This window comes from Sorex araneus, chromosome 8 (assembly GCF_027595985.1).
Source record: "Sorex araneus isolate mSorAra2 chromosome 8, mSorAra2.pri, whole genome shotgun sequence".
In the NCBI taxonomy this organism is placed as follows: domain Eukaryota; kingdom Metazoa; phylum Chordata; class Mammalia; order Eulipotyphla; family Soricidae; genus Sorex; species Sorex araneus.
In genome coordinates, this window is record NC_073309.1 from 49242911 (window position 1) to 49311298 (window position 68388).

Consider the following 68388-nt stretch of genomic DNA (forward strand, 5'->3'; position numbering starts at 1 on the left):
ACTAATGACTGGAATGCTGGGGTCACACAGTAGTTTACCCTTCTCGTGTGAGAGGGTCATGCCGAGACAGAGGACAATGTTTGCTCAACCCCACTAGCCCCAGGCTTCTCTGGAGGAGGTACCTGCAGTGTTGTTGCTTCTGGCTGTGTTGAGGGAGATACAAGAATAGATCAAGTCTACCTCAGCCCCTGCCCCCCAGACTCCACAACTCGAGGGGACACAAATTATAAACCCCGTGGGCCAGGCTTCCAAGATCACCCCAACAGAAAGAGGGAGAGGCCCATACAGAAAACCAGGCCTGGTCAAGGGCTGGGCAGGTGGATTCCCTCAGCTCGTCCTAGTTCTGAGAATCGCCTCTTTTCGGCTCATACCTCGCACCTACTGGGGTTCCGGGAGCCTCGGCTCACACACTGCTCCCTGCCTCGGGCCTCAGTTTCCCCAGTCACCCAAAGGATGATTTTCCAAGGCTCCTGCCCCAGGGCTGGAGCCCTGCACCCCAGCCAGGTGGCGCTCCGGGAGGGGCGTGGCCTGAGTGACGTCACGCGGGGCGGGCCCCGCTGCGGAAGCCTCGGAGGGGGTCGGGGGAATCGGGGCTCTTCCCCACCCCCAGCCAGCGCCTGGGGTAGGGTCTTCCCACCGCCTCCGTGCCCTCTGACTACGGAGCATCCAGCCATCCTCTGTGGGCGAAACTGAGTCACGGCCGGGCGAGTGTTGGGGGAGGCGGTCAGGGACCTAGTCCGCTCAGGAACCCGCTGTCCCATCCCCACCCAGGTCCAGCGCCGCACCCCCCTTCCCGCCCCCTGCGGCGGTGAGTCAGCGGCCGGCCGCGCCCCCCTCGGTCCACTTCCTCCTCACCTTCCCTGGCAGGGCTGGAGGCAAAGAGCGGGGCTACCCGTTAGTGACCCCTAGTAGATCAGCAGAGGTGGGGGCAGGACGGATTTAAGGGACAGGGACAGCGTTTGTGAATCTCTGCACAGCCTAGGGTTCCTCTGCGGGCCTACCCCTCCCCCCTAGTAAAGCAGGATGTAAAGAAATGGAAAGAAGAAATTTTCCTCCGTTGAGAGCCCCCTAAATATTCCCAGTGTGGGAGAGCTGGGAGATAAACGAGCCCTCCCTACGGCCAAGCTTCTCCCCATGATTTTTAGGGGTGGTGAACCTCCCTCGGAGTGCCTCCGTGCGATCTCGTAACCTCTTTGAGGAAGAGGGAAATAGCGGAAGTCTTAGGGTTCCGCGTTGCTCTTCCAGCGCCCTCCACCCCGCACTCGCCTCCTCCCCCCACCCCCAGCCCCACCTCCCAGCGCCTTGAGGTGCGCGCGGCCCCTTTAAGGCGCAGGGCATTGTGGGTGCGGGGAGTGGAATTTTGGAACGAAATGTAGCGAAGAGAAGTACAGTAGTAAGTGTAACATTGTAGCAGCCGCCGGCCGAGGGGGCGCGCCGGGTAGGGGACGCCGCACCCCCTTTCTGTCGCAGGAACCCCAGATCAAGCCCCCAGAGGGAGGAGGCGCCCGACGATCCGCTCCGGCCCCGTGCACGTCCCCCCCAGGAAGCCGGACTCTATGGGGCGGGACCCTGGGGGAGACTGAGCTGAACCTGGAGCCAGCCCCGAATCCCTGAAGCTCGAACCAGGGGCGCCCCGGGAGCACCCACCCGTGGGTGCGCCGCCCGCCTGCCGAGCCACCATGAGGTGAGCCTCAAAACTGCCTGCAGAGCCTCGGCGGCCGGACGCGGGCTCCCTGCCCCGCCTTTGTCCCCCTCCCCCCCGGCTCGCTCGGGGCTGGAATTTGGGGACCGGGCGCTGGGAACCTCGGATTTGAGGCCGAGTCGTCTCGGGCGAGCCCCCAGGGCTCGATTCCTTCTCCCTGACTCCCAGGGCTTGGGGGGTGCCGCCGCGGAGATTTTCCTGGGAGCCCTCCCATTTGAGAGGCGCTCCGAGGACTCCCGGATTTTGTACTCCCCCCACAAGCTCTGCAAGTTGGCAGACAGTGCTCGCAGGGAGGCCCGGGTGTAGGCAGGGCTCGCACGCCCCCTCCACCCCTCGCCCCAAATCTGCACTTGGGATCTGGGTGGGGGGTCGACCAGGGGAGGGTGGATTTGGAGGTCCCTGGAACCGGGGAGGGGGATTGAGATGCAAGCTTGGGGTTTGCGGGGTCCTGCTTTGGTTGAAGCTGGGAAAAGTCTCCCCGAGTGCAAAGCGGGACCTCGCCTCTCAACTTCGGGGGTACTTAACCCCCAGCTTTTTATGGGGGTAATTCTTGTCTCCCGGTGGTGAAGGGGGCTTCGCGCTGCCTGACCCGGACGCAGCCCCAGGGTCTGACCGGTACTCCCCTCCCCCGCCGCCAGGAACAGGCGGCGCCTAGGACCGGGGAGCGGCGGGCGCGGAGGGCGGCGCCCCGGCCCGGGGCCCGAGGGCGGCCCCGTTCCCCCACCTGCGCAGCCCTGGGGAGGGAGGGGGCGCGGCAGCTGGGGGAGGGGGGGCCTTTGTCTTCCTGACTCACCTGTCGAGACAGCTGGCGTGGGGGGCGGCGGGCAGCGCTGCGGGCCGGCTGCTCGCCTGGACGCGGCGCCTCCGCCTGCTCGCCCCCTCCCTTCACCCCCTACCCCCTGCCTGGACGTCCAGAGCGGTTGGGGTGCTGGAGAGGCCGCTGGAAGGTGTCAAGGTCACAGCCCGCCCCCCTGGGACCTGAGCTTCCCAGAGTGTCTCGGCGATCTTCCCAGGAATTTTATTCTGGGGGTGTACCACGTTCCCCCCACATCCCGGGAAGCGGGGATTTTTGTTGCTATGGGGCCTCTCGGAAAACTCCTGGCTCACCTGAGGGCGGGGCCCATGGAAGCTGGAGGATCTCCCTAGCTTTCTCTCTAGCTCGTCCCTCCCCCTGGCCCCCCATAATCTCTCCCTTGGGGCTTGAGTCTGACAATACTATCTCCCTTCCTCCACTCTCTCTGGGACTTCCTGCCCCAAAGCCCCCAGCTTGAGGGGGAGGCTCTAGGGGCCGCCTGGGGATTAACCCCCTGGTGCCCACATCCTTCTCCCCCAACCCCCCACCTCACGTCTTCCTTTTGATGACCCTTTGAGAATCCTCGCCTGCATCTGTTCTTTCTGACTTGCACCGAATTGGCTGGAAAAAACTGGAAGCCTGGGGGTCTCTGGCCTCCTCTGCACCCCCTGCCTTCCCTTGTCCCCCAACGCCAGCCACATCCTTGCCCCAGAGGGTCCCGGGTAGGCTCCCCTGCGCTCACGGTTGCTTGGGTGGCGCCCCCTCACCCCCAGCAGCGCCCCTCACCCCCCCAGCCCCATTTCCGGTCCCAGGCGCATGGCGGATGTCCGAGTTAGTGCCGCTGGCTCACTGCGAGGCCTTAAAAGGGCAGAAGCAACGTCTGGGCCAGCCTCCCGCCCCCCTCCAGCCCCGAGGCCCTGGCCCTTCCCCAGGACCACCCCCCCAACCGCTGACCGAGGCCAAACCTCCCACCTCCTGGTGGGGAGTGGTGCAGAAGTTGAGCTGAAGTCTGGTTTAGCCAAGGGTGACCCCTACCTCCAGACTGAGGGATGGGGGGAGTCTTCCCTGATGAGTGGCCACACCCCACGTCCTGGGACGCGCCCCTTCTCTCTGGCAAAGTTAGGGTTCATAAGGACCCCAGGTTCCTAGGATACAGCTGGGGAAGCGGCCCCAGGAAGTGCCCTGGAGCGAATTCCTGGGCTGTGTGGACCGAGGGGGTGTCCGGGAGTACCTGGGGTCTGTCGCTGGTTGGTGGGTCAGCAGGGACTGGCCAGGGGCAGTTGGCAGAGCCGACTTGAAGATGGAAAATTACAAGATCAAGTTCCTTTTCTCCCAGTTTGACAAATATTTGTCGAGTGTCTGCTGTGCCGGGCGCAGGGCTGGGATTGTGGGAAGACCAGGAAGAGGGGCAGAGGTCTTGGGCAGAAAGCATTTGAGAAGTATTCGGGGACCGACCTTTAAAACTCTTCCAATAGGCGCCTTCATTAGCAGGGCTCGCATTTATGGTTAAGTAATCAGAGACCGTTTGATGGAGCCTCTCTGAAGTGCCTGGGCGGGTGCTGGGTGTCCAGTTCCCTTTAATCCTCGGGGCCATTGGAAAAGGTGGATTCCCTCCTGCCTCCCCCAGTTTACTGACTGGAATACCGAGGCTCCCCAATATTGAGTACATTGCTTAGTTCACGCAGCTTGAACCTGGGCGAGCCTGAACCAGAGTCAGGGGCTGTCTGGGGTAAAAGCAAGAGGAAAAGACAGACTCTGATTGTTTTTTTTTTTTTTTTTTAATGAGACTCACATACTTTGCCTGTTGGAACATTGAAGGTACTGCAGATAAGCCAGAAGACAGATGGCTGCTTTCCCGGCTTGTTCCCTTATGGGAAACTGAGGCCCACCGAGAGGAGGGGCTAGAGTGAGCCTGTGTGGGCCCCAGAGACCTTTGATCCCGATGTCTCAAAGATTTGTGGTGGCAAAAAGTGCGTGTGGTCACAAGCTTTTTGGTTGAAGGATGCTGTGGGGAAAGTTTGGGGCGGGATGAGTAGGTAAAAGGAAGGGCAAGCGTCAAAGCTCGGAGGTTTGCGTAAACCAGAGTGACTATGCTTGATTACCTCCAGCGATGAGAAGCTCTCTTCTTCCTGTTGGACTTACTCAGCTCTGCTGTTTGAAACCTGAGCCAAATTCCAGGCCTCAAGCCTCCGTTTTTTTCCCCCCTTATCTCTCTGATCTCTCTGAACCCTTGTAGGAAGCCCCATGAGTTAATGCTTCTAGGGCTGGAAGTGGGGGCTCAGCACCCAAAGGCGAAGGGGTTCCTCAGTTACTTCGCTCTGCCACATACTGGAGTTTTCCAGAAATGGGGGGTGGGGGGCTTGTAGGGATGGGGACATCCTAAACCGGCTGGGGCTTAAGACACTCTTGCATCAGATCCGGGGTGAGAGACCCCAGGAGAGCACTGGAAACACCCTCCCCCAGGACCCCCATCTCCCTCCCTGCTTCCTGGCTGTGGGATTTTCCAGGCCCACTTTGATTAGCTTAGGGCTTTATTTTCTGTTCTTGTTTTTGGGGCCACACCTTTCCATTCTCGGGGCTGACTCCTGGCTCTGTGCTCAGGGATCACTTCTGGGAAGGCTCTGGGGACCATAAGGGGTGCTGGGAATCGAACCCAGGTCCACCACATACAAGGTGATCATCTTTTAACTCCTCTACTATCTCCCTAGCTCTAGGTTTCTATTTATTTTTATGACAATTATTTGTGTTTGTTTGGGGACCACAGCTGATGATATCAGGGCTTCTATTTTTGGTGGGGGGGGTCACACCTGGCAATGCACAGGCGTTACTCCTGGCTCTGCACTCAGAAATTACCCCTTGTGGTGCTCAGGGGACCATATGGGATGCTGGGAATTGAACCCGGGTCGGCTGTGTGCAAGGCAAACGCCCTACCCGCTGTGCTATTGCTCCAGCCCCTCAGGGCTTATTTCTGACTTTGCACTCAGGAGTTATCCCTGGTGGTTCTTGGGGAGCCTGGTGGGGGTGCCGGGGATCAAACCCAGGGTGGTTGCTCATGTCCAGCTTTTTCAAAAACAAACAAGGAAACAAACAAAAAATGTGAATTTGTTTCTTTGGTGGTGGTTGGGGCTCCCAAGCAACGCTTAGGGATTGTGGGGACCACTCCCAGTGATACTTGGCCAGCCCAGTGCCCAGCTCCAGCTTGCAGTGCTGAATCACTGGGGCCGCCTTGTTGGTGCTTGGGGTGTCTCCAGGTCTACACCTGTTGCAGCTAAGTGCAGCCCTAAGGACCTGCGGCCCATGAATTCCTAATTTTTTGGGTTTTTTTTTTTGCTTTTTTTGGGGTCACACCTGGCGATGCACAGGGGTTACTCCTGGCTTTGCACTCAGGAATTACTCCTGATGGTGCTCAGGGGACCATATGGGATGCTGGGGATCGAACCCGGGTCGGCCACGTGCAAGACAAACGCCCTACCCGTTGTGCTATTGCTCCCGCCCCGTGAATTTCTAATTCTGTTTCATTTGGCGCAAAGTCCTCAGTGCTCTGAAGCTACTCTTCTTGCCTGGGCGTCGCTCCTGGCTGTGCCTGGAATCAAACCTGCTGACCACTGCTGAGCACGAGCTCAGGGCTCAGGGCTTCCAGTTCTCTCTCTCTCTCTCTCTCTCTCTCTCTCTCTCTCTCTCTCTCTCTCTCTCTCTCCTCTCTCTCTCTCTCTCTCTCTCTCTCTCTCCTCTCTCTCTCTATTTCCTCTCTCTCTCTCCTCTTTTCTTCTTTTCTCTCCTCTCTTTTCTCTCTCTCCCTTCTCCCTGCTCTGAATTAGTTCCTGGTTTGCATTTCTTTGTTTGCTTTGAGGTGCTCAGGGATCATTTCCTGATAAGGGCTCAAGGAGTGATCCCTGAGCACCACCACGCAAACAGTTCCTACGCAAACAATTCCTACGAGGAGGAATCGGACCAGGTCTCTGCATGTAAGGTGAGGGGCAGGGGTGTCTTATCTGCTGGACGATCTCTCTGGCCCTGAGTTAGTATCTTAGAGGAAATAGTTGCTTTTGCTTCACAGAAAGCAGAGATATGAGAGCAGAAAGAACCACATAGTTGGCCGGGGCAATAGTAGAAAGGAGAGGGTGCTGGCCTTGGACACAGTACACCTGGGTTCGATCCCTGCCATCCCATATAGTCCCCTGAGCCTGTTAGGATTATCCCTGGACACAGAGTAAGTCCTGAGCACAGCCAGGTGTGGCCCCCAATTTTTTGTTTCTTTTTGGGTCACACCCGGCAATGCCCAGGGGTTACTCCTGGCTTATGCACCCAGGAATTACCCCTGGCAGTGCTCAGGGGACCGTATGGGATGCTGCAAATTGAACCCGGGTCGGCTGCGTACAAGGCAAACACCCTACCCGCTGTGCTATCGCTCCAGCCCCTGGCCCCAAATTTTTTTTTAAAAGAACAAGAAAATGGGACTGGAACGATAGTCCAGTGGGTCAGGCACTTGCCTTGCGTGCGACCGACCTTGGTCCCATACCTGGCATCCCTGCAGTCTCCTGAGCACTGCCAGGAGTGGTCCCTGAGTGCAGAGGCAGGATAATCCCTGAGTATCACCAGATGCGGCCCCCCCCCAAAAAAAAGAAAAAGAAAAAACCCCAAGTCTCCCAGAATAAAACTCACAGTTCCAAAGGGTGAGCAGCCAAGTCGGCCCGTGTCCTCCCACGCAGCCCCCAGCTCTGCCCCTGCAAAGTGGCACATCACGCCTCTGGGTAACGAGGTATTTATAGCCTCCCCACCTTTAAAACAAAAAACCTGACACACCACGGTGTACCCCGCCTTTAAAAAATTTCCCCATGGGGGTCTGAGCAATGTAATACAGCAGGTAAGGCATTTGCCTTGCCCATGGCCAACCTGGGTTTGATGGCCGGCATCCCATGTTGTTGCCCTGGCCCCATCAGGAGTGATCCCTGAGCACAGAGCCAGGATTAACCTCTGAGCACAAAAATTTCCCCATAGTTGGGGGGGGGGGGCTGGAGCAATAGCATAGCGCGCAGGGCGTTTGCCTTACACACAGCCAACCTGGGTTCGATTCCCAGCGTCCCATATGGTTCCCCAGCACCGCCAGGAGTAATTCCTGAGTGCAGAGCCAGGAGTGAGTAACCCCTGTGCATCGCTAAGTGTGACCCAAAAAAGCAAAAAAAAAAAAAAAAATTTCCCCGTAGTTATTCCCCTGCTTTCAAAAGACATTCACGCATGGGTGAGCTCCAAGAACAGCCCCTCTGCTTCCGGCTTTGTGACCTGGCATGACTCCTCCTTTGTGCCTAGAATAGTGTTGGGTCACCCCAGCTCCCCGCTCCATGGCCGCTGCTGTTGAACAGCTGACAGGTGGCTCGTACAACAACTGTGGAGTGCCTACTGTGTGCTGGGCTCTAGATTCAATAGAGAACAGAAAGGAGAGAACCCTCTGCCCTGCTGGTCTTGATGCTTCGCAGCTATGGAATGTCAGATGAGAGAGAGAGACAGAGCAAGTCCAGAGAAGGCAATCGGGGAGGGCTTCTCAGAAGAGGTGACTTTTCTCTGGTGGTTTTATTTTGGGGTGCTTACACCTGATAGTACCGGGGTGGGGTGGGGAGCTACTCTGGCGCCGTGCTCTGTAGACCGCGGGGTACCAGGGAATTGACCCGGGAGTTCCCACATACCAAGCATGTGCTTTAGCCCTTTGTGCCGTCTCCCTCTTCCCAGGAGGTGACCTTTAAGCTGAGAGCTGGAGAGCAGCACACAGGTTGGGGGAGAGCAAGTGCGCGGCCCGAGGCAGGCGCATGCCTAGACTCCGGGGCTGGACCCCTAGGCTGTGGGGAAGCCCAGGGGCTGACCCTTGGCCTTGATTCTGTGGGAGCATGGTGGCGGGGGGTGGGGGCATTGCTGGACAGTCAGATTGTGTGTTTTTGTGGTACCAAGGACAGGGCCCGGGGTCTCACACATGCTGGGCAAATGCTCCACTGCAAGTGCTCCCTAGCGCAGGGCCCCCTCAGGAGCAGACGCTGCCACCTGAAGAAGGGCTGGGCCAGCTTGGGGTCAGTCTGGCAGTCCGAGCCTCCACAGGGCAGGGCCCTCCGGGAGAGCAGAGTGCAGCCAGGGTGGGGAACGGCAGGCCTGGGCACCCCGCCAGCCGGCCCTGGGTGTGGGTGGCAGGTGCGGGTGAGGCCTCTGCCCGGCCCTGTCGGGGGCAGTGGGCGCCCCTGGAGCTGTGCCTGGGTGCAGACAGCACCTGGTATCGGGGCAGTCTCCCCACACGGCCCTGGGCCTGTGTGACCCGGTGGCCTGTGTTTGAATCCCTGGACTGCTCCCCCTGTGCTGTGTGACCGAGGCCATGCCACTCTCCTTCCCCGGGCCTCTGCTGTTTTCCTGAACTGTGGCCGGAGCAGTGCCCTCGGGCTGGGCCATGGACGGAATCCGGGACTTTGCAGGGCTGGTTTCGGCTGACTGCAGGGGGGAGCGGGTACAGTCATGGCAACTTGGGGTCTCAGCTTGCCCACTGACTGGACCAGGAGCCTGGAGCAGAGGGACTGTCCCTGTCCTGTCACGTCACGCCCTGCCCCAGGCCCCCATCCCCCATCCACCCCCAGACACTGTCTTTGTGGGGGAGACCATAGTGCTCCCCGGCAACCTCTGAGCACCACTTCCTCTTTTCAGGAAAAAGCCAGTGGGGGTGGGGGGGGTGTGTGGTGATGACTCCCCCCCACCCCCCTGCTCTGTGTGATCTTGGGCAAGTCACTTCCTGTCTGGCAGCCTAGTTTCCTCCCTGGGGGAGGACGGATCAGCCCTCACCCCACCCCGCAACCTGCAGAATCCGCTGGGGTGGGGGTTTTGGTGGGACACGGCTGACAGGACCCAGAGGCAAGTGGGGTTCTGGCTGTGACAGGAGTGTGTGCATCCCCGGCCTGTGCCCCGTGGTTTCTGTGCCCAAGGTCACTGTTCCTCCCTCTGCCCTTCTCTCCAGCAGCAGCTGACTCTGCAGTGGGAATTAATTTTTTTAAATTTATTTTCATTTATTGGGGCTGGAGCGATAGCACAGCGGGTAGGGCGTTTGCCTTGTACACAGCCAACCCGGGTTCGATTCCCAGCATCCCATATGGTCCCCTGAGCACTGCCAGGAGTAATTCCTGAGTGTAAAGCCAGGAGTAACAAAAGAAAAAAAATTATTTTCATTTATTTATTATTTATTTCATTTATTTTTTCTTTTTGGGTCACACCTGGTGATGCACAGGGGTTATTCCTGGTGGTGCTCGGGCGACCATATGGGATGGTGGGAATCAAACCCGGGTCGGCTGCGTGCAAGGCAAACGCCCTACCCGCTGTGCTATCACTCCAACCCCCTATTTATTTTGGTTTTGGGGCCACACCTGGCTCTGCACTCAGGAATTACCCCTGGTGGTGCTCAGGGGACCCCTGGTGGTGCTCAGGATGAACTGGGGATTGAACCCAGGTCATCTATGTGCAAGGCAAACGCCCTCCCCGCCGTACTATTGCTCCAGCCCCCTCCAGTGGGAATTTGAACCCGGCTCTGTGGGTGTCAGATCCTGAACTCTGAGCCCATCTGCTGATTCCTCCTTGCAAGGGTGTCACCTACTGCCTCCTCCAGGAAGTCCTCCTGGCTCATCTGGGCCTGTGCCCTGGCCCTGGCCTGTCGGCGTCTGCTGAGAAACTGGACAAGGGAGGTCCTGGAGGGTGGGGTTGGGTCTGTCTGGGTCACTGCCTGTCAAGGACATGTCCTGCAAGCAGGGAGTGTCTGCCGATAGCCCTGGGAGATGGGACCGGATGTTGGCGCGGGCAGCAGGAAGTGGCACAGCCTGGGATCTTGCAGCGCGCCTTGTCTTGCTGCAAGTTAGCTCGGCTTCCCCCAGGCCCCACTTCCTCCCATGAGCACAGCGGGCCGGGGCCGGGGCGGTTGTGGGGCCAGAAGACTAGGTAGAAATAGGGCTGGTTCCCTGCCCTGAGTTTCCCCATCTGTTGGCGCTCCCCTTTCCCTTCCTCCCCCGCTTGTCAGACTCCGCCGCTCTGTGCTCCGCTCTCTGGGGCTCTTCCTCCCGCTCTGTCTTTTTGTCAGTTTCGCCCCCACTGGGACTCCCCTCCCCTGACCCTCACATCCCCCCAGCTGGACCTTTGGTCCGTCCACCTCCCGATGGCCAGGTCCGGGACTCTTCCCCGCTTGCCTGCTTCCCCCCAGGGCTCTCTTTTCCCTGTCCTTTTCTCTATGTCCTCTCTTCATTTCTCTCTTCCTCTGTCTGTTTCTGTTTTCGTGGCTGTTGGGGCCACACCTGGCGATGCTCAGGGGTTACACCTGGCGATGCTCAGGGCATCCTACAGTTGCCGGGAATCGAACCCCGGTTGGCACTTGAAGACCAGCGCGCTCCCCGCTGTGCCATGGCTCCGGCCCTAGCTCGCCTTCTCTGTGCGGGCTTCTCTCTGCCCCCACACGATGTCTCCATCCAGTCTCCCAGGACCACCCAGATGGAGGCGGTGGTTGTCCTTGGGCTGACCAGGCCCCTCTCCCTGTCCCCTCCTGGCAGCGAGACGGTCGTTTGTTCCGGCCGGGCCAACGTGATGTTGTATGATGACTGCAACAAGCGCTGGCTCCCCGCGGGCACCGGCCAGCCGGCCTTCAGCCGAGTCCAGATCTACCACAATCCCACGGCCAATTCCTTTCGGGTTGTCGGCCGCAAGTTATCACCGGACCAGCAGGTAAGTGCCCATGCCCTTTCGTCCCCGTGCTCAGGGCCGGGGGGGGTGGCTGAGTGCCCCCTCCCCCTCCAGCTCCTGCAACCAGCACCCCTCACCCCCCCTTTTCCCTGCTGCCAGGTGGTCATCAACTGTGCCATTGTCCGGGGGGTCAAGTACAACCAGGCCACCCCCAGCTTCCACCAGTGGCGTGATGCCCGCCAGGTCTGGGGCCTGAACTTTGGCAGCAAGGAGGATGCGGCCCACTTTGCCGCCGGCATGGCCAGCGCCCTAGAAGCCTTGGAAGGTCAGAAGCGGCTGGGCAGGGAGTGGGCAGGGGGACTCCTGAGCCCTGCCGCACAGCCTGGGGCCGTCCTTCCCCTCCGCCTCAGTTTACTCATCTGCAGAATGGGCGGGTCAGTAAGAGGGCCTTGTGGCCGCTGGTGTCCCCCATGGCCACATTCAGTGGTACCTAGGGACCCGCAGTGTCGGGGCTTAAATTCAGGCCCTGACGCCTGTGGAGCATCCATTGCACACTGCTGGGCAGCTCTCCCTGGCCCCTGCATTTTTTTCTTTATTAGGGGGGTTTGGGTCCCAGCATCCTTTGCTCTGCTCTGGGATCACTCCTAGTGGGACTCAGGGGGGCCATCGAGGGCACTAGGGATGGAACCTGGGTCAGCTGCGCCCAAGGCAAGCATCCTACTTGCTGGACTATTGCTCTGACACCAACATTGCTTTTCTTTTTTGGGGGGAAGGCTCACCTGGTAGTGCTCAGGGATGCTGGAGATTGAACCCTGGTCTGCCATGTTCGACTCAGGGCAGACACCCTCCCCACCATAGCATCTCTCCAGCCCCAGTGCTGCTTTTTTAACCAGCCTTCCAAGACCCTGGTGGTGGGTCCTAATTTTGGGGACAGAGGGGCTGGGGCTGCAGCTGTGTGGTTTCAGATCCCAGGTGCTTGCTTCCTGGTCTTCCCTGCACCCCTGAAGAGAGATGGCCTGTCTGGTGGCCCCCAGAAAACTGCTGAGTGGTTCAGGTCCTGGGAACCAGAAGCCTCGGGGTGGGGGAGCCGGAGGTAGGGAGGGCAGGGCTTGCTCAGGGCCTCCCTAGCCTCAGGGAGGACCCAGGCTTCCGGACTGGCTGGAATTCAAGTTTATTCCTCTAGATTCCGGTCTGCGGCCTGGGGGCTGGTGAAGGGCCCCTTTCTGGTCCTTTGAGCCCCACCCCAGGAAGCCGGAGCAGCCTCTTCGGGCGGGGCGGCTCCAGGACCTCAGACTGGTGGCAGGTTCCCAGGAAGGAGGAAGTGGGAGCTGGGCCCGATTCCCCAGCAAACTGTGGAAAGCTGGGGTGCCCCTGATGACTCTATGCCACTTTCCCCTCTCACCTTGCAGGTGGACCCCCGCCCCCCGCAGCACCGCCCACCTGGCCTTCGCAGAACCAGAACGGCCCCTTCCCGGAGGAGGTGGAGCAGCAGAAAAGGTGGGGCCAGTGGGCTGCGGGTGTTCCACAACTCAGGACACTCCCCCCACCCCCTTTCAGTCTACAGAAGGGTCTGATTCGCTAGGGATGGCGAATTGGCAGTTTTCAGACGCCCCCGCCTTGCCCCCACCTCCTGTGGTTGGTAAAATTAATACCCTAGGGGCTGGAGCAATAGCACAGCGGGAAGGGCGTTTGCCTTGCACGCAGCCGACCCAGGTTCGATTCCCAGCATCCCATATGGTCCCCTGAGCACCGCCAGGGGTAATTCCTGAGTGCAGAGCCAGGAGTGACCCGTGTGCATCGTCGGGTGTGACCTAAACATAAAAAATAGATAGATAGATAGATAGATAGATAGATAGATAGATAGATAGATAGATAGATAGATAGATAGATAAAGCAAACTAATATCCCAAGTGGCACCCGCTTCTGACGCCCTAGAGCCAGTCCCCGCGAGTTCCCTGAACCTGCTGGTTCAAAGTATCCAGTGTCCTGTAGTTGAGGACACTATACACCCCATCCCTGGGAGGGGGCACATGATCATCACGGTCCCGAGTGACCACACCCTCCTTCGTCCCCCTCAGGCAGACGCCAGGCCTGCCCGAGCACGGGGAGCGCGAGCGCCGGGCGTCCAATGCAGGTGAGGCCCCTACCCCCCCCCCCGCGTTGGTGCCCCCCGACCCCAGAGGACCAGGCGCCTCGCTCAACCCCCCCTCCTTTCTGTGTGTTTTCAGGAGGTCCCCCTGCTCCTCCCGCTGGAGGCCCCCCGCCCCCGCCTGGGCCACCCCCACCGCCGGGGCCCCCGCCCCCACCGGGTCTGCCCCCGTCGGGGGTCTCAGCTGCGAGCCATGGAGCTGGGGGAGGCCCGCCCCCGGCACCCCCCCTCCCCACAGCGCAGGGGCCCGGTGGTGGAGGGGTCGGGGCACCCGGGCTGGCCGCGGCCATCGCGGGCGCGAAACTCAGGAAAGTCAGTAAGGTGAGAAGTGTGGGGGGCGGGCTGGGGTGATGGCACAATGGCAGGAGGCCCCCCATGACAGCCCCCTGCTCTTTATGATTTCTCCAGCAGGAGGAGGCCTCAGGGGGGCCTCCAGGGCTCAAAGCTGAGAGCCGCAGCACGGGAGGGGGCCTGATGGAAGAGATGAACGCCATGCTGGCCCGCAGGTGAGCCTACCTCTGAAAGTTCTGGAAATAGGGGCTGGAGCGATAGTGTGATGGGGATGACTTTGCCTGTCACTAGGTCGACCCGGGTTCGATCCCCAGCACCCCATAGAGTCCCTCAGCCCACTAAAAGTGAGCCCTGTGTACCACCAGGTGTGCCCCCTCCCCCCACCAAAAAAAGTTACGGAAACATTCCGGAGCAGAAGGAGATTGACTCAGCTCACCACGTACAGGGCAGGATGCCAGGGATGTCCGCTGATGGCTGATGTTTGCAGCCGGGGTCACCTAGAGAAGGTTCTAGAGCCCCACGCTGGGAAATCTTGTCTCAGAATCCCAGGAGAGCCTTGTGTGGTGAAAAATATGATTTTCCAGTGGAGAAGGACCCAAAGGGGTCAGAGCCCAAACCCCGAACCACAGAGGTGGAAAACCCACCTGGGAGGGGTGGTTGAGTGGCTGGGGGTAGGGGAAGAGTTAGGGATAGGGGCGGGGCCGGCACCAATTTCTGCATTTCCCTGCTGCAGAAGGAAAGCCACACAAATTGGGGAGAAGCCCCCCAAAGATGAATCTGCCAATGTGAGTTGGGGCTGCTGTACCTTTGGAAGGGAGAGTGCGGCCGGCATGGAGACTTGGGGGGGGGATGGGGAAAAGGTGGGGCTTGGGCTTATTTCTGACGATCTAATTTCCCACCAGCAGGAGGAGCCAGAGGCCCGAGTCCCAGTGCACAGCGGTGAGTTGTGCCCAGCCTCGGCTGGGGACTACAAGTCCCAGCATGCCCCATTCTCCAGCTAAAGCCTCCTCGGGGGAGATCTTGTGCAAATCATACCGGGAGTTGTAGTCCACTGAGATGGTTCTTGGAACCCGACCTGATAAAGCGGGGGGGGGGGGGGGGGGGGGGAGGAAGGGTCCAACAGTACAGGAGTGCACGTGGTCAACCCCGCTTCAAACCTCATAGGATGTAAGCTCTGTATACCGGCAGGTGAAGCCCCAGCCCTCAACCTCCACTCCCACTACCCCTTCCTCCCCCCCCCAAAAAAAAAAAAAAAACAGAATGAGGAAAAAAGTGGAGTTGGGGTATCTGTGCATTTCTGGGACTGATCTTTGTGATTTCTGGTTTTGCTACCAGAATCTGTGCGGAGACCCTGGGAGAAGAACAGCACAACTCTGCCAAGGTGAGTCGGCAAGACTGGGGTTGGACATCAGGGTCTCTAAGCAGAGGTGTGGGATGAGGGAGTGGTCCTCTTCATGTCTCCCCTTCACCCAACCTCCCAGGATGAAGTCCTCTTCGTCTGTGGCCACATCCGAGGTGCACCCCGTGACGTCCAGCTCCGGCGATGAGTCCGAATTGGAGAGGGTGAAGCAGGTAGCGAGGGGTGGGGGTTGGAAGGGAGGCTGGGGCTCTGCAAATATTGCAGGGAGGTAATATGGGAGATCTTGGTCCCGTGTCTGCCACTGGGCTGAGCCCTCTCAGTTTTCCATCGGGGAAGGTGCCAACCTTGCACGCAGCCAATCAGTGGCAGTTTTATCTCCCGGCACTGCACATTTTTTAATTTGGGTAGGTTTGGGGGACCCCTGAACCCCTCCAGGAGTGATCCCTGAGCACAGAACTAGGAGTAAGCTATAAGCACAGCTGGTGTGACCTCCCCCTTCCACAAATTTAAACCTCAGTTTTCCAATCTGAGAAATGGAGAGGTTGGGTCAGGGTCTGGGATGACCCAGTCATCATGCCCCTTTTGCCCCTTTTCCATGCCAGGGACAGACCTTCCTAATGTCACACTGCATTTATTCCCCACGAGTACCCAGAGCCCTTTTGGCGCCAGGCCCAAGACCACCAGTGCTGCCCAGAGTCTGGAGTCTGCTGCAGTCAGCCGGGATGCGTTTGGCAGCGCCTGGAACTGGATGTTCTCCAGGATTTTTCTTTTGACTCTCAGGGTCCAAGACTGTCCTTTTCAAATTGTCTAGTCAGCTGGTAGCCTACTCACTGACCTCTTGGGGGCAGCGGGGCACTTATAAATCTGCATCCTCTGAACCTCCTATGAAGAGAATTCCTCTGGCCAAGGCCAGGCCCCTTTCCTGATAAGCTCCAGCCCATTATTTGCAGCCACAGTTAACTCGCCAGGCTGAGCACATTCAGAGGCCCCGAGTTCAGTGCCTCAGCTTGGTGGGGAGCAACCCCCGAGCACAGAGCCAGGGCTCCCAAGAACAGCTGGGTGTGGCCCCCAAACCAAAAGCAAACAAGTAAATTCATTGTTTAGGAGCTTCTGGAAGAAGTGAGAAAGGAACTGCAGAAAATGAAAGAAGAGATCATTGAAGGTGAGCCGCGCTGCTGCGCACCACTGCAGAACGTGGGGGCGGGTGCAGGTGAGGTGTGGCTCAGACCTTGACCTCTGCTGCTTGCTTCCTTCCAGCCTTTGTCCAGGAGCTGAGGAAGCGGGGTTCCCCCTGACCACAGGGCCCCAGAAGATCCTGTGTCTCCCTTCTGCACCCCGCCTGGCCCCCTGCACTCCCTGCCTCAACTTGACTTGGAACTGGCTGAGGGCTACACAGGAATGCGGCTTCCCCACTCCCTGTCCCACTTGGAAAACTCCAACGGGGCGTGGCTTTCTTGGCTCCACGCCTGCACCCCGACTGGCTGCTGATTGGCTGGGGAAGCCCCCACCCTTCGCTCCTTCTGGTCCTTTCCCCTTGGGGGCGGGTCCTCTGCTGGGGATGTACCAATGAGGCCCACAGAGAGGGGGAGTGAAGGAGGGAATGCCCTAGTCCCCCTTCTACATTCACTTTAACGCTTAATGCCTTCAAAAAGAAAAACATTTTTTTTAAGAAAAAAAAATATATATATTTGGGTTGGGGGGGAGGGAAATTTTTGTTCTCTTTGGTTTTGATAAAACGGGGTGTGGGGAGTTTTTAAATGCCGTAGCCCCACCTTTGTCCCTGTTGGGACAGCTATTTAAAGGGGAGAGCCCCTCCAGGCTGGGGGTACCTCCTCCCCAACCCCAGGGACCTCCTTTCCTTCTGGCTCCTTCCCCTTTTCTATGAGGAATTAAGATGCTGTAACTTTTTGGAACCTCAGTTGTTTTTTGTTGTCTGTTGTTTTTTTTTTTGTGTGTTTGTTTTTTTAATTTGGGTAGGTTTGGGGGTCCAGACCATTTTTACCCTTCGGGCAAAAACCATAAGGGGAGGAGAAGGAAGAGGTGGCCTCTCCTGCCTTCATTCGAGCTTCTTGAAAATGGGCCCCTGCAGAATAAACCTGCCAGTTTTTATAAACATGAAGATTTTTGGAATCATTTGAAGGGCACAGTGCTGTGAATGGGGGGGATGGGCCCTCCCTGTGCCCCCACTGACCCCCCTTCTCCTACCTACCCCTAGCCTCCCCTCCCCCTCATGCCCACTCAACTTTATGCCCCCAGGAGAAGGTCACGGCTACTCCTCCTGGGCCAGACCTTGTGTGTCCTCTGTGACTCAGTTTCCCCTTGTGGGACAGTACTCCCCTCTCACTGGTTTCTGGGAGCTCTGCTTCACAGATGTGCATCGTGGGATTCACATTTCAAAGCTGTTCCTTTAATGGTGAAAGAGGGGACAGTCACCAAAAGTAGGTGGCTCTGGGGCCCAGGCAGGTAGTAGATAACACAGCCCCCTTCTGTGTTGGCTCATTTCATTTGCATGGGGGGATGGGGAGCTTGTTGGCAAGAAAGACCTTGAGGTAGGGGGGTGTGCCAAAGAGCTCAAGGAATGAATGCACTCGCCTTGTATGCAGATAACCTGGGTTCAGTTCTTGGAACCACATATGATCCCCTGTGCCCCACCAGGTGTGATCCCTGAGTATTGCTGGGTGGGGCCCCAAAACACAAAAAAGACTGGGGGGGGCCCAGTTTGGAGGCAGGAAGTGGGATCCCTGAGTACTCCAGGAGTAGATATGAAGGGAAGGTTTGGGGATGAAACAGTGACCCCATTAGTAACTGGAGAGGTAAGGGGTCTTAAAGAAGGGCCTTGGGCAGGACACAAATTGGTCCAGAACTTGGGTCAGGCAAGAGGTGCTGGGAACTGAAAAATGGAGCGACCTGCTCGGATGCTGACACTGCCAGGGATCACTCTAGCCAGGAACGGCCCAGCACTGCCAAACCGCAGAAAACCACAACCTAATGGCTGAAACGGGATGGCCTTGAGCCAGACCCTTTACCCCACCGTCCACCCGCTGTGGTGACCTCCAGAGACAGCGGGTTTTGGTCTATTCGGTGTGGGTAGGACCCCAGGCACCAGGCATCTCCTCAGAGCCAATGCCCTGCAGGTACGTACACCGCCAGAGTGCCAGAGTGAGGTAGATGGAAGGTGGGGGCGGGGAGTTCCCTAGGAACCTGTGAAGGGCTGTACCAATGAGAAGGGGAGAGGGTTCTGGGTGCCAGGTGAGGGTCCCGGGTAAGATCCCTGGTTAGGTCCCTGAGCGCTGCTGGTTGCAGGTGCACAAGTGTGTCGGGTGGATGGGGTCGTTCCATCAGCTGGGCTGGGAGCCCAGGGAAAGGGAGCAGAGGGTGGGTCAGTTTCCAGACCAAAGGCAGGTTGGATGGGGAACCCCAGCGCCCATCTCGCCCCGACTGTCTCGGCCAGGCCCCCCCCCTCCCATCCTCCACCCCGGTCCTAGTCCTGGGGTTTCCCTGCAGAGGGCGCTGTCAGGGATACAGCCTCGGGCACAGAGGGCGCAATCAGATTCGCGGGGGATGTTAAAGGCACTATCAGGGACTCCGAGGGCGCTGCGGGGGGCACCGGGGGTTTGGAAGGCGCTGCCAGGGGCGTGGGGGGCACCGGGGGCTTGGAAGGCGCTGCCAGGGGCGCGGGGGGCACTGGGGGCTTGGAGGGCGCTGCCAGGGGCGCGGGGGGCACCGGGGGCTTGGAGGGCACTGCCAGAGGCGTGGGGGTCGCAGGCTGCGGCTTGGGGGGCGCCCACAGCTGGGGCCTCTGCACCTGCGCCTGCAGTGCCTCCAAAGCCAGCGTTAGATGGTCCAGCTCGTCCCGCAGAGCGTCCCAGGCAGCGCGCTGCTCCTCGTCCTGGCGCCGGCTATGCGCCCGCTGTCGCCAGTACTCCAGCATCAGGCAGCCACAGGCCACCACGAAGATGGTGGCTTCGCCTAGCAGCTCGGCGCCCAGGTCAGCGGCCGCCTCCTCGTTCAGCGGCTTGATGGTTTGGCTCTTGAAGCCCATCAGGCTTAGTTTGGTCCGCATCTCCACCCAGTGGTACACTGCAGAGGGAGAGGGCAGAGGGGTCAGCGGCCACAGCTGCAGCACCCCAACTCCCCACCCCCACCCCTACCACACACACCCATTAGCACTTAGGGCTGACTCCTGGCTCTGCGCTCAGAGATCACTCCTGGGGGGCTGGGAGGACCATATATGGTGGCAGGGATGGAACATGGGTCAACTGCATGCAAGGCAAGTGTCCTGCCTGCCGTATGTACTTCTGCTTTGAACCTCCTGTTTCACTTTTTTTTTCCTTTTCGTTTTTGCTTTTTGGGTCACACCCGGAGATGCACAGGGGTCATTCCTGGTTTATACGCTAAGGAATCACTCCTGGCGGTGTTTGGGGGACCATATGGGATGCTGGGAATCAAACCCGGGTTGGCAGTGTGCAAGGCAAATAAATGCCCTACCCGCTGTGCTATCGCTCCAGCCCCTCCTGTTTGACTTTTTAAAGAAACTGCCCAGTAGTTTTCTGAGTGGCCCCTACCATCTTGGACACCCTCCAGACAGTGCCCTGAGCTCAGAAACATTGGGAACAATTAAGTTTTCTTCTTTTTCTCTTTTTTATTTTTGGCGGGGAGGGGGGCACACCCAGAGGTGCTCAGGAGTTACTCCTGGCTCTGCACTCAGGAATTACTCCTGGTGGTGTTCAGGAACCCTATAGGATGACATGAATTGGACCAGGGTCAGTCACGTGCAATGCAAGGGTCCTAACCTCTGTACTATTTCTCCAGAGCCATAGGGACTATTTTTAAAGATCCCATGTCTCAAATAAGAAATTTTTCTTTTTTTTGATTTTTAGGTCACACCCGGTGATGCACAGGGGTTACTCCTGGCTGTACACTTAGAAATTACTCCTGGTGTTGCTCAAGGGACCATATGGGATGCTGGGAATTTAACCCGGGTTGGCCTTGAGCAAGGCAAATGCCCTACCCGATGTGCTATTGCTCTAGCCCCAGAATTTTTTTTTAAAAAAACTTTGCAGAATACTACAATCTGTAAGATTTAAAGGAGAGGGAGTCTTGTGTTTTGAAACGTCAGGATTTGGGGCTGGAGCGACAGTACAGTGGGGAGGGCATTTGTGTTGCATGTGGCTGACTCGAGTTCGATCCTGAGCACTGCCAGGAGTAATACCAAAAAGCCACCCGCCCACCCACCCCCCAAAAAAGAAAAAGGATCCAAGGCCAGAGTGAAGTACAGCAGGTAGAGTGTTTGCGCCTTACACGCGGCCAACCCAGGTTCCATCTCAGTCATACCTGAGCACCACCAGGAGTAATTCCTGAGTGCAGAGCCAGAAATAACCCCTGAACATCGCTGGGAGTGATCCAAAAAGAAAAAAAAAATTTTAAATAAAGATTTTAAGGGTGGTGGGAGGGATCCTGGGATCATTGATGGTGGTAAATGGGCACTGGTAGAGGAATGGGTACTCGATCATTGTATGACTGAAATGCAAACATGGAAGTTTGTAAGTATGTAACACTACCTCACAGTGATTTACTAATTAAAAGAAAAAAAAATGAAAAAAAAAAAAGGCTTTAAGGGGCTGGAGCGGTAGCACAGTGGGTAAGGCATTTGCCTTGCAAGTGGCCGACCTGGGTTCGATTCCCAGCATCCCATATGATCCCCTGAGCACCGCCAGGGGTGATTCCTGAGTGCAGAGCCAGGAGTAACCCCTGTGCATTGCCAGGTGTGACCCCCTCAAAAAAAAGGTTTTAAAAATAAATAAGTAAAACATCAGGATTTGACAAAAACGATGTGGAATGAGGAGGGGGGTGCAGACAAGGTTTTGGCTGGTGTCAACAGTTTAATAACTCTCCATGGCTTGGTGGTCTGTTCTTGGTAAAACTCTGAGATTGCATGACTCAACATTCATTTCCGGGGAGCTCTATGAGAGCTTCAGGAATCTCCCCCCAGGGTCTGGGGTTACTTTTTCTCCTCTAGCTGAAAAATATACCATGTGCATGCATGTGTGCGTATACCATGTGCGTGCATGCAGGCATGCATGCATACGTGCACCCACGCTTGTGAGAACATCCCTCAGGATTGAGAGATGGGACAGAGGCTGAGAGGAGGTGAATGAGGTTCTCTGCAGGAAAGTGGAGAACAAGATGGCTCCACCACGGTACAGTACAACACTCAAAAAGCCACAAATGCCATGGGGGGTAAGGGGGGACGGGAAGGGGAGTCAAGTTCATTGCCCAAGGCCATGCGGAAAGAGAAATAGGGACAGGAGACTTGAAGCCTGAGTGTCTGAACCTTGACTATTTAGCTGAAGAAGAGAAAAAGGAGGGACTGGGGTGATGCCTCAAGAAGCTGGGGGCAGCTGTGCATGCACGAACGAAGAAGAAGAAGGAGGAGGAGCAGGAGGAGGAGGAGGAGGAGGAGGAGAAGGAGAAGGAGAAGGAGAAGGAGAAGGAGAAGGAGAAGGAGAAGGGGGAGAAGGAGAAGGAGAAGGAGAAGAAGAAGAAGAAGGAGAAGAAGAAGAAGAAGAAGAAGAAGAGGAGGAGGAGGAGGAGGAGGAGGAGGAGGAGGAGGAGGAGGAGGAGGAGGAGGAGGAGGAGGAGAAGGAGAAGGAGAAGGAGAAGGAGAAGGAGAAGGAGAAGGAGAAGGAGAAGAAGAAGAAGAAGAAGAAGAAGAAGAAGAAGAAGAAGAAGAAGAAGAAGAAGAAGAAGAAGAAGAAGAAGAAGAAGAAGAAGCAGCAGCAGCAGCAGCAGCTTACTCCTGACTCTGTGCTCTAGGGTCACACCTAGCAGGGTTCAGGGGATTCTATGGGGTGCCAGGGATCAACCTGGGTCAGACATCTGCAAGGAAAGAGCCCTACCCTCCGTATTATCTCTTCAGCCCCTTCTTTAAGCTTCTTCTGTGCCAAAGGCCTAGGACAGACTGGGGCACTCAGGAGCACTGACCAGAGGGTCCGAGTGGAGGGAAGAAGATTTACTGTGGGGAATCCACAGGGGGTCCCGGAAAAGGAGGAGGGTGTGTAAGCGCTATATCAAGCCCCTCAAGATGCCAGCCTCCACTTGTCTGGGAACTGAACTACGAAGATTCCAACCCAACTCCAGACCGAAGCAAAAGTAAAACACCACCCAACCCAACTCCAGACCGAAGCAAAAGTAAAACACCACCCACGCAGGTGACCGGAGAGTGGAAATTCAAACAGAAACCGTGGGTAGCCAGGTCCATAAGGCGGAAACAGACCTGAAGACACAAACCCTCCGGGGCAAGGAATCCTCACCAAATCAAGACCGAATCCGGAGCAACAGTACAGCGGGATGGACGCTCGCCCTGCATACAGCCGCCGTGCGTGGGATCCCCGGCGCCCCAGTGAGTCCCCCAGCCATGCCAAGGGATCCCTGAGCAGAGAGCACTGCCAGGTGTGGCTCCCAGCCCTACCCACCACCTGTCCCTCAACCCGCCAAAATCAAATCCAGATAAGAAACAAAAGGAAAAGGCAGAAGCTTTGAGCAAATGCAGAGTGCAATAAAACTCCAAGACTAAACCAAATGCAGCAGACGTGGAAAGAGGGGTGGGGGGCCGGAGAGAGCGCGCCGACGCGAAGGCGCTGGTCCCGCGGGCGGTCCACCCCGGTTCAATCCCAGACCCGCACGGGGTGCCCCCTGCCCTGCCAGGCGTGCCCCCGCGTGCAGGGATGGCGAAGGCGCTTCCCAGGTGCCGCAGAGACACGCGCGCTGCGGCTGAGCCGGACGGGCGCCCGGGGTGGGGGGGGGGGGGGTGACCCGCGGGCTTCTCCGGTCGCCGCGGCAGGAGCGAGTTTGGATCTTTGCCTTTCGGGGAGTTTTGCCAGCCCGCAGCGCTTCTGGGGTGAGGCGGGGCGGGGACATATTTTTATGTCAACCTGAAAGCTTTGTGATGGATTCGGGCTTTCGGCCCCTGGCACGGCGCCCGCCCCGGAGAGGCACCCGGCGGCTGTCCAGTGCGCAGGCGCACGCGTCTTCCCAACCCCGGGGCCCCGGGGGCGTAAGCCAACCTGGTTCGGCCAGTTGCTCCCATAGGATTTGCCAAAGAGCCTCCAAAACGGGGCGGGGAGCAGACTTCAAGGACTGGAGGTCCGGCTTTGTGTACCGGGATGGGGGGGTCCCAAGTACTATCCCGGGCACTGCCTGGTCCTCAGCTCCCCCCGCCCCCCCAACCCCAGAGCGAGCCCTGACACCACTCCTAGAGTGACCTCACCACCAGCAAAACAAAGCCAAACCAGACACTGCGGATCCCAGGTAGGGAGGGGGCTGGGTGCCGCTGACATGTGGGGAGCTTGGCCACTGAGAGCGGGTAATTTACAGAGAGAAGCGCCCAGGTGCAGGGACCCAGTCAGCACCCCGGGGCGGGTCGGGGAAGGGCAGGGCGGGGCGGGGGGGGGGCGCTTGCTCTGCTGAGGTGTCCCTCCTGAGTCTGGCCTGTACACTGCCCTCCAGGGATCCTTGGGGGGCTAAGCCCCGATCCCCACGTCAAGCCAGTCACGTCCTATCAGGGTTCCATCCCAAGGTGCAGGAGGGCTGACAAAGATAAGACAGGCTGGGGGGAGGTCCCCAAATCTACGGCCACTGGGGTACAGCAGGGCCATCCAGCAGCTCCCTCCGGGTTCTGGGGCAGCAGGGTCCCTTCTTTGAGGTGTACGGAAGCAAAAACTTGGGCGCCCTCAGACTCCCCAATTCTGTCTGGCTCTCCTCCACCCCCATGTCACTGCTCCACCTCATGGACGCGAAGCCCAGCGCTTCCCCTCCTGCACTGGCTCATGCTTCTCCAGCCGCAGCACTCCACAACCTCCGGCCTGAACCCCAACAGTCACCCCAACCCCAGGATGGCTGCTGGCAACCCCTGTCCATTGGGTCCTGCAATCTCTGCTCATCCCAGTTAGGACCTCCACAGCCTCCAGGGCCAAAGGGCTCTGAGCAGCCTGATACATACATCTCCCTCCTCCCCCCCCCTTTTATTTCTTTTTGGGTCACACCCGGCGATGCACAGGGGTCACTCCTGGCTTATGCACTCAGGAATTACTCCCATCGGTGCTCGGGGGACCATATGGGATGCTCCATAAATCCAGTAGTAGGGAACACATGCTAGGTTTATAACATTCATAATACACGAGGGGAATGAATCTATAGGTTTGTATTTTTTTAATAGTTTCATGGTTTCACTGTCACTGTGTTATTGTCATCCCGTTGATCGTCGATTTGCTCAAGTGGGCCCAGTAACGTCTCCATTCGTCCTAACCCTAAGGAGAGTTAGCAGCCTCTCCTTACTCGTCCTTCCCAATGGTGCCGCATTGGAGGCTCTTTCAGGGTCAGGGGAACGAGACCCATCATTGTTACTGTTTTGGGGCATATGAATACGCCATGGGGAGCTTGCAAAAAATTTTTTTCGTTTATTTTTTGCCACCCACCCAACAATAACCCAGGGGCAAGGAGGTGCCGAGGGGGTCCTGCACTCAGGAATTACTTCTGGTGGTGTTTAGGGGAACCACAGGGGATGCTGGAGATTGAACCCTGGTAGGCAGCGTGCAACCCACTATACTATCACTCCAGCCCCAGCGTTTGTATTTTAGCTTTTGGATCACACTTGGCTGTGCTCGGGGGATCTTATGGGGTGCTGGGATTGAACTAAGATTTGTGTAATGCGGGGGCTGGAGTGATAGCACAGCGGGTAGGGCGTTTGCCTTGCACGCGGCCGACCCGGGTTCGATTCCCAGCATCCCATATGGTCCCCTGAGCACCGCCAGGGGTAATTCCTGAGTGCAGAGCCAGGAGTGACCCTTGTGCATCGCCAGGTGTGACCCAAAAAGCAAAAAAAAAAAAAAAAAAAAAAAAAAAAAAGATTTGTGTAATGCAAATGTCCTACCCACTGTATAATCTCTCTGACTCAAATTTCCTGGTTGGTTTTCGGGTTACACCTGGCGGTGCTACAGTAACTTTGTGGTGTGGGGGGCAGGGGTGGACTCAGGATGAAACCCAGGTCTTGGGCATGCAAAGCCTGAGCTCCAGCCCCCTTGTCCGTTTCTTTTTCGTCTTTGAAAGTTCAGACGTTCATCAAATGCCCAGCTCTGCCCTGGTCGTGTAAAAGCCACAGAAGAGAGATAAAAGGCCCCCTTGATCTGGATATTTTCCAGAAACAAGAAGGAAATATACAAGTGCATCAGCTGGGCTGTGATCCAGAAGATTCTGAGTGACAGGCAGAGCCTCTCGGGAGCCTCTTGGGTCTGCCATCGCCCCTCCCCCTTTCCTGGCAGCTGCCTTCGAGGGCCCCTCCACTGAATCTGCTGTCCCTTTTGCTCCCCAACTCTGATGTGGGGCCAGCTCTTCCCCTCTTCACGGTCCAGCTGCAGGCTGTTCTTGTCGCTGGCCATGTCCCAGCACGCGGTCAGTACTCTGTCACCACAGTCCAATGGGCTGTGGACAAGGACTGTGAGGCCTCCTGTGGCGCCGCTTCTCTCACGGGGGGGCAGGGCCAGGCCCCCAGTGCTGTGGGCCCAGGCACCAGGCAGGGCATGGGAATACCATTTTCCTTTGATGCGCCAGGCCTGGCCTACGGGGCATGCAGCCTCCTTGGGAGCTGCAGTGCCTGGCCGCTGGAGGGAGGCAGTCCTGGGGGGCAGCGCTCAGAGGGTCCAGGGTGGACTCCGGGTGAAACCCAGCCCCCCACGTTGCTCGGACATGCAGGGCTGCGGCTGGCCCAAGTCTGCTGGAAGGGAGCGTTGGGGGCCTTAAATCTCCCCATGAATGTGTCCCCTGGAGTCATGAGCCAGACGAGGTGGTGGGGATGGACGAGGGGGGTGTCACATCTCAGTCACTGTGAGACCCCAGCGTGACCAAGAACCGCCAAGCACAGGACAGGATCTTCAGTAGTAAAGCTTTTTAGGGGGTTGTTCAGAAGTCGCTCCCAGCAACGTTGAGATTAAACTAGGGCCAGCTGCATGCAAGGCAGGTGCCCTCACCTCCGTACCATCTCTTCAGCCCTCTTTTGTGCAGTTAACTTGGGTGGTTGCAGGTCGATGTGGTGCGGGGGCTCGAATGTGTTGCCACCTGTGCTCAGCCTGCAGAAATGGGGTCTCCCCGGCAGGAAGAGGTTCTCTGCAGGGGTCACACCCTGCAACCGTCACAACTGCTCCTGCTTATGTCTGGGATCCAAATGGGGTTGGCTGCATGTGAGAACAGCCCTTCCAATATCAGTTTCTTACAATCCAGACTGTGTGTGTGTTTTATGGGCACACCCATCAGTGCTCACAAGTAACTTCCGGCTGCATGCTCAGCGCTCACTCCGGGAAGTGCCAGGGCTCAAGCCAGGGCCTCCTGTATGAAAAACACATGTGCTATATAGCCCCTTAAGCTCTTTATTTGTCTCTAGCGCCTGCAGGTTATTTTTTGGTTAATAGGTTTGGTTAATCCAGTTAACAGGGATTTTGTCAGCATGAAAATAAAATAAAAACCGCATCAAAGAAAGACAACAGAGTTGAATTACAAATTTATTCTACCCCTCTTCCCAGTCACAAATCTTTCATCTGGAACCACCCAATGGTTTTGTGCCCTGGGTGAGGGGATCCTCATTCCACTTCTCTCCCCAAACACTGGCCACACACGGGGCAAGTCTGAGTTCTAGCAGCCAGGAGGTGAGTCCCAGGTTGCAGTGCTGAGTTGGGGCTGGGAGCGTGGGCCCTGGCCCAGGAGCACCGCCCTCGAAATCTCCTTCCTGCTGGTGGGCCTTTGGATTTTCTTCTTGGTACCTCAGTTTCCTCAGTGACAAATGAAAGAAAACAATCTGGGGTACCTGGAAGCACTTAGAACACTTAGAACAGTGCCCAGCACCAAAGCAGCACCCAGTAGGGCCCTCCGCTCCGTCATCATCATCGCTGGCCTCAGGGTTCGGCGGCGAGCACTTGATTTGCACGAGGCCCCGGGTTCACTTCCTCACACCAGTCAGAAAAACATAAACATGATTGATAAGGATCACTATTTACCGCTGCAATGCGGGAGGGGGGGCAGCCCTGGCCGGGGGAGCAATGGCCGGTCCTCGAAGACACGCTGTGTGTGCTTGCTGGCTCAGCTCTCCTGCTGCTCCCAGTCACCTCCAGATACCCCCGCCAGGACCCCCTCGGCACCTCCTTGCCTTCTGGGAGGGCGGAAGATGCTGTTTCAGAAGCACAAACTCTGGGCTTGGGTCTGGCAGGAAGTTAAGTCACAACCCCTTGGACTGTCCTGGGGAAGTGAGGTGACGAGAACACACTCCCTTTCACATGTCGCAGGGGGCTGGGGGCACCCCAGTTCCATGCAGGCCTGTTCCCTCCCCTGAGACAGTCTCCTGGCCCCGCCCCCCAGCCCCCTACACCGAGGATAAGCTGGGGGCCTTCTCCCACCTGTTCCTCACTGGCTGTGGCCCTTCTCGGGGAGAGCTGGGGGATGTAGAGGTCTAAGCAGCAGGTCCCCCACAGAGGGACGTCCACATCCTAACCCCCAGCACCCATGAGGTCATTCAAGAAAGGGTCTCTGGGGGCTGGTTGGCAGGTGCCGTCGGGCCTGAGGGCAGCCCTAAAGTCCAAGATTTGGGCAGGGATGGAGGAGAGTCTAGAGGCCCCTGCCCCCAGTACCTGGGGGACTCAGGCGCCCCCAGACTCTGCCAAAGAGCAGAGTCCTGAGGACCCCCCAAGTTGGGGCCTCTGGAATACCCGAGGGGAACTGAGAGTAAATCCTTGTCTCTTGTGGCTGCAGCCGCAGGAAAAGAACTAAGAAGGTGGTGGGGGGTGGAGCTCCCGTGTGAAAGGGGGCTGGGGCGGGCGGGCGGGGTGGGCTGTGGGAAGGACATCAGGAAAGGCCCAGGGGCTCACTCCAGGCGAGGGGGGACGGGGGAGGCAGAGCTGGGTGCTCTGGGCAGAATCACAGCTCCCAGCACACTGTGGTGCACAGGGTACCCCCCTCTGTGCCCAGGTCGAGCACGCAGGTGTTACTGGGGCCTGGCCACGGGCCTCAGGGGCTGGTACCAGAGACGCCCGGAAGGGGAGGGGGATTCCGCTGTATGGGTTTCACGGTGGGTCCATGACGAACCCAGATTCTGTCTCCTCCGAGGAAGCGGGAGGCCCCGTGGGGCACCTCTGGACGCCGAGGGCAAGAAGGTGCCCCCAAACTGGGCCTGTGAGCCCTTGGGACTGCGGGAGCTCCGAAAGGGAGCCCTGGCCCCAGGGCGTGGGGGGCCACAGGGACCTGACTCGAGTCTGGGCGCCGCTGTTCCTCCGGCCGGATGTCCTGCTGCCAGGGCCCCGGGGTTTGGGGTGAGGAGTGGAGAGAGGCACACAAACGTCGGTACTGGGGGGCTTGGGGACAAGCACCCCCTGCGGCGGGCTGTTCTCCATGGGAGGGCACAGGCCAGCAGGGGTGACACCCGCCAGGCCACGGTCCCGAGGGAGCCATGGGGTCGGAGCTGGCCGGCCAGGGAGGAGGCCACGTCCAAGTTCCTGTCCTAGGCCCGGCGTGGGCACGTGCCCTGGGCCCCCAGCTGGGCCCGCACCTCCTGCATCTGGCGGCGCAGCTCGTCCAGGGCGGCCTGCGGGGAGCCCTGCGCCTGCAGCGCCTCCACGGCCAGCGCCAGGCGGCCCACCTCGTCCTGCAGGGCATCCCAGGCGGCGCGCTGCTCCTCGTCCTTCTTCCGCTGCTGCACCTGGTGGCGCCAGTACTCCAGCACCAGGCAGCCACCGCCCACCAGGAAGATGGTGGCCTCGCCCAGCAGCTCGGCGCCCAGGTCGGCCGCCGCCTCCTCGTTCAGCGGCTTGATGGCTGTGCCCCGGAAGCCCATGATGCGCATCTTGGTCCGCATCTCCACCCAGTGGTACACTGCAGGGCGGGGAGAGAGGGGTCAGCTCTGACTCCGGGGCGTCCCCCCCGCGCCCCCACCACCCCTCGGCACCGTAGGGTCCAGCTCAGAGCCACGGGGATCGGAAGCAAGGGGTGGACACGCATGCGATTTGGTCGTGTCTGTTACTTGGTCTGGGGGCCACTGGGGACGGAAGCCGGGCCTGCCCGCTGAGTGCACGCTCGGCCCGTCGAGCTCTCCCCAGTCCTGGGGTGCACTGTGCTTCGTTCTGTTTTCCGGGGCCACACTCGGCTGTGCTCAGGGAGCCATCCACGGTGCCGGGGTCAGAACCCGGGGCAGCTGCGTGAGAGGCGGGCGCCTTCCAACAGGCACAGGAGCGTCAGGCCTGCGCTGTCTGCTGGGGGGAGTGCTGTGAGCAGGGGGGTCTCCCTGTTGGGGTGCTGCTCTGGCCCCCGACTCGCCTGAGAACTCACAGGCCCCCAAAGATGCAGAAGGCGGGGGAGGGTGGGGGTGCCGCCATGCAGGGCGTAGAGGAGCGGGATCTGGGGGACTCAGGCACAGGAACACACCACGGGCATCTCTCTGTCACCAGGGGAGGACAGTGTGAGGAGGGGACAGGGGGGCAGAGCTGGCGCCTCTGCTCCCAGTGGCCTGACGGTGGCCGCCAGCTTGGGGGACATGCGGGGCCCACAAGGCGTCAGAGCAGCTCTGCTGTCCGTTACAGTGCTCGTTGTTCCTCTGGTTTTTATTCTTTTTCATTTTTTTTTCCTTTTTGGTCACACCTGGCTATGTACAGGGGATTACTCCTGGCTCTGCACTCAGGAATCACTCCTGGCGGTGCTCAGGAGACCGTATGGGATGCTGGGAATCGAACCCGGGTTGGCTGTGTGTAAAGCAAACACTGTACCTGCTGTGCTATTGCTGCAGCCCTTCTTAAATTTCTTAGAAATTTTTATCCCCTCCATTTTTGGGGGACACACTCAGCAGTGCTCAGGGGTAACTCATGGCTCTGCACTTGGGGATCACGCCTAGCGAGGCTTGGGGGACTGTATGGGATGCCGGGGATCAAACCTAGATTTGCCCCATTTAAGGTAAACGCCCTCCTGCTGTTCTGCAGCTCTGGCCCTCAGTCTCAATTCTTACACAGAAGGAAAAAGCGACTAAAAAAGCTGCAGCTCCCTGGACTGACCTCAGGGAAGGATGAAGGGGCAGCTCTTGGCAGAGGGCAGAGGAGGGACCCCAGCCCCACAGGCGGGTCCACGGGGCTGTTCCCCTCAGAGCAGTGGTCTGCAACCTCCACGCTCTCCCTGAACTCAGCAGGGCTCGCCGAGCTGTGAGACCAGTGCGGCTCTAGAGAAACGGGGAGGGCGGGGTCCTGCAGGCAGGACTGGGTGACGACCAGGCCCGCCTGGGTCCCGGGATCCAGACACTGCTCAGGGGGCCCAGTACCACCAGGATGGCCCAGACAGAAAAAAAAAAAAGAGCAAGGGAGGGTCCCGTGGTGTGATCACAAGCCAAGGGTCGGGGTCTCACAGTTCTGGTTCCTGGGGGGAATTGCGGGTGGGGGAGAAGAGACAATAGGGGCCACAGCATTCCAGGGGGGACCAATATGTCCCCGCTCCAGGCTGCTGGATGGAACCATGGGGTCTCTCGGGCTTCTGAACCCCACACTCTGTGCTGGCACAGCTTTGGCATGTCAGCCACACCTCATGAAGCCCTGAAAGCAACAGGGAGAAGAGTGGGCAGGGTGACCCCGACTCTGCACGCCCCCTAGGCCCTGCACGCACAACTGTGGCTCCTTGTGGAAAGGAGGAAAAAGGAAAGGGGCCGGGAGATGGCAGGGCCCGACCCGGATGCAGTCCCCAGAATGCCTCGGGCATCGCTGGAGGCAGCCCTGGAGGAGGAACCTGAGCACTGCTGAGGTGGTTTGAGAGAGCCCCCGTACCACAGGGCCCAGGCAGCGCCGCACCCTCCAGCCCCGCACTCTGGATTTTGTTTGGGGGCCACACCCAGCAGAGCTCAGGGCTGACTCCTGGCTCTGTGCTCAGGGATCACTCCTGGCAGTGCTCAGGGGACAATGCGAAATGCCACGGGTCAGATCTGGGTTGGCTGTGTGAAAAGCAGGCACCCCCTCCGCGCTGTGCTCTGGGATCAGCTGCTAATCTCGTACTCGGAACTGCCAGCCTGGTTAGCTCAGGAATCACTGCTGGGTCCCCGGGGCCTCTGGCGCACCATTTGGAAGGCCCCAAACCCCCAAATTAGAACATCTACCTTTTTTTTTTAAATCCAAAAAGATAAAGAAGGAACTGGAGCAACAGTACAGCAGGTAGGGTACTTGCCTTGCACACAGCCTACCCGGGTTCAATCCCTGGCACGGAAGTGATTCCTGAGTGTACAGCAGGAGGTAAGCGCTGAGCACTGCTGGGTGTGACCCCAAAACAAAAGATGTGGGGGGGGGGGGGAAGGAAGAAAGAAACAAGAGAGAATGAAGTGGGGCAGAGAAGAGAAGCTGGCCAGCAGGAAGGAGGCAGGGGGCCAAGTGCATCAGAGAGGGAATAAGCACATGGGGATGAGGGGAGACAGCGGCTGGTGCAGCAGAGGGGAGAGAGCCGGGGACCCCACCTGGGAGCCCCACCCGTCTCAGCTCTGCCCTCGGACAGCAGTTTCTGGACCAGTGAAGCCCGAGCCCCCGGATGGGTGGCAGGGGCTACTGTGGGCCCAGGAAGGAGCTTCTGCTCAGCCCGAGAACATTCCCACACCAGAATGTGACGCCCGCAGAAATGCCAGGATGGAGGCCGGACTCCAGGAAAGAGCCTGAACACTCCCCACTTCCCTCCTCGTCCAAGCCATGAAGGACTCGGGGTTCACCTGGCAGCCTCTGTCCAGGTTCCCGAGGAGGCCCAAGAGCCACTTCCCTCCCGTTTGCAGTCATAACACGTGAACACATAGCACAGCTAAGTCGAGCAGAGAAGCTTCCAGGCATGTCCGAGGGAGGAGACCAATGGCCAGGGAAGACCCAGTGTGAGTCCTGGAAGGTCCGGCCAGAGCTCTTTCTTCCCATCACCAGGACAAATTAAGGACCTCGGGAAGTTGGAGTCACCCCATAGCAGTTCTTCTTTTTCGTTTTGGGCCACACCTGGCTGGGCTCTGGGCTTACTCCTAGCAAGATAGAGGGTGGGGGGACAGCTGTAGGTGGTGCCCAGGGACTGAGCTACAGTTGGCCACATTCAAGGCCAGCGCCCTACCCACTGCACCATCTCTTTGGCCCCTATTGAGACACACTGGGCAGAGAACACTGAGGTGCTTCTGGTGCACAAGGTTCAAGATTTGTATCCAGAGCAAAAGCAGAAGCTTGAAAACTGAAGGGGGAGATGGTGACTTCACATGGGGCCATCTCAGTTTAGATGCCACCTAGTCACATGACTAAGGGCCCCAGGGCCAGGGCACAGGAGGAGGACCTGGCCTCATTTCCGAGGTATGAGGGCCCAAGAGATAGAATCTCTTTTCGATCACAAGAAAGCACCAGACCAACTCAGGCACAGAACCCTTGCCAAGAGGGCCAGGGCCACGGAGGGGCTGGCATGGGGGGACCAGTGGGGAACACACAGGCTGACACCAGAGGGCACCCCAGACGCTGGGCTGAGAGGTCAGGCAGGGCAGCCTGGGAAACAGGCCAGAGGCACATTGGGCGCTAGTCATCAGCCCCCGGTCCCTGCTGTCTGCATCGAAGGGGCCAAGTGACAAGGACCCCAGGGGCCCTGTACTGTATCACTCTCTCGTAAATCTCAACTGTGTCCAAAGGGAAAAGAATGTTTGTTTTAGACACGCAGGCCCCAGGTGGACAGTCAACGTCATCAATCAGTTACACACAGACAGGCACGTACAATCCCGCACGCACACACCAGCCCCCGGCAACGCTGCGGGGGAGGGCATGGGCCCTGCTGAGATCTGCCCGCACAGCGTAGGAGAGGTGTCCGGGAAAAGCTGGGGTGCCCCACACGGCTGCATTCAGGGCAAGAATGAGGGCGGCGTGATGGCAAACCCGCAGGCTTCTGTGTGTCTCCGGAATGCCCCCCAGTAACCCTGGAGGGGGTCAGAGGCGCAGGGAGACTTCCCGGCCCTTCCTTCAAGAACCACCCAAGGGGCCCCAGACAGTGCTCGAAGGGCTGGAAAGCAGGCTCTGCATGCAGGAGCCCCAAGTTTGATCTCCAGCATCATGTGGACCCCCAAACACCTCCAAAAGTGATCCCAAGCACTGCTGGGGGCTAACCCCCAACAAAAAAAAAAAACCAACTGATAGGTCAAATATTTTTCAAAAAAAGCGTAGTAAGTCAGGGGCTGGAGATGTAGCATAGCAGGGAGACGCTTGCTCTGGGTCAGATTATAGTTCCAACAACACAAGTTGAGTCGGGTTCAAGCCCCAGTGACCCATATGATCCCCCAATCCCTGCCAGGCATGATCCCCGCGCCCAAAGCCAGGAGTAAGACCTGAGCACCGCTGGGTATGCCCCAAATGCCCCAATATATTAGAGCCCCCAAGCCCCCGGCTCCTGGTTTGCTGGTGCATCTGGTGGGACACAGGTGTGCCAGAACTGCAATAAGGGGGGTGGCCCCTGGCCCGCTACAGCCAGCTGTGTGTATGACCCTGGGCAAGCACTGACACCAAGGTGATGTGGGCATGGCGACCCCTCTGATGAGCACCACAGTGACCCCCCCATGAGCACCACAGTGATCCTCCCATGAGAACCAGTAACCCTGTGAGCAGCACAGCAACCCCACCATGAACACCACAGTGACTCCCCGCAAGCACCACAGAGACCCCGCCATGAGCACTACAGTGACCTACAAGCACCCCAGCGACCCCGCAAGCACCACAGTGACCCCGTGAGAACCAGAGACCCTCCACAAGCACAGCAACCCCCCATGAGCAACACAGTGACCCCGTGAGCACCACAGCAACCCTGCAAGCACCACCACTAACTTCAAGTGCTGGCGGAGTGTGGGAGCTCAATGGCCAAGTGTGCAGGTATGAGCACAGGTGACCATGGAAGAAAGGAAGAGGAATCTTGGGGTAAGATTCCTCTCCCCCAGTGCCAGAGCCCAGAGAGGGGCATTCTGGGTGCTGCAATGTTCTCGTCTCAGACGCTGGCTGCATGGGCCCAGACACCCAGGCGCATGCATGGAATCTGCACGCCTCATGGCCTGGGCGCTGTGCCTCAGTGAAGGCGCTGAACTAACAGACTAGGTGCTAACAAGGAAGGGCAAGCGTGGAGTCTGGGGGGCGCTGTGGCCTGTGTCACCAGAGGATCAATGCTGAACAGTGTCTCAGCATAATCAATGATGATGCTGAGACATGTCCCCAGTATAAAGCAGGAGCAGATTATACACTTCCTGATCTGACAGCTGCCAGCACGGGCAAGAGGAACTGGGTCTCGGCAGTAAAAAAGTTTATATGATTTAAAAAAAAAAAAGAAAGAAAAGGGGCCAGAGAAACTGCACACAGCGGGGAGGGTGCTGGCCTTGCATGTGGCCAACCCAGGTTCAATGCATCCCATATGGTCCCTTGAGCTTCACCAAGAGTGATCCCTTAGCACAGAGCTAGTAGTGTTACCCGGGCACAGAGCAAGGAGTGATCCCCAAGCACAGAGCCAGGAGTGACCCCCAAGAGCAGAGCACCGCTAGATGAGGCTGAAAAAAAAAAGAAAAAGAAAAGACGTTAACACAGGTGTGTGTGTGTGGGCGTGGCAGGGGGCAGCGGGCTCAAAACCAAGCTTTGCATTCAGGAGGCCCAGGTTCCATTCCCAGCACTGCCTGGTCCCTGAGCATCACTGGCAATGACCCTTGAACATCCCTGGGTGTGTCCCCCACCCTGCTGCCACAAGTAAGTTAGCTTATTTTTTTGGCAGCCTTCAGGGGCCCCCTGACCCACACACCCTTTCCTGAGGATGATCCAGCCAACAGAAAACTCTCTTCAACAGTGCTTGGGGTGTCAGCAGACCTGGCCCCATCCTCCAGCTTTGGGGGACAAATGGCGATGCAGCGTGCACCAGAGAAGACGAGCCTGGGTCCTGGGGTGAGCACCTTAAGGACTCCCTCTTGCCCTCCGGCCCCCAAAGATGCCGGCTTCAGGCGGGGAGGGGGGACTAACCAGCCTGTCCCATTGGCCAATAAGAGCAATCGTCCACTAGCCAATCAGAGCCCTGCATCCCGACGGCCACGGCGATTGGCTTAGCGAGAGGATGAACGCTCGGCTGAGCCAATGCCATGCTCCTTGCCGTGGACAAAGCCCGCGGGGCGGAGCGCCGGGGAAGAAGGGCGGGTCTGCCCGCAGGTAACCGCCACACGCTCTGAGACAGAACTTGGGGTGCAGGGGACGACTGACTACAGCGTTAGTCATTCCTCTGCCAACGGTGCCTGGCACGCAGCAGGCACTAAATAAGGATTTGCTGAATGAGTGAATCACAGATCCTGAGCCGACCGCAGCACACCCTTGCCCCAGAAATAGTCCCCGCCCGCGGCCCTGCCCAGCCCGGAGAGACCAACCCCACGGGGTCCAGAGAGCCCTGGGAAGCCGCTCCTGGGCAAGGCTCTGCATACCCTGTACCTGGCGTCCTGGCTCTGCTCTATTCGCTGTATGACTATGCGCAAATCTCAGCCTCTGTTTCAAAAACAGGGACCTATCGCGGGACAGGCAATCCAGGGAATAAGGCATTTGCCAGGCACCACAAAGACCCAGGTTCCAGCCTTTTCTTTTCTTTCTTTCTTTCTTTTTTTTTTTTTAAGCTCTACGATGCTTAGGGGTCAGGGGCTCAGGGGCCGTATCCATATGGCCAAGGATTGGGGCTGGAGCGATAGCACAGCGGGTAGGGCTTTTGCCTTGCACGCGGCCGACCCGGGTTCAAATCCCAGCATCCCATATGGTTTCCTGAGCACCGCCAGGGGTAATTCCTGAGTGAAGAGCCAGGAATAACCCCTGTGCATCGTTGGGTGTGACCCAAAAACCAAAAAAAACAAAAACAAAAACATATGGCCAAGGCTTGAACCAGAGTTGGCTGCGTGTACGCAAGTGCCTTCCCCATCACTTTAGCCCCTCGATTTCTTTCCTTGTTTGTTTGGAGGCCACACGGGTGGTGCTCTGGAAACCACATGGAGTACTAGAAATGGAACAGGGGCTGGCCACATGCACAGCAAGTGCCCTACCCACTGCACTAGCTCTCCAGCCCTCCAGATCTGATCCCTGACCAGGCCAGGAGTAGCCCCTGAGCAGTGCTAGGGGTGGTCCCAACTCCTCCCCCTGAAAGAGGGGGTCCTGGTCCTTGGCTTGCAGAGATGCTGGACACAACCAGAGGAGACTCAGTGCTGCCTGCAGACTGGGAACAGGGTGGAACGACCTCAACTGGACTGTCGGGTTCTAGCAGCACCCCCCTTCCCACATCACCCCCACAACTGTCTACCTGGGAAGCCTGGGCAGGCTCTGCTGTTTGTGATAGTGTCCAAGGAGTACAGAAGATCAAATTAATATAGGAAAAGACAACTGCAGCCTGAGACCCTATTCAGTATCACAGAAAACACATGAGTGCCTTATTAGCACCACCCTCCCTGCCACTGGGGCCCAGGAGGGACAGCCACGGCCCAGACCCACCACAGTGCCAGGGCTACCTAAAGACTCAATTCTGGCCAGTGTCCCCATTGCAAGGGAGGTCCCTGAGAGCTTCTGAGGAAATACCTTCCTCCCTGAAAAAAGTTCTTTGCCCTAAGACCTCTCTTACTACACACACACACACACACACACACACACACACACACACACACACACACACTCTCTCACACTCTCTCTCATCCTCCCTTTAGAGACTGCAGAAGTGATGCTTGATGCTTGGAGCTCAAGCAGCTCTTTTCAGGCCTTGAGGACAGCTCCTGGATGAATACAGAAAATGGTAAAGACAGAGTCCTTAGGGCCCTAATGACATAACTAAGCTGCCAAACCGACCACAGAGCTCCCCATACCCCCAATAACCGGCTGCGGGGGGTGGTTTACATATCATTGTCCATACCAGGGATCAGACTTGGGGCCTCGCACCTACATGAAGAAGCCCACACACTACTGCCGACCCACATTCCCTCGCCCTACATTTTACTTTCATTTTCATCCCTCATCAGAGGGCCTCAAGGGGTCATCAAGACCACCTCCGCAGAGGAGGGTCATGGCCTCGATTTTTTGTTGTTGTTTTGAGATCACACCCAGCAGCACTCAGGGCTTACTCCTGGCTCTGCACTCAGGGATCACTCCTGGCAGGGCTCAGGGAACCACATGGGATGCTGGGGATCGAGCCTGGGCCAACTGTGCACAAAGCCAGCGCCCTTCCCGCTTTGCTATGGCCTCACTCCTGAGGCTTTCAGCCCTGGGAGCTGAGGTTTCCTGACTAGGCGTCAATTCATCCCTCATGCGCCCAGGCTGCCGTGTCTCTTGTTCCTTCTTTCAGAATGGTATGTTGGGGCTGGAGAGACAGTGCAGCAAGGAGGGTGCTTGCCTTGCATGCGGCCTATCTGGTTTTGATCCCCAGCATCCCACATGACCCTCATATGGTCTCCTGGGCATCGCAAGGAGTAATTCCTGAGTGCAGAGCTAGGAATAACCCCTGATGAGGTGTGCCTTCCCTCCCACCCTCCAAAATATCACTAAACCAAAACGGAGGTGCACTAGAGTTACCCATTCCCCATCCAGCAGAAACCAAATGCTAAAAGGCAGTCGCGGGCGCCCTCTGCTGCCCCCTCGCCGTATTGCAGCCTGGGGAAAGACTGGGATGGTTTCTCTTGTTCCAAATCCGAGGTCCCTCCCAAAGATTTCACAAACCCCAGTTTAATCCTCGGCGCCACATTAACCCCTGAGCATCACAGGGTGCAGCCCTAGGAGCCCCTGAGTCCTAGTAGGTGTGGCCCCGAAAGCTGGGTGGCCCTGAGCAGCACCCTGAGCTGCGCCCTGACACTGACCTGCCAGTAGGCCGAGAATGTCTAGAAGGGCGTCCTGAGTTTCCTGAGCACTGCTTGAGAGAACCCTCCTCCCCATAAAACAAACCAGCTGTCTGGAGAGCAAGTGGGGAGTGCATGTGCTTTGCAAGAGTGAACCCCTGAGTACAACCAGGTGTGGCACCACTAACCACCCCCCACAAAGTACTTTTAGGCATGGGGAGATCACTCATGGACTGGAGAAATGTATGTTTGGTTTGGGGGCCACACCCGGCAATGCTCAGGGCTTACCCCTGGCTCTGCACTCACATTCACTCCTGGCAGTGCTTGGGGGGCCGTATAGGATGCCAAGGATCAAACCTGGGTTGGCCGTATGCAAGGCAAACGCCCTATCACTTGGGGCCCCAACATGTGTTATTTGTTGGTTTCTGGGCCACACCTGGCAATGCTCAGCACTTACTCCTGACTCTACATGTAGGAATCACTCCTAGTGGTGCTCAGGGGACATGGGGTACCAGGGAACGAACACGGGTCAGTCATGTGCAAGGCAAACGCCCTCTCCGCTGTGCTATCGCTCCAGCCCCCTCCACCAGGCATGCTTTTAAACTCACAATCTTTACAGTCTTCGACCATGACTGTTGAACGCACAGGACATGGGAAATGTGTCTCAACCAGGAAGCGGGATGGAGACTGTGGGAGGTCACAGCACGAGACAGGCTGTCGTGAGCCCAGCCTGTCGTGGGGCACTCAGGACACTATGAACGGGACTCCAGGGAGTGAGCTGACTGCCAGTGGAGATCACTGCGCATCATCACTGCAAGAGTTAAAAATAAAAACACCTAGGGGCTGGAGCGATAGCACAGCGGGTAGGGCATTTGCCTTGCACGCGGCCAACCTGAGTTTGATTCCCAGCATCCCATATGGTCCCCCAAGCACCACCAGGAGTAATTCCTGAGTGCATGAATCACAATTGACCACTGTGCATCACTGGATGCAACCAAAAAAGAAAAAATAATAATAAAAACGCCCAACCTTTTGGGCATCTTCATAACTTCCAAGAGCACCCTAGGTAGCGAGCGGTGCACCCTGCACATCTCACGCGCCCCTGACAAGACTCTCGGTCTTGCAGACCCTCTGCTTGCTGTATTATTTATCGATTTATGGGGCCAACCCGGCCATGCTTGGAGGTTACTGCTGGCTCTGCACTCAGGAATTACTCCTGGTGGTGCTCAGGGACCACATGGGATGCTGGAGATCGAACCTGGGTCAGGGGAGTGCAAGGTAAGCACGCTCCCTGCTGCACCATCACTCTGGCCCCTTGTTTTCTATCTTGACGTGGGGCTACTCCCAACACTGCTCAGGGGACCAGGCACTGCCAGGATCAAACCTGGGGTTCCAGCATGCTGAGCCCTCAGAGCGCCCCCCCCCCTCCTCCCCGCCCTACAGCTATCTTGAATCTGGCGCTTCTCTGGTCCCTCTTCTGAGATCTGTTTTGTTTGAGGGCCACACCCAGGGATGCTCAGAGCTTGCTCCTGTCTCCAACATTTTCTTTTCAGGGAGCCTTCCAAATACTCCCCAGGGGACCAGGGAACACCAGAGCCATAGTGAGCGGGGCTTGGGGTGGGGGGAGTGTGGTTCTGGGACTGGGTGCGTGCATGGTCCTCTTTCCCTCTTTTTGGGGCGCAGCCAACCCCAGCAGTGCTGTGGAAGAAACTTCTCTGAGCAGGGTTCAGGGGAACGTGCAACATGAGAGGCTCAAAGCCAGGTCTCCAGCACAGGGCCAGAGTCATAGCACAGTAGGGAGGATGCCAACTGTCCTTGCACGTGGATGACCCAGGTTTGATCCCCAGCACCCCAGCATCAAGCACTGCCAGGAGTGATATCTAAGAGCAGAACCAAGAGTAACCTCCGAGCATCGCTGAGTGCGGCCCTCTAACAAACAAAAAAAAGCAGAGCTGGGGCTGGAGTGATAGCACAGCGGGTAGGGTGTTTGCCTTGCACGCGGCCGACCGGGGTTTGATTCCCAGCATCCCATATGGTCCCCTGAGCACCGCCAGGGGTGATTCCTGAGTGCAAAGCCAGGAGTGACCCCTGTGCATCGCCGGGTGTGACCCAAAAAGAAAAAAAAAAAAAAAAGCAGAGCTGACTATTGCCACCCCCTGCTGGTCAGTGCGAGTCGGACATGGGCACATGGAAATCCGTGCAGGGGAAAGAGAAGCCAAGGAGGTCCGAGGGTGGTGTGTTTGGAGAGACCGCCCGCCTGTCCAGACCCCAGGCCACCGGGCAGGCACTCAGCCAGGTCCAGACGGGGCTCTGGGAGGGTGAGCTCAGGAGAATGATGAGAACAGTGGAGCCGCGGCCAGGAACCGGGCTCAGCAGAGGAGCACTTGCTGTGAACAGGTTTCAGGTCCTGCATCACAGAAAAACAAAACCAAACAGTGATGGTGGTACCTGACAACTGTTCATTGAACACTCACACAGCACCCAAGGGCCTGGCATTACATACTGCTCCCCAGACGTGCACGCCAGGCATCAACAGGAAAATGTAATTTTCTGCCAACAAAACTGAGGCCCAGGGGGCTGGAGCAACAGCACAGCGGGTAGGGCGTTTGCATTGCACATGGCCAACCCGGGTTCGATTCCAAGCATCCCATATGGTCCACTGAGCACCACCAGGGGTAATTCCTGAGTGCAAAGCCAGGAGTAACCCATGAGCAGTACCAGGCCTGTGACCCAAAAAGAAAAAGGAAACAAACAAACAAAAAAAAAACTGAGGCCCAAAAATGACAAGGATTGCCGGGGATCACCTGGTCATCCCAGGAAGCAGCAGAACTAGGGTCACAGTTATAGTCCAGGTTCTCCTGCTCACTGCCCGCAGGCCCCCTCTGACGTCACCAAACTTGGATGACGTTGTGCACCAGGCCCACCCCCCCACCCCCCACACACACCAGGGGCAGTCACTGTGCAGAGGAGCAAACAGGTACTGAAGGATATAGGACAAGAACTGGTGTGGGGGGAGGCCCTCTCCGGAAGCAGAGAGGAACCAAGGACACACATGTTCACAGCCAGTGTTCGCTGGGGGTCAGGCCCGGGCTCCACCGGCTCCAGTGGCCTCGCAGCGGCAGCACTGGTACTGCCCTGGATGTGGAAGCCAAGGTCCACGCCCCAAGTGACAGGTGTATTAAAGGAGCCAAGATTCAAAGCAGCGGTGGGGGGTGGTCTCTGCAGCCAACCCCGTTTCATGTCCAGCACAGGCCCACTCCAGGTTCACACTGGTCCACAATCCACAGCGGGAATGTCAGGGTCCAAAGCCCGAGGCTTCTTCCCTCCTGGAAATATGGCTTGGGGGAGTCCGTTAGGACTACAGGAGAAATTCTGTTTGTTTGGTGATGCTCAGGGCTTCCATCTGGCTCTGCACTCAGGGATCACTCCTGGTGGTGCTCGGGGAACCAAATGGGATGCTGGGGATTGAACCTGGGTCATCCAGGTGCAAGGCAAGTGCCCTGGTACTACTGCTTCGGGCCCAATCACAGGAGAAACTGAGAGGTCCCAGATGGAAGGGAGGACAGGCTGTCCCGATCACTCTGGGCCTCCCAATGACTCCAGCCACCCATCAGCTGTCCAGGCACTCCACAGCAGAGTGAGAAATTTTAAAAGGCATCTATTCAGTCTCAAAGCCACTCACCTCTGCTCTGTGGGACCAGAAAACCAAGGGCAGCTCCTAGGCCTGTGAGGGAGCCTGCAAAGCCATGCATGGGAGAGAATCATCCCGCCAGCCGTGGAGCCACATGAACTGTCAGCTCCTCCAACAGGCAGCGGCTTCCAGTAGCTTAGCAGTCACATTCACAAACTGCCCCGGCACCAAGTAATCTCATCAATGGCCAAGACCCAGAGACTATAAACTAAAGCTCCTGGAAGAGAGTGCTGAAGAATGTCCTGACTCTGTGCCAGGCTGTCTTCACTGGGGCACATCGGAGGGGGGCGGGTTGAGTTTCCCTCCCTGCCCCAAGCTGGACCCTGGCAGCCAAAAATCTCCAGAACCCAACCACTGCCATGCCCAGGGGCACTCTCCATACTCTTGGACGAACCTCACCCAAGAGGAGACCAGCCTCACCCAAGACGGAATGAACCTCACCAGAGAGCGGACCAGCAGGAAAACCCACACATGCGGGAACCCGTGACTGAGATGTCCAAGCTCGCTTGGATCAGGACTGGGCCTCTTCCCCCCAGGTCCCCAGTTTTCCAGTAGCTTGGCAGCCACACCCACAAACTGCCCCCTGCACCATGTCATTTCATCAATGGCCAAGACCCAGAGACTATAAACTAAAGCTCTTGGAAGAGAACAACAAAGAATTTCCTGGACATTATGTTCTATCCATAACAAGCAACACAAAACAAATAGTCTAGCATTGCCTTTTTGTCAAGTTTGAGTGGTGGTGAGACTGATGTTGAAATATCGAATGTAACCAAAGTAGAGAGTGTGGGGGAAATTGTCTGCCACACAGGCAGGGGAAGGGTTGGAATGAAGGTGGGGGTGGGGGAATACTGGGGATTTTGGTGGTGGTGGAAAATGTGCACTGGTGAAGGGATGGGTGTTTGATGATTGTCGGACCAAAGCTCAAACATATCTGTATCTCATGGGGAATCAATAAAAAGGGGGGGAATAAAAATAAAATAAAATTAACATTCAGAATTCCACAAACACGAACATCCCATTGCTCATCGATTTGTTCGAGCGAGCACCAGTAAAAATAGTAATGCGGAGTTCATGCCCAATTCAATCAGCTTAATCAATGGCTGAATAAACAGCAGTACTCGTACATTATGGGGGGAAAAAAAGGCAGAGGCTTTGGAGCAGAGTCACAGGAAAACATGTAGGGTATTTGCCTTGCAAACTGCCAACCTGGGTTCGATCCCTTGCACACCATGGGATCCCATGAGCGCCTCCAGAAGTGATCCCTGAGAGCACTCAGGAGTCATCTCCGAGCACTGCTGGGTAGCTCCAAAACAGAACAAAATAAATCACCACCCAAAAAAGTGGATCCCACGCAGCTGGAACTATAGAACAGCGGGAAGGGCATTTGCCTCGCATGTGGCCAACCCAGGTTCGATCCTTGAGCACCGAGCACCGAGCACCACCAAGAGTGGTTCCTAAGTGATCCCTGAGGCACTGCAGCGACTCAAAAGGAGGGAAAAGAAAAAAAGCTAATCACACTCACTGAGTGCACTCCCCACCCCGCCCCAGAGACACGCACACAGAGAAAATAAACTGGATTTCCAGTAGGTGAATCCAATCAGAGAACAAGACCTTCCCTGCTCCAGCTTCCCCTGTGGGGAGACTCCCTACCGGGGACAAAGAGCCCCGGTCAAGGGCAGGGCGCTGGGCGTGGAGGTCAGCGGGACCAGGCGAGCACGAGCACGCAGGGCTGGGAAGTGGCAGCAGGCGGGCTGGGGGCGGTGGGAAGGGTTAGTGGAGTGAGGTGGCGGCGGCTCGGGGCAGACAGAGGTCAGCTGTTTCTCCAGCGAACCCTGAACCTCAGGAGCTGCCGCCACCCAGCTCACGGAAATCCCACTGACGGCTGCTGGGTTTTCCTGCCAAGGGGAAGAGGGTTTGTGTGGGTCCCAGGGCCTCACAAACAAAGAAACACACTGGCATGGGGTGCCCCAGGCAGGCCACTCCAGGTCGTGGGACAGACTAGGGACAGAGGCGTAGGGCCTGCCAAGAGAGCATAAGCCACGCCAGGCATGCTGCCCTGTGGGGCCCCTGAGTCAAGAGCTGAGATCTGGGGGCCCCGACGGTGGCAGAGGGACGGAGGTGAAGTGCGCCCATCTCCACACTCAGATGACAAAGACAGAACTGGACACAGAACTTTTTAAATTTTTTTTGCCTTTTTTTGAAGGGGGGGTCACAGCTGGTGATGCTCAGGGGTTACTCCTGGCTCTGCACTCAGCAATCACTCGTGGTGGTGCTGAAGGAACCATATGGGATGGCAGGGATCAAACCTGGGGTAGCAGCGTGCAAGGCAAACTCCCTCCTCACTGTCCTATCGCTCCGGCTTCATGGACACGGAACTTTTGCATGGGGCACAGCCCAGAGGTCAGACATGGGGGCCCTTATAAGCCCCCCCAATAAGCACACAAAGGAGTGTGGTAAGGCCTCAGCTAGCCCAGCCCTGCTGTATATTAAAGGGATTTTTAATGCAGAATCTGCGGCCAAGAGATAGTCCAGGGCGCAGGGTAAAGTGAATGCATGCGGCCACTGTCCCTGGTATGCTCCGTGGCACCAAAAGACAAAAAACTAAGCACATGATGCAAGGCCTGATCCTTGGACACTCTGGGATCCAGCAGGGGGGCACCTGCCTGGATCCCACAGTGTGGGGCCCTGGCCTCCATTCCCAGCACTGCCCCCACAAAGAGACCACAACAACAGGGAATCCAGTAAAACCTGCATCTGAGTGACTTGTGAAGGGAGAGCCCGCGGGGAATGACCGTGAGCACTGTCACCTTTCTCAGGCCGCCACAGACGGGCCACCTCTCCTCCTCCCATCCTGGTGCCCATCTCATGGCTCCATCTGCTTCTTGCTCCCTCCCGACCGAAAGGAAGGTCCCCCAGGACCAAATTTTTGGCAAGTTCTCTCTTTTTTTTTTTTTGCTTTTGGGTCACACCCGGCGATGCACAGGGGTTACTCCTGGCTCTGCACTCGGGAATTACTCCTGGCGGTGCTCAGGGGACCATATGGGATGCTGGGGATTGAACCCGGGTCGGCTGCATGCAAGACAAATGCCCTACCCACTGTGCTATCACTCCAGCCCCAAGCTGTCTACTTTTTACTTAATTGGGGGTACCCCCCAAATGAAATGATGGGGTGTGCAGTGACAGGGTCCGCACCCAAGGTGCGTGCTCACAAGTAGGTGCTCCAGCCCAAGGCGCTACCTCCCCACCAGCTTTTTTCTTCTCTACTGTCATCCGCAACAGAGCTGCTGACTGCAGCTCTCACCACACATCCCACTTTCTCTCCTAACTTACATGCTGCTATGGGAGCACTCCAAAAGGGGAGTAAGAAGAGACGGCTGAATGCCAGCAGACCCGGTGCCCCCCTTGCCTGGCACAGGGAAAGCTCATGAACACTGGGCAGAAGAAGAGACCGAAGGTCAGAGGGTTTCCGGGGCCTGCTCACGGGCCCCCCTTGCACGGGGTGGCAGTGCGGGGCTTGCCAATCCTGTCTCTGGCACAGACACAGTGTGTGACCCCCTTCCCTCTGCCCTTCTGGCCTCAATATTCTACCCACTGGGAAGTCACTTTCCCTCCCTGGTATCAGGGACACGCCAGACAGGTGACAGGGCACTCCTTGGTAAATCCAACATTAATCTGTTTGCTTTTTGGGGCCACACCCGGCAGTACTCAGGGCTTACTCCTGCCTCTGCGGTTCAGTAATTACTCATGGTCGGGCTTGTGGGACTATCTGGGGTGATAGGGACTGAACCCGGGTTGGCCACGTGCAAAGCAAGTACCATATTAGTTGCGCTCTCTCTCCGGGGATAGAACACTTAACATGTTTCCACCCCAAGATTGGCAGCTTGGGCGAAAAGTGCCCTCCCCCCTCCAATATCAAAGCACCAAGAATTCTAAGCATTAGAAAGCAAACTGGAGGTTATCAGAGGTAAAGAGGTGGGGGGCTATGCACACCCCTTAATTTGGCTTTTCCACAGTTCCTTCCTCAACCTCATTCCTAACCACCTGTCCTCTGCACCCAGGGCGGAGGCTCAAAAATGCTAAGTAGGCCGGAGTGGTAGTACAATGTGTAGGGAGACGGCCTTCCACATGACGGACCTGGTTCAATTCCCGCCATCCCATATAATCTCCAGAGCCCCAACAGGTGTGATCCTTGAGTACTGAGCCAGAGTAAGCCCCAAGCACTGCTGTTGGAAGGAAGTAAGGATGGAAGGAAGGAAAGAAGGAAAAAGAAAAAAACTAGCTAAATAAAATAATATTGGATGAATGAATGGTGGTTCTCCTAATAAGCAGATTGTCCTTTATTCTGAGCTTGCAAAGGCCTGTGACATAGAAGTACTTTTTCCAGTAGTCCATATATGAAGCTTACTAACTCCTAGCTCAGGGCCGGTGGCCCTCCTCCAGGTAGCCTTCCAGACTTCATGCCCCAAGTCCGGCAATCTGAGCTCTGGAGCTGCCACTTTCACCACTCCGGATCACAACTGTGTCTCCCAGTGCCCAGCCCAAAGCCTAAAACCGTTTATCTACTGAATGAGCTGGGGGTTAAAATTTAACTCTGGTTAAAATTATTTATTTTGCCAGAGTCTCAGGTCATGTCCCCGGATCCCAACCTTTGCCCAGAGTCGTACCCCGAACAGAGGTCTAGTTCCCGGAGTAAAATTGAGGCATAAAAAGATAATTTGCAAGCACTGTCGCCTCCTAGTAGAGTAGGGAAAACGAGTCACTGGCTAGCGTTTGGGAAGCAGAATAGCCCAAGGATTGGCCAGCTAAATGACCCCTTCAGTCCCTCTTCTAACCCGCCCCAAGCGCCTCTCCGTGCTGGAAAGCCCGCCCACATTGCTCCGGTCCCGCACGCTATTGACTCGCCAGGAGGTCAATCTCCACGCGCTCTCTTCCTCTATTGGCTGACACTCACTAACCGGGAGGCTGCGCCCTGCTCCGCCCCTGACGCACTCTCGCTATTTCTATTGGGCGCTACACATGCCCCTCTTTCCAGAAACTCTCCCTATAGGCTGCAGGACTTTGCCGGTTCGGGCCGTGATTGGTCCCTAGCAGAAGTCCATCCGCTGAGCAACCACCTGAGAGGGGTTAGAGGAAGGCAGGGCTGGAGGGACGTGGGGTCAGACTCACGCTGAGCCGGCGGGAGGCAGATATAGGTCTTGAAGAACTCGCTTCGGCGGGCGGCGTCCTTAATGCGGTTGGCAAGCGGCTTGCTGACCTGCCGGATGCCCAGGTACATCAGCTTCGCCATAGGGAACGCGCCCACCACCATCTTGGCGGTCGCACGGGCACGCGCTGCCCTCCTGACTGGGCGGGGCGCGCCGGGCTCGGCCTCCTCCCCCGCCCGCCCTCGCCGTGCGTGCGTGCGTACGTCGGCGCGAGCGTCCGCCCGGCCGACCTGCAGGGGCGCCTGACGTCACCGCGTCGGCGCTGGCGCCGCGTCATATGCAAATTAGGCGGAAGCGAGGCGGCGCCGTTAAACGGCCGCTGGCGGGAGCGGGCCCGCGTTCCCACGCCCTCCGCCGCGCTGTCACTGCGTGTCCTCGTGACGTCACGGACCCAGGTGGCGCCTCCGCCCGGCGCTCTTCATCATTCCTAATTAGGGCTAATGGGGCTCGAATAACATATCCCCATCAGGCTGGCGCTCTCCCTGGGAGTCCGCGCGGGGCTGGCATCTCATCTCGGCTCCCGCCATTCACTCGCGAGTCTTTTAGACTTCTCAGCCGCCGTCGCCCCCTCCCCCAAACGGGCATCATAGCAGCACTTGATCGCGTCGCTCTGGCCATTGCTGAGGTTGGCATGTGAATCTGGAGTGTACAAATAGCCTTCAACCATGTTAGTGGCTTAGAATGCTGCCAGTTACAGCCATGATAATAAGCACACCATCAGTAGCTTATTAGTATACAGGGTTGAACGTGGAGTTCACGCTCATTCCGTTGTTGCCCTGGGAAGACATCCAGAGCTGCTGATCCAGCCCTCTTTAAATGGCAGGGAAACTGAGCCACAGAGAGAGGACAGGGAGCTGGCACAGGCCCCTCCGCCTTAGGAGGCTGATAGTACAGCATTTTGGATAATGAAATTATACCCGTCCTCAAACCGTCCTGCTTCCTCCACTGGGGGGGTGAAGGTCCCCGGGGATCTGGCTCCAGAAGGAGTTAAAGAACATGTCCCAGACTGTTCTCTTTACCCAGCAGGGAGCTAAATCATATAAACAAGGCCAGGAAGGGGTGGAGAGAAATTCCTGGATGGTGGCGTGCTGGTGGGTAAAGAGATTCTGAGGGAGAGAAGGCACGATTGATGGGGAAGAGGAAAATGGGGTGGAGGGCAAACAGGGCATTTCTCTGAATCCTGAGCATCCTTTGCTTAAACCTCAGCACTGATGGGCATCCATTTCTCCATCTGGAATGGCAAAGAATCTAGGGAAAAAATCACCCCTAAATCGTCTAAACGGGGCTGAAGCAATAGTACAAGTAGGGTTCCAGCACTACATATGGTTCTCTGAGCCTAACCTGAGTGCAGAGCCAGAAGTAAGCCCTGAGCACCACCAGGTGTGGTCGAAAACCAGAAAAAAAAAAATACAGATAATCCAAATGTCAAAGATGCTAAGATCCATAAAAACACCCTCTCCCAGGCTAGTGCGAGAACTGTACCAGCTGGACACACATTGCACAGAGAGAATAATCCAAATGTCTAAGATGCCAAGATCCATAAAAACACCCTCTCCCAGGCTAGTGCGAGAACTGTACCACCTGGACACACATTGCACATAGAGAAAGCAGAGGCTGGATCTCAGCATTGTGTGACCATCCAAGCAGGGAGCTGGGAATAGCCCCCTGAGCACTGTGGATGTGACTCAAACCACAAAACCAAAAAAAAAAAAAAAAAAAGAACCCTCCTTCCCTTTCCTTAGGATTACTTCTGGACCAGAATTGGGAGGAGGATACCTGGGGGCTAATTCAAGGTTCTTCATCAAGATTGTTATGGGAGGGGCTGCAGAGATAGCACAGCTGGTAGGGCACTTGCCTTGCACTCCCCCAACCCACGTTCAATCCCTGGCATCCCATAGGGGTCCCCCAAGCACTGCCAGGAGTAATTTCTGAGTGCAGAGCCAGGAGTAAGCCCTGAACATCACCAGGTGTGACCCCACCCCCCCAAAAAAAAAGATTACAAAATCTCTCATGGGACCAGTTCCCTGCCTATTTTACAAAAGAGGCTGGAAAGAATTTATCCCAAGTTCTAGAGATAATTGACATGGAGCTAAGGCTGAGATTTTATCAGAACTAACCCAGGGTTTTCTGTTCTTGGAGACCCAAGGACCCACTGGGGGCAGCTATCCTCCAATGATGAATTGCGATTCCAGGGCTAGGGAGACGGCTCAGATGGTTGGCCACATGCTTGGTGTGAAGGAGCCCTCAGTTTGATCCCCCAAATCATGTGCCCTCCCCGCCACACCCCACCCCAGGAGCTGTGGCTCAAAAAGCAAAATCTCCCAATTTTGCCAATTTTCAGTAAATTCACTGCTGTTTCCTCAACTCCTTGAACAGTGCCTGGTACACAGTAGGTCCTTAATAAATATTTATTGAGCGAATGGGAAGTAATATTTGGTAAAGGACCGATATTCTTCCATCCAATTCTCCAGAGGGGCTGGCTCTGTCCCCCTGCACCTCCGTCCAAGTAACTTTATGGTATGGTGACCAGGAAATGCCCTCATATCCCCGGTCGATGGTCGATTTTATTTTTCCGTCCCTCCAATACCACCAAAGCACCAATTTCCGGCCTGCCAGGAACTCTCCCGCCCTTCTGCAAAACTATTTTTCTCATTAAGTTGGTTTTAGTCTCTCGCCCCTCCTCCCCCTCTTCCTTTTGTTGAGCAGGAATTCCAGGAACCTCTTCTAAGGCAAGAGAGAGTGTGTGTGTGTGACCCTCAGATCCCATCAGCAACTCAGACCCTGGCATACATATGCAGAAAGAGGCAGGAAGCAAAGTTACCTACCCTAAGGGGCACAGCCTTCCTCCAGCTCTGCAAATGACCCCTCAGAGCCAGGACTGAGCCTTGGCCATCCTAGGGCGTGGGAACAGAGAGCTGAGGGAGGGAGGCCAGGAGGGCTCCAGGGCTGACTCACTGGCTGTGTTGCCCTGACCTAGTGGCTTGGCCTCTCTGGTGACCGCCCTGAAGTGGAGCCTGGGATCATTCAGTGTAGGCCCCCTGGGCACCCTTTTCCCAGGATGGGCCAAGGTTCCATGTGATACAACCCTCCCGTGGTGCTTCTTCTGTCAGTTTTCTGTCTAAATACACACCAAAGATGGCCATCACACCAGGCTAACTTTACTACTGTTGTGTTGGTCTGATGCCAGCATCTCCTTGCCTCTTTACCTCCTCGCCTTTCACCTCCACCTCCTTGAGGGGCTCCCAGCTTTAATCCTTTTGTCTCAAATTCTGCCCTCCCAGCCCCCCACTCAACAAACACTACCCCTTGCACTTTTAACACTTGAGTCAAATAGCTTCCTTCTTCTGTTCCAGACCCCTTGCAGCTCCCGTTTAATCTCTAGACCTCAAGACCCAGGAATTTTATCCCAGTATCATGGCACTCGATCTTCTCTCTGCAGTGCTCTCCCCCCAACAGACACAGGGCTCTTCCCTCCTGGAGGTCTGAGCACAGATGCCACCTACTGAGTAAAGCTATGCCCTGTTCCACCTTGCTAAAACCAGACCCCATATTACTCCACGGACCCCCCTTTTGGCTTTGTTTCTCCCTGCTGCACTTACCAATTTCAAACATCACTGTTGACCCACTTCGTGAGAACCCCACCAGGCTGTCCTTGTCACAGTCTTTCTGCTGATTTGTCCCCAAGCCTGGCTAGCACTGGGTTTAACAGAGATAGTGCAAATGAATCTCTGTAATAAAACACTCCTCAGGCCAGTGGGCCCAGGACAAAATGACCCTGTCATATTGGGATAGAATCAGCCCATACCCAGGAGGGCAGCTTCCTGACTTTGTTTAGTTTTATGATAAACCAAAGTCTGACTTTCTGCCCCTCTCTACCTTTTCCTGGAAGTCCTGACCTTAAGCTGGATCAAGTACCCTTTTTGGATGTGGGATGCTCTATTGTACACAGAGCCTGCATTGGACGTGTCATGTCTGTCACTAGCAGCTGCCAGCACAGGGCGTGGCACTAAATCGTTAGGGCATCACTGGAAAGGAGGAGGGTGGACCAGGAAATCTTTCCCTAGGTTCTTCTACTTTAGGATTATGAAACTCCCTCATTTACATACAATTTGCATACAACGGAACAGGCTGGAGGGGGCCAGTGAAGGGTGGAGCTTGGAGGTGGCAGGGCTTAAAGGGCACATGGCTCAGGGGCAGGGCTAAGAGGGGCGGGGCTCGGGGTGGGCGGGGCTCCGCGCCCATCGCTGCTGGGGTGGGGGTAGTGGTTCACTGGGCCTGGGGCGGTGGTGGTAGCATCTTCATGGGCACCTGATCCCCCCGAGCTTGCGGCACGGGCCCCCAGCTCGCGGCCAGGGCCTTGGCCGTGCTGTTCCTTTTGGAGGAGAGCGGCGTGTCCAGGGTGAGGGAGGCGCTGGCCATCTCCTGCGGCTTGTCGCTGGCCAGGAAGCGGCGCAGGTTGCGCAGCGCCTTGGCCACGTCGCCGCGCGCGCCCTCGTTGACCAGGCAGTAGAGGATGGGGTCGGCCACGCAGTTGAGGCTGGTGAAGGCCAGCGAGCTGTGGTAGGCGGAGAAGACGCGCTCCTCGAAGCCGCAGTGGCCCGGGCGGCCCAGGTAGACGGCGCTGCGGGAGAGCAGGAGCACGTGGTAGGGCGCGAAGCAGACCAGCACGATGGCCAGCAGGCTCAGCGCCAGCCGCTTGATCTTGGCCTTCTCCTGGCGCTCGGTGGACACGCTGCGGCGCACGGCGCGCACGATGCCGCGGTAGCAGAGCAGCATCAGCGCCCAGGGGAAGAGGAAGCCCACGAAGACCCGGTAGAGGTTCATCCAGGCCACCCAGCCCTCCATGGGGAACTTCTCGAAGCAGAAGGTGTGGTTGTAGCGGTCCCGAAAGAGCTCGTCGTGGAAGAGCGGCGCCGAGTTGGCACCCAGCTCGGTGGCCCAGACCACGGAGCTCACGGCCACGGCCGTCTTGACCCGGCGCAGGCGGGCGAAGCGCAGCGGGTGTGCCACGGCCAGGTAGCGGTCGACGGAGATGCAGCAGAGGAAGGCGATGCTGATGTAGATGTTGGTGTAGAAGATGAAACCGAAGAGCTTGCAGGAGCCGGGCCCGTGGATCCAGTTGTCGTGGTGCAGGAAGTAGTCGACCCACAGCGGCAGCGTGCCGATGTACAGCAGGTCGGCGATGCTCAGGTTCATCAGGTACACGCCCAGCTCATTGCGCTGGCGCACCTGGCGGTAGGCGGCCCACAGGGCCAGGCAGTTGGTGGGCAGCCCCACGCCGATGACGAAAATGTACAGGGACGGCGGGAAGAGGTGGTCCACTCGGGAATCCACGTGGCAGCCCTCCCACGTGCGGTTGCCCATGCTCAGCGCTGCGTGGGTGTGGGATCTTCCCCGAGCCCACAGGGGCGTGGGGTCGACTGGGGGCAGGAGGCCATGGGGCCCCCTGAGCCCCCCGATTTGGAGGCTCAGGGCAACATGGTGGGAGTCAGTGGCCTGGCAAGACAAGAAGCAGAACCTAGAGGTGGGGTGCCAGAGTGGTCAAGGGAGAGGGGAGCCTAGAGGAAGACGGTGGATGGGGAAAAAAAGGAGTTAGGTGATGGGCGGGTTAACAAGGAGCTATGTCAAGGAGGTGATTGTGGACTTAAACTGAGCCGAGTGAGGAATTGGGAAACTGAGCGAGAGTTGGGATCCCACAAAAGTTGGCAGTGGGGTGGAGGAGCGTGTTCAGAGAGAGGAATGAGTCAGGCAGGGATGACAGGCGGTGTTAGTGGAGGATGGAGGAAGTCAGTGCCCACGTGGAAATAATGGTGCGGTGGAATGTACTGGAAGGCACTGAAACACTGCGGTGGGAGGTCCCTGGGTTTCCAGCGAGGGCCTGAAATAGGACAAGGGGCTTTTGGAAGAATCAGGTCCCTGGACCCCAAGAAGCAATGAAGTAAAGGGGGTACTTGTTGAGGGGGGAATCTAGGAGCGGCCCCTGTGGGTGTTGCTGTAGAGGCGACCCCGGGAGGCGAGTGGGACTTGAACGACCTCTTCTTGCTCTTGCTGGGGCCGGGCCGTGCGGAAGGACGAGGCCACACACTTCACTGCGGAGCTCAGAGCTTGAAGTGTCTTAGTGGCACCTGTGGGGAGAGAGGTGCTCAGGGCGACAGCTCCGACCCACCCCTCACCTGAACTCCTGCAAAGGGAGTGGCAAAGGGTCCCCGGGCAAGCCCGGTGGCATAGTCTAAGCGGCAGATATTTGGAAACAGAGATTTGAGGGTCTCTGTTCCATGCCCGGTTCCAGCCCCTACGAGAGGCTGAAATGGACTCAGCTCCGCAGACACTCAATCAGCTCAGGTGGAAGCATTTTCTGAAAACATGTTCAATGGGTCCAGGCTCGTGTCATGTTCCAGCTAATGTGGTAACTGCACAGACAAGGAAATGGGGATGGACCAGAGAGGCCAAGTGATCCTCTCAAGGACACACAGCAAGGCAATGAGGCCATGACAGAACTGGGACCAGCCTCCCACCATCACCCAGGGCACCCTGCTCTCCACAACAGTGATGATGATGTAATAATCACAAGAGGATATTGAATCCTGACACCTCATCATTACCCAATCCTAAACCCTTTTTCTGAGGCGGAGCTATGAGCTTGTGTGTGTGTGTGTGTGTGTGTGTGTGTGTGTGTGTGTGTTTGGGGGCAATACTTGGAGATGCTCAATACTTACTCCTGGCTCTGCACTCAGGAGTCACTCTTGGTGTGTTCAGGGGACCCTATGAGGTGCCGGGGATCGAACCCAGGTTGGTTGCACGCAAGGCAAGCACCCTCCTCACTGTACTATCACTCCAGCCCGGAATATGAGCTTTTCAAGAACCCATGCAGAGTTCGCCAGGAGAGTAAAATGGACAAATTGAGGCTGGTAGTTCAGGGACCTGTCCAAGGTCCTGATGGAGGGAGGGGGCCATCTGGAGCCCCCTTTCTCTGGAATAACTGGACGGAAAGGGGTGGAGGGAGACAGAGAGACATAGTGTGGCAGGTAAGGCACTTAGTTTGCATGCAGCCAACATGGGTTCAACCCCCAGGTTTCTTTCCATAATGCCACAGAGCCAGGAGTAAACCCTGAGCGCGGCTGGGTGTGGTCCAAAACAAAAAAAACAAAAAAAAAAGAAACCCAGTCACTAAGGTTCGAGGGTAGTACAGCTGGTATGGTGTTTGCAGCCAACCCGGGTTTGACCCCAACATCCCATATGGCCCCCCGAGCACCACCAGGCATGGTTCCTGAGTGCAGAGCCAGTACTAATCCTAAGCATTGCCAGGCGTGACCCAAAAACAAACCAGCGAACAGTCACACACAGAGACATCACTGGGGCAGAGAGACAGTTCAGGGGATAGAGTGTGTGCCCTGCACTCTGCAGACCCAGGTTCGATACCTGGCATCCCATTTGATTCCCCCAAACCCTGCCAGAACTGATCCCTGAGCACAGAGCCCGGAGTAAGCCCTGAGTACTGCCACATGTGGCCCCAAAACAAAAGAAACCTTTTCCTTATGCTTTAGCTGACACCCCCTTCCTCCAGTTCTTCTTCGATCCAACTTTCTTACCTTCCTACCCAGAGTTCTGCTCCCCACCCTGTCTGTCAGTCTGTCTGGATGTTCTGGGCCTGGGAGATGGCTCAGAGGGCTGGAGGGCAGGCTCTGTATGCCAAGGCTGCTTCCATACGCAGCACCCCATGGTCCCAAAACACTGCCAGGAATGGTCCCAAGAACCACAGAGCATGCTCACCACACACACACACACACACACACACACACACACACACACACACACACATAAATGCGGCCAGCCCCACCCCTCATGCAGGCTCCCTCTCCACTTTTAGCTCAAACCCTGTGGGGTCCCAGGGAAAGAGGCGGATGGGGAGAGGGCAGGATGTATCTGGTCCATAACTGACTCCTGATGGTCAGGCCGCCTGGGTCCTGTGGGGAAATCTTTCCCACCGTGGGGGTCCTCAAGGAGAGAGCAGGGGCCCCTCCCATGCCCAGGGCCAGACTGGATCCCGGGGAGAAGGGAGGGAGGAAGCTTATTTTGGATGGAACACTGCAATCCAGGTTTGCCTCGCTTCGGGTTGAACCCCACCACGCCCAGATCAAGTCACTCAGGGCTCCTCCCCCCCGCCCAGCCACCTGTGACCCCGAGAGAATCATCGTTCCTCCTCTGCCTTCTGTCTAGAGGTGGTGTCTCCAGCACCCCCAGATGCGGAAGTCTGAGCATAAGCGCCTGTCTAAACTGTACAGGATCGAAGCAGTTAGTACTTATGGGCACTGCTGAGCTGTGAGAAGAAACAAACCAATTTGGAAACCAATTAAAAAGAAAAACTTTTTTCTGGTTTTCGGGCGTCACCCAGCGGGGCTTCGGCGCTCCTCCCCATTCCAGCGCAGGCCTCCCTCCTGCTTGGAAAACATTTGCTCACCCCGTGGAGCTATCGCTCTGACAGCAAAAGGATATTTTTTTTCTTGGGGCCAGAGCAATTGTACACTGCATAGGCTGGAGCTTGCTTGGCCAACCAGGGTTCGACCCCTGGCACCCTATAGGTCTCTCGAGACCACTAGGAGTAATTTCACTAGGAGTAATTTCTACATGCAGAGCCAGGAGTCACCTCTGAGAATCACTGGGTGTGGCTCAAAAAGTGTTTGTTTTTTTTTCTCATAAAAATAAATCAGTTATTGGGGCTGGAGCAATAGCACAGCGGGTAGGGCGTTTGCCTTGCACGCAGCCAACCCGGGTTCAATTCCCAGCATCCCATATGGTCCCTGAGCACCGCCAGGAGTGATTCCTGAGTACATGAGCCAGGAGTAACCCCTGTGCATCGCCAGGTGTGACCCCCAAAGCAAAAAAATCAGTTATTGGGGCTGGAATAATAGCACAGTGGGTAGGGCGTTTGCCTTGCACTTGGCTGACCCGGGTTCGATTCCCAGCATTGCCGGGTGTGATGCAAAAAAAAAGAAAAAGAAACCAGTTATTTTTTTGTTGGGAGGGGGCACACTCAGCAATGCTCAGGGCTTGTTACTCCTGGTTCTGTGCTCAGGGATCATTCCTATTGGGGTCCAGGGGACCATATGCTGAGGATCAAACCTGGGCTGACAGTGGCACAGCAAATACCCTAACCCCTGAACTGACCCAAAAACTGTGGTTCTATGTGTGACTGGGAGGCCCATACCCAGCAGTGCTCAGCGGCTACTCCTGGCTCTGTGCTCGGGGGACTGTGCAGTACTGGGGGTCAAACTGGGATGGGCCATGTGCACGACAAGTGCCTCCCCGCTGTGCTTTCTCCCTGGCCCCAGAAGCCGGGCGTTCCGTGTCCTACCCTCTGAGCGGGCACTAAGGCATGAGCCAGAGGAAATAGATTTCCCGTGGCTAATTTCCTGGAGGGGGAGCCAGTGCAGTGCTCACCTCTCCCTCCCCCCGCTGCCCTCCTTCCTTGGGGTGCTGGGCCTGGGGAGGGATGCTCCAACACCCTCCTTCTTTTCCCCCTCCTTCTTTTCCCGTCCAAGATGGATGGACCCACCTTCCCACCCTCCAGGGGACTTGGAGCTTTCCCCAGAGCCACAGTTCTCTGACCACCTTTGGGGGCAGGGGGAAACTGAGACCCAGCGGGACAAGGCAGGGGCAGAGATAGCATCAGTCGGGCTGTTTCCCTCCTCAAGGCTTTCCTCAGCCGCAAGGGGTTTCTCCATCCCTCCTTCAATCCCTGTCACCTCCTTGTGTCTTTCTGGGGCTGTCTGTTCCCTTTACAAATTCTCTGAAAGATATATAGACTTTTTTTTTGGGGGGGGCAGGATTTGGTCACACCCAGCGATATTCAGGAGTTACTCCTGGCTCTGTACTCAGGAATCACTCCTGGCAGTGCTCAGGGGACCCTATGGGATGCCGGGGATCGAACCCGGGTTGGTGGCATGCGAGGCAAGCGCCCTCCCTGTTGTGCTATCACTCCAGCCCCAGATACACAGACTTTCTCACCACAAAAAGCAAGTGAGGGGCTGGAGCGATAGCACAGCGGGTAGGGTGTTTGCCTTGCACGCGGCCAACCCGGGTTCGATTCCCAGCATCCCATAGGGTCTCCTGAGCACCGCCAAGAGTAATTCCTGAGTGCAGAGTCAGGAGTAACCCCTGTCCATCACGGGTGTGACCCAAACAAACAAACAAACAAACGAAAAGCAAGCGAGAGGGGCTGGAGCAAAAGCACACAGAGCAAGTAAGGCACTTGCTTTGCATGTTGCCGCCCCTGGTTCGATCTCAGGCCTGGTTTGATCATCGGGTGCTATGAGCCCCGCCAGGAGTGGCCCCACCAGCACCTACCCCCCCCTCGTTGGAAGATCAACCCCCAAATCTCAGGCCCCACAAGAAACACCCCTTGTCCCTTCTCTCTGGTTCTCCAGGGGCTGGCTCCCCCGAAAGCAGCAGGAAGCCTGAGTGTGGGAGACAGGAAGAATGTACCCCCTGTTAGGGCACAGTCCTCCTCCGGGCTACTGGGGGTTGTTACAAAGACCAGGGGAGGAAATGCAGCACCCCCACACCCCCGCACCCCCTCCCAGTCAGCTCTCCCTCCCTCACCAGCCTTGTCCTGAAATTCTCCGGGCAGTCTCTCCCCCTCTCCGCGTCTCTGCTCTGCGCTGCCCCGCGCCCCAGGGGACCAGCCCAGCTCCAGTCTGCACCTTCGTGCTTCCTTAGGGGACAAAATGTGATCAGAGCCCCGCTGCCCACCTGCTGTCTTGGCAGCGGGCGGAAATCAGGGGGCAGCTGGTCCAGCCTCCGTGCTAGGGGTGGGGAAACTGGGCCTCAGTTCCCCCATTTCTCCTCACGGGGTCCTTATCCTAGAAGGAGCCCCAGGGTGCTCCAATTCTCCCTCTGCACCCCGGGCTTCTCACCCAGCGCGACTCAGGGTTTAGGTTCCATCCCCTGTTGGGGGTCCCACCTGCTCTCCCCCCCTCCCTTCCCCCCGCATGTTATTACCCCTCCACCCCTGCACCCAGACCTGCTCTCACCCCTCCAGTGCCCCAGTATTCTGGAGTCTCACATTCCAGGAGTTTAAAGTGCTATTGTTAGCGCGCTGCTGGATTTTTCAGTTGGGGGGGACATTCTACCAGTTTCATAATCTATTATTAAACTCTGATGATTATCTTGCGCCCTGCAAAGGCGAATGCGCATTTCCCTTTTCTTTTCGGACAAAAGAGAACAGTCCCAGGCTGGTGAAACCGCTTTCCCTCCCCACCCCCCACCCCACCCCAGATCGACTCAGGCCTGTTTTAGAACTCCCCGCCCACCTGAGGGGCACAGATGGCAGCGGGCAGCAAAACCCCGAAGATGCTAAGGCTTGACAGAGAGTGGGGAGGGGGCCGGGAGGAGCTCGGACGCCGTCCAGCGGGACCTGCTTCTTCGCGCCCCCCTCCTGGCTCTCACCGACACCAGCTGAGTTATTATTTGTCTAGACATAAAACGAAATTATAGGTCCTGCCCCGCGGGAACAGTGGGTTTCTTGGGGAGGGTCAGGAGCCCGAAGTGGGGGGGCTCTTCCTTGCCCTCCTGCGGCTCCTCTCCCCGCTCCTTCTCCCCAACACCACTCGCACGCGCTCACCCCCCACACCCTCCCCACCACCACCCCGAGCTTCGAGAAACAGTTTCTCTCTCGCCTCTGGATGTCGGGATCAGGGCCAGCCAAGCTTCCCTGAAGCCCCGGGCATGCCCCTCCTTCCCGCAAAACCCTCCTGCCCCAAATTAATCGGACTGGGCAACTGGCAAAACTCCTCCCCAGCTCCAGATTTGGGCCTGGGTTGAATCCCAAAGCCTAGTCCCTCCCCGCCGCCAGCCTCCTCTGGGCACTTCCCGAGGACTTTTCCACTCCTGAGCCTCAGTTTGCCCATCTGTGGAATGGGGAGGGGCTCTTGGCTGGCCCCAAGCGCGTTTGTTCTAAAGAAGGCTCTACTCCAAGGAGTCTGACAAGGGCCAAGATTCTTCCACTAATCTTTCTGGACTGAAGGATTCAAAACCCCCCAAAGTCTTTTGATTCTCGAGTTCCGAGTTCTGGTTCCTGGGTCAAATCATAGCCACTCACCCCGGGGGCTCTCCCATCCCAGATCTACGTTTCAGGGGGCCAGAGCGACAGGACAGGACGACAGGGGCCAGGCACTTGCCTTCCACAGGGCAAACAGAGTTGGATCCCTGACACCCTACAGGGTCCCCTGAGCACCTCTAGGAGTGATCCCTGAATACAGAGCCAGGGGTAAGCCCTGAGCCCCAGCAGATGTAACCCCCAACCTCTCTCCCCCAAAATTGCATTCCGGGACTCTGGATTATAAAAGCCTCAGGGTTCAGGACCCCCTTGCCACCTCCCTGGTTCTTTCTCATTTCTCCGAAAAAGGAGAAAAACCTCAAATCCTCCTGTGAACCTTTTGAGCTTGATTTCATGCCCAGCCTCAGGACAGGGGGGGCTAGGAAGCCTTGGGGTTCAGGGAGCAGGAGGCTTGAGTGGGTCCTGAGTGAGTTCCGGGGGTGGTGTGCACCCAACCATTTCCCTTTGTGCTTCAAAGCAAACCCCTCTGAGAGCACCCCACCTGGGTAAACAGTGCAGACTCCCAGGCCATTGCTCTGCGTTTCTGCGGCTGGGGGTACACAGTGGCCCCTACGAAGGGGGAAGGTGAGACACAGGCAGTAAGGAGTTAAAGGTGACCCTGCCAAATCCTGGAAGGGAGGAAGTGGGGGAGGAAGTTCCCCCCCCCCAGCCAGGAATTCCTGAAATTGGAGGGTGGGGTGGGTGCTACCCCCCACGCAGAGGGCGGTTCTGGGGAGGGGGGCTCAGGGGTCTCAGTCCCAGTCCACCTGTCCTTGGGCAGCCCTGCTGCTCCCTGGACCCCATTCCTAAAAAGCCCCTAATCTAGGGAGAAGCCCACGGGGCACGGACAGGACTGGGAAAGAGATAAAGGTGGGGAGAGGGTGCCTTAGCGGGTGACGCTGCCGCGGCAGTGAAGCGAGAGGGCTGGGAAGGGTAACGGGGCGCCCGAGTCAGAAACCTGGGGGGAGGGCGGGGACGGGACGGGGAGAGGGCGCGACCCTGGGAGACCGAGACGCCCCGGGACAGGGGGACGGCGCCCGGGAGACGGGGAGAGAGAGTGCCCCGGGGTCCCGCAGAGGGATGGACAGACGCGCCCAGGCGAGACTGACGCGGCCCCGGCTGGACCCGGCGCGCGGACGGCGGGGAGCGGGCACCGAGGGGGCCGGGCAGGGCGACGGCGCGGGACACTGAGGCAGCCGGCCGGGGCGCGGGGCGCACGGGGTACGGGGAGTCCCGGGGGGCGGGCGCCTACCTGCGCGGCGCGGCTGGACCCGACGCTCCCCGACTGCGCCCGACGGCGGCGCGTGGACCCGGCGGCGCCCCCTCCCGGCCCCCGGCCCGAGCCGCCCGCTCAGGCCCCGCCCCTCCCCGGCCCGCCCGGGTTAGCCCCTCCCAGGACGCGCCCCTTTAACCCCTTTGGCTTTCACCCTAGGACAGGCTGGAGCACCCGGCAATTCTCCATCCTGGTTGGAACCGCCCCTTCGGGCAACATTTCATGCTGCAGCATCTCTGGTGCGACTGCAGCTAGGGCCTAAGGGTGCCCCCAAGCCTCCACTTAAATCAACTACTAGTCATTGCATTGAATACAGGGGCCAGAATCAGGGTCACCCCCTAGAAGGAGCCCCTTGCTCTGCCTCGGGCCTGATCTTAACCTAGGAAAAAGAAATAAACCTCACTGTGCCTCAGTTTCCCCTGCTGTCAACGTGGCCACTCAGGGACATCCCCTCCCCTTTGAGGTTTGGGTCACACCTGGCAATGCTCAGGGTTTACTCCTGGCTCTGCACTCAGGGATCACTCCTGGAGGAGCTCTGGTGACCATATGAGCTGTCGGGAGTAGAACCCTGGTCAACTACATGCAAGACAGATGTCCCAGCCACTGTACTATCGCCCCCACCCAAGATCCTCTCTCTTAATGGTGTCATTTCAAGGTGTCCAGACTCCTGAGCACAGAGCCAGGAGGAAGCCCTGAGCACCTCCTGGTGTGGCCCCCAAACCGGGAATTAATGAATTACATAAAATGAAACCAGCCTGGGCTGCCCCTCCTCCCTGCAGTGCTCCACGATGCAGACCTGCTCTCAGGCCCTGTCCTGCTGTCCCTGTGTCCCTGGTTCCCGGGCTCACCCTCCTCGCCTTTCAGCTTTGTTTGCTCTTGCATGTCTGGTGCCAGGAAGACGCCTGATGGTCTGGGTGGGGATGTGGGGCCCGTGGCTTTCAGGAAACGGGAGACCTGAGCGGAAGGGCACCCCAAATATTTGCCCACTTGCAGGATCACGATCGCACCCTTCATAAATCAGGCTTGAGAATCTGTTTCTGCGCAAAGGACTTTGGACAGAGCCGGCTTGGGGCACTACACTCAGAAATGACAGCTGCCAGGGTGCCCAGACTCTTTTTGGGCTGTGTGTTTTATTTTTCAATAAAAATGCAAAGTCCCGGATGTTGAGGCAACAGTGCAATGAGTAGTGACAAACAGACCCACCCATATAATGAAGCACCCCAGGGGACATTGTGTGTATGTGTGTGTGTGTGTGTGTCCCTTAGACACGCCACCACATTGTGCAGGCTTGACTCTCTTCCTCCTGGGACTTCCCCAGAAACTTTCAGGATCAAACGTTTCCGGGCCCAGAAACAAAAACAGCGGCACTCTTTTCCCCAAAGGATGAGATCTGGTCGTAAAACCACTGCAGGAAAAAAAAAAATTAAAAAAAAAAAAAAACCACTGCAGGGCCAGAGAGATAGCACAGCGAGTAGGGTCCTTATCTTGCTCACAGATGACCTTGATTTCACCCCCAGGGCCCCATAGGGTACCCCAACCCCACCAAGAGTAATCCTGGAGTGCAGAGGCAGGGGACAGGAGGAGGGGCCCCATCCCGTAATAATCATCTGCTGTGTCACCATGGAGAAGCACCTTCATCTGTCAGAATTTTTTCTTTCTTTTTGGGTCACCCGGCGATGCTCAGGGCTCTACACTCGGAAATCACTCCTGGTGGTGCTCGAGGGATTATGTGGGATGTCTGGGATTGAACCCAGGTCAGCCCTGCGCAAGGCACTTTACCTGCTGTACTATTGCTCCAACCCCTGACCCCTGTATGACTTATAGAGGGATACCTACAGTGAACATGTTCACTGAGACCCCAAGGGGACTGGAGTGCCAGGAGTAAAGACCCGACTTCTTGCCACCTTTTCTAGTTGAACAAAGCCAAGTAGAAGGTAGAGGAAGATCCTGCTAGACGGTGCCTCCTCCACCGGGAAGTCTCCAGGGTTTCAGAACAGGAGAAGAAAGGCCAATGTGGCCCTGGAGGCACGTGCAGCACCACTCTCAAGATTCCTGTAGGTGCTTAGAACTTTCTAGGTACTTTCCCCCATTGCAGTTCTGAAGTTGGGCAGAAGAGGGCAGCAGAGCACCAGGGTGCCCAACCAAAGGGCTTCAAAGGCCCTTACCCCCAGCAGCTGGAAGGGACAAAAGACTGGGTCCGGAAAGGAGTTACAGGTGCCAGGGCAGCAGAGCACTGGACTCACACTTGGGGTCTGAGTGCTTCTGTCTGAGTAGTTCTGTGAGAGCCTGGGAGATGACTGGTGGCAAGGAACAGCAAGCCAATGGGGCGAGGGAAACAGCATATGGGTAGACTCAGAGGTCTGGGGTGTCAAGGCAAAAAAGAACACCAAAAGAAAACGTCAAGATTGCCAGAGTGATAGCACAGTGGGTAGGACGTTTGTCTTGCACTCGGCCGACCCGGGTTCAATCCCCAGCATCCCATATGGTCCCCTGAGCACCGCCAGGAGTAATTCCTGAGTGCAGAGCCAGGAGTAACCCCTGTGCATCACTGGGTGTGACCCAAAAAGAAAAAAAAAAGATCGTGGGAGACAACAGAGAGGGAAAGGGGAGGGTCTGGCTAAAATGTGGAAGGTGGGGTCGGGGAGGGATAGTACAGCAGGGAGCGTACTTGCCTCGCATGCCAAGACCGGGTTCGATCCCGGGCATTCGATTAGGTCCCCAGAGTCTGCCAAGAATAATTCGAGGACACAGGAGTAATCCCTGAGCACTAGTTGTGGTCCAAAGCCTCCACTCCCAAAAATTTTAAATAAAAAGGGGAAGAAAGGTGAATGGGGAGGTGGTGAGATGGGTTAGGGGTACAGGAGACCCCAGGTTCAATACTGCATGCCACTCCCCACCCAGTACCACCAGGGGGTGCAGTCCTGCGGGCCCTCTCCATCTTTCTGGCTAAAGAGGACTTAACAGATTTCCGCTGCAAAAAACTCTGTAGGCTAGACATGCCCTTCTGCAACGCAAATTTCAGAGCTTCCCACCCCAGGAAGCCATCCCTCCAGTTGAGTCCAGAAAAGAAACAAAGGTCTGTGATGTTGGGGCTGGAGCGATAGCACAGCGGGTAGGCTTTTGCCTTGCATGCGGCCGACCCGGGTTCGATCCCCGGCATCCCATGTGGTCCCCCAAGCACTGCCAGGAGCAATTCCTGAGTGCAAAGCCAGGAGTAACCCCTGAGAATCGCTGGGTGTGACCCAAAAAGCAAAAAAAAAAAAAAGTCTGTGATGTTCTACTAAACACCATGTTTATTTATTATTATTTTTTTACTTTTTGGGTCACACCTGGCGATACACAGGGGTTACTCCTGGCTCTGCACTCAGGAAGTACTCCTGGCAGTGCTCCCATTCCCATATGGGATGCTGGGAATCAAACCCGGGTCGACTGCATGCAAGGCAAACGCCCTACCCACTGTGCTATCGCTCCAACCCCAACACCGCGTTTATTATTTGTAATTATTATTTCTGTTCTACCCGCTGGTGCTCTGAAGCCACTTTCTGCATGGTCATGGCGGTGTGCAGGGGGTGCATAAGGTGTCAGAGCCGCAACTCAAGCTTCCATGTGCAAAGCTGCAGCCCCAGTCCCCGACAAAATACTGTTTGTGGGTGTGCGCATGTGCAAGGAGAGCCCTGCTCATTGTACACACAGGCAGGTGGCCGGCCGTGGAGGCACTTCCTCCACTCCCCTTTTTTGGCCGGCGGTGGGGGGTTACTCCTGGCTTTGCACTTGAGGATCACTCTGGTGATACTTGGGAGACCATACGAGGTGCCGGAGACTGGACCCTGCTTGGCTGCGTGCAAGGCAAGCACCCTCCCCAGTGTGCTATGGCTCTGGCCCCTTTATGTCTCTTTTTCTTTGGAGGACCTCCCTGGCCCATTTTTGGAAGTTCAAATGAGGCTCTGCCTATTCCTCATACACTCAGTTTTTCTTAGCCAAAAGACCAGGCTCGTGATCTGTTCTAGCCAATCAGATAAACCCATGGTCACAGCTATTTGCCCAAGGGTGTCCACGTGCTTCAGTGAGAATCATCCTGGAGACCCTAGCGAAATGCTTCCTCTGCTTTGACATCAGCAGGTGGTGATGGTGCCTGTGTCCCAAAGCAAATAAAAATGAAGAGAGCCAGAGGCTGGGATATCGGCGGCGGTAGAGACCTTGCCTTCGTGTCCTGGATTCCATTCCCAGCATGGCAGAAAGATCAAATAAAGGGCCAGAGAGATCGAACAGCAGGGAGGGCACTTTCCTTGCACGCAGCTGACCTAGGTTCGATCCCTGGCATCCTATATGGTCCTGTCACAAGCCACCCCCACCCCCCCAGCAGCCCCGTGGTCCCAGCACCGCCAGGAGTAATTCCTGAGTGCAGAGCCAGGACTAACCCCTGAGCAATGCTGGGTGTGGCCCCAAAAATAAAACAGAAAGCAGGGGCTGGAGTGATAGCATAGCGGGTAGGGCGTTTGCCTTGCACATGGCTGACCCGGGTTCAAATCCCAGCATCCCATATGGTCCCCTGAGCACCGCCAGGAGTAATTTCTAAAAGCAGAGCCAGGAGTAACCCCTGTGCATCGCCAGGTGTGACCCAAAAACCAAAAAATAAGATAAAATAAAATAAAAACAGAAAGCAAAATTAAACAAAAACAGCCTGAGAGATAGTACAGGTTAAGGCCTTGCATATGCCCAAGGCCAGTTTGAACCCCAGCATCACATGGTGCCCCAAACACTGAGAGGAGTCCCCCAAGTGCTACTGGCAGTGGCACAACCCATTCTCTGCAGAACCTGGAATGGCCACTGAGCACCTGAAATAGTTAAATTAAAATGAAGGCCAGGTGGGGGGCTGGGGGATAATACAGCAAGTAAGGAGCTTGTCTTCAAACAGCCAGGCCTGGTTCAACCCCCGGCGCCCCATACGGTCGCCTGAGCCTGCCAGAAGTGATAGAGCCAGGGGGCTGGAGCGATAGTACAGTGGGTAGGGCGTTTGCCTTGCACGCAGCCGACCTGGATTCGATTCCCAGAATCCCATACGGTCCCCCGAGCACTGCCAGGAGTAATTCCTGAGTGTAGAGCCAGGAGTGACCACTGTGCATCTCTGGATGTGATCAAAAAAAAAGAAAGAGAAAAAAAGAAGTGATAGAACCAGGAATAAGTGTGGAGCCAGGAATAAACCCTAAATATTGCTGGATGTGGCCTCCAAATAAAAAACAATAGGGTTGGGGCTGGAGTGATAGCACAGCGGGTAGGGCGTTTGCCTTGCACGCGGCCAACCCGGGTTCGAATCCCAGCATCCCATATGGTCCCCTGAGCACCGCCAGGGGTAATTCCTGAGTGCAGAGCCAGGAGTAACCCCTGTGCATCGCCAGGTGTGACCCAAAAAGAAAAAAAAAAAACCAATAGGGTTGTAGTGATAATACAGCAGGTAGGACATTTGCCTTGCACCTGTCTGACCCAGGTTTGATACCTGGCAACCCATATGATACCCTGGAGTGATTCCTGAATGTGAAGCCAGGGGTAAGCCCCGAGCAGTGCTAGGTGTGACCCAAAAAGCAAAAACCAAAGCAAGCAATAAAATGAGGTCTAGAGAGCTACAATAGGGAGAAAGGTGTGCGGTGAGACTCCTGAGCACAGAGCCAGGGATCAGCCCTCAGCACCAACAACCTCTCAGTCAAAATGGTAGTTAAATGAAGCGATACTGTTTTGCCTTTTCTCATTCTCTCTCTCTTTTTTTTTTTTCTTGTTTGTTTTTTGGGTCACACCCGACGATTCACAGGGGTTACTCCTGGCTCTGCACTCAGGAATTACTCCTGGTCGTCTGGGGGGACTATATAGGATGCTGGGAATCTAACCCGAGTCGGCTGCGTGCAAGGCAAAGGCCCTAGCAGCTGTGTTATCACTCCAGCCCCTCTAGTTCGTTTTTGGGGCCTCACCAGGCAGGGCTCAGGGTTTACTTCTAAACCCGGCCTGGCCATGTGCAGGGCAATCACCTCAGCCCTGTGCTTTCTCTCTGGTCCCAGCTCTCTCTTTCTTAGAAGGAAATCCTTTGCTTGGTTTTTGTTTTGTCGCCACATCTGGCGTTGCTCAGGGATCCTGGCTCCTTGCTCAGATCCTGGCAGTGCTTGGGGGACCATATGGGGATGCCGGGGATTAAACCCGGGTTGGCCATGTGCCAGGCAAGCACCCTCCCCGCTGTACTATTGCTCCAGCTCCCAAAAGGAAAAAGTTTGGAACATTTGTTATATGCCTCCCCTTTCCTAAGTCCGTCTTGTCTTCACCCTTTTTCTTCTTTGTTAACCCCTGCAGTCCCCTTCGCTCCGCTGTGAGCTGGGGATGGACACAGACCCGGCGGTAATGTCTGCAAGCAGCCAGCTGGACACTCCCCGAGGTCACACATCGGGCTCCGCTGCTGCACACTTGGCTGTGCTGCCATGGTTGGAACCTTCAGTTGCACAGGGTTTGCAAGAGTGTTCACGGGGACTCACACTTGCCCTTGAGAAACAGACATCATGGCTGTGCTCATTAGAGCTGCCGCCAGAGGTCGCACTTCCTGGCTCGGGTGCTCACTTTTCCTTGCACCGGTTGCCGGTGGTGGGTGAGGGAGGATGCCCAATCCCTTTGCGTGGTGCTTATATACACCTGACTGAGGTGTCACCAGAAATCCCTGGTGGCCCCAAGAATCGGTCAGCAGAGCAGCAGAGCTTTGGCGAGGCCAGCAGGAGCTCAATGCTCAAGAGGATGAATGTGGGACCAGAGTGGTAACACAGCCGTGGGTGGGAGGTGCTTGCCTTGCATGCAGCCAACCCCCATTCCACGCCTCCCCCTCCACATCCTGTATGGTTCCCTGAACACCGCCAGGAGTAATTCCGAGTGCAGAGCCAGGAATAACCCCTGAGCATCACTGGGTGGGACCCCCAAAACAGAAACAAACAAAATCAATGAAGCAGACACATGCTTCGCGAGCAGGAGGCCTTTTTGCTTCCCAGACTACTGAGGACTTCTGGGAACAGCCAGAGCACCAAGTCTGGAGCAAACTCCAAGCATGCTGGGTGTGGTCAAAAAATACCACCAGCCCTCCTTCCTCTCCCACCCCCCAAAAATAATTTAAGGGCTTTTCAAAAGCATGTGGAAAGGGGCTGGAGCAATAGCACAGTGGGTAGGGCGTTTGCCTTGCATGAGCTGACCTGGGTTTGATTCCCAGCATCTCATATGGTCCCCTAAGCACCGCCAGTGGTAATTTCTGAGTGAAGAGGCAGTAGTGACCCTGAGCATCAGGGTGTGACCCAAAAAGCGAAGATTGAACCTGTGACCATGGACTTGCAAGGCAGGCCGGCTCTGTGCCCTGTACTAGTGTGTGTGTTGTGACACAAGGCAGCTTCTCTGAAAACATCTCCTGCCTACATCAACCTTGTGGGTCAGGTGGAAAGTGCCTTTTTTTTTTTTGCTTTTGGGGTCACACCTGACGATGCACAGGGGTTACTCCTGGCTCTGCACTCAGGAATTATCCCTGGCCGTGCTCAGGGGACCATATGGGATGCTGGGAATCAAACCCAGGTCGGCTGCATGCAAGGCAAACGCCTGACCCGCTGTGCTATCACTCCAGCCCCAACTTGATTCTTTAACACAGTTCTACTCCCTGGCTATCATCATCATGGGTTCAGGGCTGGCGTATCACCCAGTGGAGTCAATCTCAGTAAACCAACTGGCCAAAGCAGCTGCTTTGGCTGATGTGCAGGTGAGACAATCACTGACCTTCCTTGGGAATTTTTACTTAGTGGGGTAAGGGTGTTTCAAATTGATGTGAATTTTTGAGGCTGCTGGGTGCCTCTGTGGTGTAGAGGATGCTGGTCTTGGGAAAAAGTTCTGAGTTGTGGGCGGTCAGAGGAAGATCTGGAAGGATGCCCTAAGGATCCGTGGTTCCATGGCCCCTGACACCAGCATCGCGCCTGTCCTTCCTCAGTAATCTGGAGGCAAATTTGAGCCTATTACTTGTATTCAATAAAAGCCTTGTAAGGGGCCAGAGGCACAGCTCCGAGGGCTAAGAGCAATGCTTGTTTGCAGGAGGCTTAGGTTTGATCCCTGGTACCCCACGGTCCATAGGCACCCACTAGCAGTGGCACCAATTTTTTTCCCCTTTTTTTTCTTTTTGGAAGAAAAAAAAGTAACCCCTTTGCATTACCACCCGGTAATGCAAAGGGGTTACTCGTGGCTCATGCACTCAGGGATTACTCCTGCAGTGCTCAGGGGACCATATGGGATGC

The 68388-nt window shown here is 56.9% G+C and overlaps 4 protein-coding genes across 8 annotated transcripts; 1 reads left to right on the forward strand and 3 right to left on the reverse strand.

Moving 5' to 3' along the window:
* Positions 1–1276: 1276 nt before the first annotated feature.
* VASP (vasodilator stimulated phosphoprotein) lies at positions 1277–17099 on the forward strand. Of its 4 annotated transcripts, none has more exons than XM_055146347.1 (13): positions 1277–1684; positions 11048–11219; positions 11337–11502; positions 12587–12674; positions 13256–13311; positions 13406–13647; positions 13738–13832; positions 14351–14402; positions 14520–14556; positions 14953–14998; positions 15099–15189; positions 16082–16139; positions 16235–17099. In XM_055146347.1, exons 1-13 carry the CDS (start codon positions 1680–1682, stop codon positions 16270–16272), a joined length of 1146 nt encoding a protein of 381 aa, XP_055002322.1. In that variant the 5' UTR covers positions 1277–1679; the 3' UTR covers positions 16273–17099. The 4 variants fall into 4 exon arrangements, with proteins under 4 accessions (XP_055002322.1, XP_012788006.2, XP_055002320.1 ...); XM_012932552.2 differs by having other exon boundaries at positions 1309–1684; positions 14523–14556; XM_055146345.1 differs by having other exon boundaries at positions 1310–1684; positions 13735–13832.
* A 1044-nt stretch (positions 17100–18143) lies between these two features.
* OPA3 (outer mitochondrial membrane lipid metabolism regulator OPA3) lies at positions 18144–19051 on the reverse strand. The gene has a single exon (XM_004607815.2). It carries the CDS (start codon positions 19038–19040, stop codon positions 18459–18461), a length of 582 nt encoding a protein of 193 aa, XP_004607872.2. The 5' UTR covers positions 19041–19051; the 3' UTR covers positions 18144–18458.
* A 7465-nt stretch (positions 19052–26516) lies between these two features.
* On the reverse strand, positions 26517–46972 carry LOC101537454 (optic atrophy 3 protein-like). Its single transcript, XM_004607730.2, has 2 exons — positions 46696–46972; positions 26517–28885 (listed from the first exon to the last, which is right to left on the reverse strand). Exons 1-2 carry the CDS (start codon positions 46835–46837, stop codon positions 28515–28517), a joined length of 513 nt encoding a protein of 170 aa, XP_004607787.1. The 5' UTR covers positions 46838–46972; the 3' UTR covers positions 26517–28514.
* Positions 46973–49132: 2160 nt separating this feature from the next.
* Positions 49133–60185, reverse strand: GPR4 (G protein-coupled receptor 4). Of its 2 annotated transcripts, XM_055145486.1 has the most exons (3): positions 60080–60095; positions 59330–59397; positions 49133–52858 (listed from the first exon to the last, which is right to left on the reverse strand). In XM_055145486.1, exon 3 carries the CDS (start codon positions 52095–52097, stop codon positions 51000–51002), a length of 1098 nt encoding a protein of 365 aa, XP_055001461.1. In that variant the 5' UTR covers positions 52098–52858; positions 59330–59397; positions 60080–60095; the 3' UTR covers positions 49133–50999. The 2 variants fall into 2 exon arrangements, with proteins under 2 accessions (XP_055001461.1, XP_055001460.1); XM_055145485.1 differs by lacking the exon at positions 59330–59397 and having other exon boundaries at positions 60080–60185.
* Positions 60186–68388: the final 8203 nt, after the last annotated feature.

Excerpts from the sequence above, each read along its gene's own strand:
- VASP (XM_055146345.1), top strand. Across the intron at positions 13,833-14,350 it reads AACGCCATGCTGGCCCGCAG|AAGGAAAGCCACACAAATTG; the intron begins GTGAGCCTACCT and ends TCCCTGCTGCAG. Across the intron at positions 14,403-14,519 it reads CCAAAGATGAATCTGCCAAT|CAGGAGGAGCCAGAGGCCCG; the intron begins GTGAGTTGGGGC and ends ATTTCCCACCAG.
- OPA3 (XM_004607815.2), bottom strand. The coding sequence starts at position 19,040 with ATGCGGACCAAACTAAGCCTGATGGGCTTCAAGAGCCAAACCATCAAG.
- LOC101537454 (XM_004607730.2), bottom strand. The coding sequence starts at position 46,837 with ATGGTGGTGGGCGCGTTCCCTATGGCGAAGCTGATGTACCTGGGCATC. Across the intron at positions 28,886-46,695 it reads CTGCCTCCCGCCGGCTCAGC|TGTACCACTGGGTGGAGATG; the intron begins GTGAGTCTGACC and ends CCCGCCCTGCAG.
- GPR4 (XM_055145485.1), bottom strand. The coding sequence starts at position 52,097 with ATGGGCAACCGCACGTGGGAGGGCTGCCACGTGGATTCCCGAGTGGAC.